This window comes from Neofelis nebulosa, chromosome 2 (genome assembly GCF_028018385.1).
Source record: "Neofelis nebulosa isolate mNeoNeb1 chromosome 2, mNeoNeb1.pri, whole genome shotgun sequence".
NCBI classification, from domain to species: Eukaryota; Metazoa; Chordata; class Mammalia; order Carnivora; family Felidae; genus Neofelis; species Neofelis nebulosa.
The window spans coordinates 42,591,628-42,663,716 of NC_080783.1; the positions used below are offsets into that span (position 1 = coordinate 42,591,628).

Sequence of the window (72,089 nt, forward strand, 5' to 3'; positions counted from 1 at the left end):
TAAGCTCTTTCTGATATCTCTTCTTCTGATCCTTTGTTGTCTCCTTCCTTTTCTCTTTTTCAGACTCCTTACCTTTTTCCCCCAAACCCCAAAATAACCAGTGCCTCCAAAGAACCATCCCTCTCATGAGCAAAATATGCAGGCAACTATTGAATTTAAATCTTCCCTAAAGGACTTGAGTTGACTTATGAGTTATAATTTAAGATGTCCCTAAACCCAAACAAGACCAGCAAAATTCATAGAAAATTTTTGAATTTGGAGAGATGCCTATGACTCAAGTTTTCATGACTTACATCACCTCATACACATATTGGTCAGAACTTCAGAGACTAATTGTTGGATGGCAAAAGCTGATGGAACTGATGCAAAAAAGGGGTCTTGGGGATCCCTGTGTCCACACACACAACAGAAGGCTTTCAAATTAAGGCAAAGGTCTTAAAAGCCATACCATTTCTAATAAAAAATTCATTGGGCATAATTCAAATGACCTAATTGATTCAAAAATTTGATTAAAGTAGTTGATAACAGAGACAAGATGAAACTACAGGAAATTTGGGGGATTAACTGGAAAATAGTTTTTGACGACATTTGAGAGTTAAGGAAAGAGCTGATGTGGGAGCAGCTCTTTATCTCATTTTGTCAATGGAATTATTCCCCAAATGGCACACTTCCTTGATAAACAGAAATTAGAAGGGGAAATAGCTTCTTTATCTTGACTGAAACACTTGCAGAACATTTTGAAAGGGCTTTAGAGAAAAACGAGAAGTGTCTTCAAATAAACTGTGGCCCTACTGATCAAACAGCTATATGGCCCACTTTACAACCAACCATCCACTGATAAGAACACTGGTAAATATTATAAATATGAGACACCAGAGATAAAATGTCCAATTCTTACAAAAGAATAACAAAGACAAAGAAAAATCCTTCAATTCAAATCAGCAAGGATATCCCAGAAAGGAAAACTCACCCAATAGCTTGCTTTCGTCTTATACGTTAAAGGTGAATTCACTATAAATCTAGACTGTTATCCTCACCAATTCTTGGTAGATACAGGTGCTCTTCTTTCTACACTAAACACTACAAAATCTGCTCAAACTCTGTCTCAGAATAAACATACTAGAGAGATGGTAGGTATAGAAAATAACCCATAGCTTTTCACTACCTTCTAGCCCTTAACTCTAATCCTTGGGCTCTTGGCTGGAAACTGTCCCCTCCTGTTTTGCGATACCACCCCTGCAAATTCAATAGAGAGATATTTACTTTGCAAATGGAATTGAATATTAAATGCACACTGGAGGAACTATTACTTGAGTTTCCATAGGACTCCTTTGTTCATGACCAAGTAGGTCCTTTGAATATACCTTTGAATATACCTTTGCCTACTTCATTGTATTTGATACATACCCCCAGATAAGGATACTAACCATATACCTGACATTCCATGGGCCAAAAATTCCCCTGACATAGAAAAGATCATTTAAAACCTATAAAATTTCAGAGTTACCCTACTCAAACTTCCCCAATGTCTCTCGAAACAGAAGAAAACAAAGGGCTAGAGCATGTAGTTTAAAGTCCTAACCAAAGGTCTTCTAATATCCTGCAATAGCCTTTGTTTTCCTGTCAGGAAAAAAAAAAATGAATGAGGACACTGATTTGTTCAAGACCTTAGGGTCATAAACCAAAATATTATCCCGCATTTTCTGGTAGTATCTAACCCAAATACCGTGCTGTCATCAATTCATCCTGAATTCACTTGTTTTCCTATAGTAGATCTTTGTTCTACCTCATTAAGTGTGTCTGTAGATCAAGAGACTAAGTACCTTTTACCTTCACCTTGAGGACAACAATGTACCTAGATAGTTGTATCCCATAGGTTCACTGAAACCTCCTTCTATATTCTTCAGGCCTGCCACAAGACCTAAAAGATCTAAATGTCCCTTGTGGTCCAGTTGTGATGTTTTATGTAGATGGTCTCCTACTTTGTTTAGAGAACAAGGGAGCTTATACAGAGTTCCCATTTATTTGTTCTCAGTCTAATATAAAAGCACCAGAAAGTTTCAAAAGGTAAATTACAATTTTTCCAAGTCACAAACCATTATATAGGGCAAGGCTTATCGACTGAGGGAGAAACATTCTTTCCTAATAAAGAGCACCCAGATTTATCCTAGATCCCTCACAAAATGCCAGTTGAGAGTATTTATAGCTTTAAGTGAATCTGATAAACAATAGTGACAAAGATTTCTAAGATTGCAATGCCTTTTTATGAATTGACTAAGTCCTCAGTAAAAGAACCTCCACTTGGGGAGCTCAAGCAGGCCTTTTGTAATTTGAAGAAGTCTCTTCAGTAGCCTCTTTCAGTATGAAACCCTAAGTACAAGAAACCATTTCACCAATTTGTTCATGAGTGATCTAGATAGGACCTTGGGGTTTAACTCAATTTCATGGAACCACCAAAAACGCTTTGCTTTCTGTAGCCTCAGCCTCGACCTGGTTGCCAAGGTGTAGCCCCTTGTTTTCTGGCAATGGTTGCTACTGCAAAACTTGTTGATGCTCCTGCTGAGCTAGTTTCAGGCTCCACACTTGACCTCATGGTTTCTCATGAGGTACAAACATTACTGCTCACTGGGAACACACAATACTTTCAGACAATTAATCACCTTCTTATGAGATTCTCTTACTCTTCCCCTTTCACGTTACTATTCAGCACTGCAACATTCTGAATCTGGAAGGAGGAATATTATAATTGTCTCACTTCAGTTAGGAAACTTTCCATACCTCATTCGGATTTATTAGGGACTCCCATTAAGACCCCTAACCTAATATTATCTGTTGATGAATCACGTCTCAAAACTGAAAATGGCTTTTATCAAGAATTTTATCAAGTAAGCACTGACAGAAGTATTAGTAATCTAAGATATCTTTAGAAATATAGTCCTCTATATAAATAAAATTAACTCATTGTAGCTTTTAATCATAGCATCTTTCTCTTAGCATAATATGCTTGAAATTCATGCAAGGGTTTACATGTATCAGGAATTAATTTGTTTTTATCACTAGGTAGCATTTATTCTATTGCATGAACATAAAACAATCATTTTATCCATTTACCAATGAGCATTAGGTTACTTTTAGTTTAGAGTAATAATGAAAGATTCCTATAAAAATCCGCTTATACATTTTTCTTGGACTTATGTTTTCACTCACTAAGTAAATACACAGGTATAAGATCATTTTTATTGTATTGTAAATATGTGCTTAACTTTATTAGAACCTGCCAAACTTTCTTTCAAAACGGCTACACTACCAATAATGTATGAGCCCCACTTCTGTGTTCTCATCAGAACTTGGTATTATTACATTTTAAGTGCTTATTTGTTTCTTATTCCTTCTAATATATATGTAATTACATCCAATTATGGTTTTGTTTTGTATTCCCCTAATGAGTAACCATGTAGAACATATGGCCGTATTTTTATACAATGATTCTATTTTTAGTGAGATGTCTATTCACATTTTTTGCCCATTTCTTTTATATTGAGCTATGGAAATTCTTTCTACATTCTAGATACCAGTCCTTTATCAGATAAATATTTTGCAACTATTTTATCCTTGTATTTTCATTTTCTCATCTGTGTCTTAAGAAGAACAGAAGTTTTTGAATTTTTATGGCTTTTAAATTATTATTTTTTCTTTTAAAGTCTTCATTTTGTGTCTTAAGATACCTTTGCCTAATCCAAAGTCACAAAGATGTCTCCCTATGGGTTCTTCTAGGAGTCTTAGAGCTTTAGATTTAATATTTAGATTTATAATTCAGTTCAAGTAATTTTTATAGATGGTGTATGTCATGAGTCAAGTTTCATTTGTTTGAAAATGGAAGCCCAGTATTTCCAGTACAATTTCTTGAAAAAGATTACCCATTCTCCCTTGAATTTTTGCCCATAAAAATTAGTTGCCCATACGCATTTGCATTTACTTTTAAATTTTGTATTATGTTTCTCAATATGTGTGCCTATCCTTTCTCTAATACTACACTATCTTGATTATGGTAACGTTATAAGATAGTAAGACTATAGTAACTTTAGAAGTCAAGTACTCCCCCCAACTTTGTTCTTTCTCAAAATCATTTTGGCTATTCTTTCTTCACCTTTCCAAAAAATATTAGAGTCGGTTCGTCAATTACCTAAAAAAGCACAAACAAACAGAAACTACTAGGATTTTAATGCAGAGTGCATGAATCTAGATCAATTTGGGGAGAACTGATATCTTAACAATATTGACACTTCTGATCAAGACCTTAGTTCTACCCTAATTGATATGTTTTGATTCTTACCAAAATTCCAGTGGAAATCTATCTAGATATAGGTAAGCAGTTTCTAAAATTATATGAGAGGGCAAGGAAATTAGGATAACCAAAACAATTTTGAAAAAGAATCAAGTTGAAGGTCTCCTGCTGCCTGATTTTTATATTTATGTAGCTCTAGTGATCAAGCTTGTGTGTTGTTGTTGAGTGGATAAATAGATCAATGAAGCGGAACAGAGAATCCAGAAGTAGATACATACAATCATAGATAACTGATTTTTGACAAAGGTACAATAGCAATCCAGTGGATTGAAAAGATAGAGTTTTCAATAAATGAAAATGGAACAACACTGGACAAAAAACAACAACAACAACAACAACAACAACTTCATGGGGAAAAAAATAAAGGAATAAAACTGAATCTACACCTCACACTGTACACAAAATTAACTCAAAATTGATTCTAGAACTAATGTAATACATGAAACTAAAACTTTATTTATTTTTAAATTTTTTTTTTTTCAACGTTTTTTATTTATTTTTGGGACAGAGAGAGACAGAGCATGAACGGGGGAGGGGCAGAGAGAGAGGGAGACACAGAATCGGAAACAGGCTCCAGGCTCCGAGCCATCAGCCCAGAGCCTGACGCGGGGCTCGAACTCACAGACCGCGAGATCGTGACCTGGCTGAAGTCGGACGCTTAACCGACTGCGCCACCCAGGCGCCCCAAACTTTATTTATTTTTAAAACACTAATTTCTTTTTTATTTCTTGAGGGAGGGAGAGAGAGAGAGAGAGAGAGAGAAAGCATGAGTGGGAAGGACAGAGAGAAAGGAAGACACAGAATCTGAAGCAGGCTCCAGGCTCTGAGCTGTCAGCACAGAGTCTGACACAGGGCTCAAACTCACAAACTGTGAGATCATGACGTAAGCCAAAGTTGGAGGCTTAACCCACTGAGCCACCCAGGCACCCCGAAACTAAAACTTTTAAAAGAAAACACAGGAGAAAATCTTTGTAACCTAGAGTCAGAAGAAGAGTTCTTTGACATGAAAGGCAAATTTCATAAAAGAAAAAATAAAAGATAAATTAGATTTCATTAAAATTAAGACCCTGTCAAAGAATGAAAAAAATCCACATTGGGAGAAAATATTTGCAAATCACCTATCTGACGAAGAACTTGTATCCAGGATAAATTTTAGAAACTCTCTAAATTCAACAGTAAAAAAACAAACAGCCTGATTATTTATTTTTCTTTATCAAGATGTTTTATTAATATGATTAAATATAATATTATTTCTTTTATTTTGTATTCTATCCATCAGAATGCCAAACTTCCTCATACTTCATTGTCTTTATCTTTATTCAGTTTTCTCCTGTTATTTTATTTTTCTGTAATCTTTCCTTTGCTTATCAAAAATCTTACCAAAAAAACAAAACAAAAAAAAAAACCCAAATCTTTCCTTTCTGTAAGTATTTGCTTATGTTCTGTACCTCACTGCTTCTGATTTATTTACTAATTCTGAAATGGCATAAATTTGGTCCTCAATATGTTTCTGTAAGTTGGAAATTTCTCACTCTTATTTTGAGGTCCTTTTTGATTGTATTCATGTCTATATCATGCAATTTAATTTAGCATAAATGAACTAAAAGAAATTTCTTTTTGTCTGTTCAGTTATAGTCCCAATTTGTATGGAATGCTTTATACTGGTTAAAAGTAACATTAAGAGTTTTTTCATAGGCCTGACACATCTATCAACATCTTTGGTAGACACCGTGTCTAGACCTTCTTCCAAGGAAGATTTTGCTGCCCAGCTTCACCAGGCAGCTTCTACTTGTCAGTTGTATCAGGCTGTGAGTCAGCTGCAGAGACCTGCTTCCTTAGAGAACACACCTCCCCGTGAGGGCCATAGCCAATGGTTAAGAGAAGACTGCAAATGGGTTGCCATTTGTACTAAAGTGAGACAGACAATTCTAATGAACATATGTGCTTCAGATATCCCCACTGGGTTGAGTGAGTCTTTGTGAGACTGTATCACGGTCGGATGTTTCCTTTTTCCCAGTCCTAATTTCTCCAGCTTTTCACATCTTATTCCTAAACACCATCTTGGTGTCTTCCAAGTCATCTGTGATATAATTTTGTTTGTTTGTTTTTAATTTACTTCTAATTTACCAATGTGGTTATATACTATTTGGGTTATTTCAATATTTCTTGTTTATATAATTTTAATTATGAAATGTACTCATGAGCCATATAGGATAGTGAAATTATATGGTTTCCTTCACCATACTCATGGTCCCTCATTTTTACTTGTTTGGTTTTCTATGTGCTACTCACTAAATCACCCCCAGACATTAAAGAATAACTATCCATCTCTATTAAATATGTTCAAATATAGGAGGTAATGATGATTTTCCAAATCTATCATCTATCCTTATATTTGAGTAGTTTAACTATAGGATGCTAGGTAGGAAATCATGTATTTCAGAATATAGAACACATTTCTTATTTTCTTTTAACTTATGATGTTACGGGAAACCAATCCCATTCAGGACCTAAATCCTGTACATATTCCTATTCATTTTTCTTTCTGCAAGAATTTAGCATTTTAATCTGTATTGTCTGATTTTTTAATAATGAGGTACTCTTGAGTAGATGAGTTTGTGGGTTCTTTAATCATTGTGTAGGGATGCAAAAAAATGTTTTTTATGTTTTAAACAATTTTATTAGTTCTTTAATACTTTTCTTCTAGTACCTCTTTAGTAAACTTCTATTATTCATCTCCAGGACCCATCCTTTAATTTTTTGTCTACTTTTAGCCATTTTGAGTCTTATATTTTCTGCAAGCTTCTATTGAATTTACCATGTAACCTGCTAAAGTACTTTTTATTCCTCCTGTCATATTTTAGAATTTCAAAAGCATTTTCATATCTGAATGTTATATTTGTAGCACCATAAATTCACAATTCATTGCTGCCTCCCATCTCCTAGGAGATATTGATTATAGTGGTGGTTATTTTGAGATTTCCCTCCTACTTTCTGTGTTGTTTTTGTTTTTCCTGAAATAATTTCTATTTTATGGTTTTGGTTTCTATATTTCATAAAAACTTTTCTTAAAAGTTTTTTGCTCTTATTTTTTCATTTACATTTAAGAAGGAGAACTACAATTTAATTGAAAGTTCAGTTCTTGGATGGAGTATATTGGAAGTCAGGCTTTAAAACAAATCAATAAGACAGTGAACCAGATTTCTCAATAAGCAACAGACCAATTTCTCCACACATGGATACAATAATCTCCCGCATGGTAGGAGGACTGGGCATGAATCTCCATGTCAGCATTATGGGATCTACCGACGTGCAGAGGTAGTCTCATTGGTGAACATGTAGACTTTCTTATTCTGAAGCTGTGTTTACACCGGCATCTCACAAGCATTGTCAGTGTGCAAACCTTAGAAAATACACTTCTAGCTTCTATTAGAAGGTCAGCACTCTTCTTTGTCCATTTGGAAGGACATTTGTTCATTTAACACATATTCATTTGATTCTGATTACATGCCAAACACTGTTACAAATAATTGAGATATATCAATAAAAATAACAAAGATCCCTACCGTAATGCTCCTTACATTCTAGAGATGAATCAAATTTTGAACCAGTCTTTATGGTTTTGGCCTTACCCCAAAGCCCACTTTTGGAGACTTCTTTCCAAGTCATGATCCTTTAGGGAGGTTCTACATTGTAAATCCATTAACTTTCCTCCCTGCAGGCTTAAGCGTCCGCTTGCTTTCTCTTGTCAGCCAAGATAGGTCACATTCTCTATCTATTTTCACCTTCATGATTTTGCTGAAATTCTTGTTAATATCATCTATAAAAACTTCAATGTTGTTTTATTTTTTAATTAAAATATGTTAAAATATTATTTAAACTAACAATATATATACAGTCTAACATTTGTACATGTACATCTCATGAATCTTTGTTTATATCCTTTAAAAATTGTTAATGTTTTTTTAAATTTATTTTTGAGAGAGAGAGAGAAAGAGACAAAGTACGAATAGGGGAAGGGCAGAGAGAAGGAGATACAGAATACAAAGCAGAATCCAGGCTCTGAGCTGTTAGCACAGAGACCAATGTGGGGTTCTAACTCACGAACCAGAGATCATGACCTGAGCTAAAGTCAGATGCTTAGCCAACTGAGTCACCCAGGCACCCTTATTTATACACTTTAAATATTATATGTAGTTTCAGTTTTCACATGGATGATAGATAATTGTTCCATAGTTAAGTAATGACTTTTTCAAAGGACTAATTGCAAATTTTCTAGATATTCAATGCTGATAATTTTAAGAACCGAGTTTTAATTTCAGTATATGATTATATAATGGAACTTCTCAGTAGAAAGATAAATCCTAAGCAAGATTGATTTGAATTAGTTTTCAAAAGAAAAGGGTGGAGGCAATCTTACACTGTGATCTCATTTAGATTACAAATTCAGAGTTCATTTTCAGATTGATGATACCAGTTGCAACATTAATAACTTCACAAATTGGGTAACATAGATTTCTCTGTCCATGAATGGTTTTGTCAGTAGTTGTTTTATTTTCTCTAAAGTGCATTTTCACTGTAATATATTCTTCAGAATGAACAATTTTGGCTTAATAAAAGGAATGGTGACATTTCTGCCCTCTCAGGACTAAAGTAACCATCTCATCTTAAAGAAAATACTTTTTCCACTATATCCAGATGCTCTGAATTGCTAGCATAGTAAATAGATAGTTATTATCATAAAATATTCTCCAACTTTTGCAGTCATTTATAAACAGTAAATCCTTAATAGAAGTTATATTATGAGCAATATCTAAAATTAATAAAATTATAAGGAAAATATTCGCTAAGGTAGGCAGGAGATTAGACACTTGTTCAAAAATGTCCTCCCTCCTCTCTCATTTCCAGGGAATGAGTATACTTGCCCGTTCTTTGACTTTGGATTAACAATGTGACCTGTCTAGGCCAACTGGATATTAGAATATGTCGAGTAAGCATTTGGAATTCATTTGTGCAATTTACTTCCCCTGTAGTATGTCTGTCATTGTCATGAGGAGATATTGCCCTAGGTGTCTGCTGATGCCTCGGTCTACACCCTACAATGAAAATGTGTAGGGCGCATTCTTCAGTGTAAAACATTGTCGATGTGATATCACATCTTAAAGCAAAATTATACCAGTACCAATAGGCCCACAGTCTTCGGTATAAACAAATCCTTGCATTTCATCCTACTAAGACTTTAAGGTATTTGTTATCAGCTTGAAACAAAGATGGGGTGCTGCTATAACAAAAATGAAATATATGGCACTGGTTTTGAGATTGACCAGTGAGTGATAAGGACACTTCCGTGTGAAGCAAGATAACATGACAAGGAAATTGTTAAGAAAAATTACGACCTGAATTGTAATATAGTGGTGAAATATTTGGCAAACCACAGCCTGCTGCACCTTCTGAGATGGTACCTTTTGAACTTGTAGACTTGGACATGATGATTTATAGACAGAACATTGGAAAGAATGTGTACTGGCTCTTATTATCTGTATTTTGATACGGTATTACTAAAATATTGACAGCAGAATTAAGTGTAAATACAGTAAGTACCTACATTCTAGAATTTTTTTAGTTGGGAATAGAAGATTCTAATCTCTTATATCTTGAACCAGTAAAAGATTCTCAAAATAAAGACAAAGGAACAAAATCTTAGGACAGACTATATTCAGGATGCTATCAATAAGGCATGGCCTCAAAGTTAAAAAAAAAAAAATTCAAAGCATGGCTCTGATATCCTTTATGAAGATCTAAAAGTAAAAAGCTGGTATCTACTGGACTCTTTCTGCTATGGGAAAAGACTCTTATAAAGAAGTATCAATAAAATAAAGGGGCATATTATGTCTCAAAAATAATTGATAACGTAAGGTATGGCACATAGACTTGGTGAGAATACCTATATTGAAGACCCACATAACTTTGACAAAGCTGCATTAGAAAAAGTTTCGTTAGCCTGGAATAAATCAGAATGACATGTATTTGCTATAGGGAAAGATTTCTAGGCCTAGAACATTCTATGGGAAAGAAACAGGCTTAGAAAGCTGCTCAGCATCATAAATAAAAGGTAAATATTTAAATACTTTTTTAGAAATGGCCAAGGAGGAAGATGAAAAAGAAAAGAGTTGTCAGAGGTCAAAGCAAGAGCCATGGAGAATAATGGGCTGTTGGGTCACTTCCACAAACCAAACCAGGATAGAAGGACCTAGCAACATATGCTCAATGTGACTTCAGAATTGCCACAGATCATTCTTTTCTTTGTATTTCCCACTTTTCTAATGTTCTCATATTTCTCTTATTCTATGAAGGTATTACCAGTTTATATTGAATTTGTGGGAGAGCCCATATAACAGATAACTTTTTTTGAGGATCAGAGGTCTCCACATCAAAAAGCAACTCTTAGAATTGATGGAAATACAAGATTCTAGAATTCAAGTCATAGCCAGCATTGGCTGAGATTTGGGGCATCTTGGGATTGGAGTGGTATGATTTTCACATTAAATGGACATGAGTATTTATGAAGATTGTTAAATTACATTATCGTTGAAAACTGTTCATTCTCTCCCATCTCCTTAACTTCATGGGAGGGCTATGTTTCCCTTTCCTTTGAATTTGAACTCAGCATATGCCTCGATTAGCTAAGGAAATGTCAGCAGAAAAGAAAGGGTTGAAGGTTTGAAATACACCTTAGACTTGGGATTTCTTGTCTTATGTGACTGCCATTATCATGAGAACTTCTGGAGACAGGATGCCACCTCAGCTGGGGTCCTGGGAACAAACACTTCCAGAATAGGAATTCCCAGCCACGAATCCTCAGACACATTGAGTATCCATGAGCAAAATAAATGCTTCTGGCATTCCATTAAGATCCTATCAATGTTGGCCATATGGCAATAGTTTAAAAAATAAAAGGGAACAGGAGTGAATGACATCAGCGAGGTGTCAGTATAGAAGTTTCCAGTGCTCGTTCTCTCACAGAAATATCAGTTGGAACAACTACCCATGCATGAAAATGCCTTCACAAGATGTAAGGATTCCCTGTAAGAAATTACAGCACCTGAGTGGAGCAAAAAAATAAGAAAAGACATAAGAAAAAACACAGTGAGGAAGGTAGGAAAGACACTTTAACATTGCACCATACACCCTTCACCCAAGTCCAGGCCGCAAAGCGCAAGGAGACACCCTCACCTACAGGGAAGTGAAGTGAGCGACCTACGTCACACTGGACCTCAGCACCAGGCCTCCACACAGAGCTAGGCCAGTCCCCACAGACCCAGCCTCCAGGCCAGCTCCCGTGGTTCCAGGAACCTCATGTTTTATACCTTAATTATACATAATTTCTATTTAAAAATATGTCAATGAATAAAAAATGACTGGCTGTATGTCAAAATACTCACGATTACGTTTAGGTATGATAGCACGAGTGATTTTTGTTTCCTTAATATATCTTTACATATTTTTTTATGCAGTATTTAGTGTTTCCATAACGTTTAAAGTCTAAGAATTCTTGCAGTGCCTGGGTGGCTTAGTCAATAAGTGTCCGAGGTTGATTTTGGCTCAGTTCATGATCTCATGCTTTATGGGATCCAGCCTGGCCTCGGGCAGGCTCTGCTCTGACAGTGCGTAGGCTGCTTGGGATTCTCTCTCTCTCTCTCTCTCTCTCTCTCTCTCTCTCTCAAAATAAAAAAATAAACTTAATATATATATATATATATATATATATATATATATATATGAATGCTCATGCAAATCATCTTATTTCTTGTACAAGTGCTCAAATATCCAACAGGTACATTTAATTGGTGATGTATCTTTTAAAATAGATCACATACTATGACTAAGATGAATCAATGTTGTTTCACACTTTTAATGATTTCATGATGTAAACATTCATCTACTGATCTTCTGAAAAGTTACTAAAACGTAAGATATATGTATTATATATTCATAGATATCAACGATCATAAAATCCTATGATCTGACCATTTTTATTTCCTTAATGCTATTCTCTAAAGTAATCTGCTGCCCGTTAGAGTCTCAGATTTTTTTTTTAATTTTATTGTGGCTATAGACTCCAAAATACATTAATTTAAAATATTTTTGAGAATGTTTTAAACATTCAAATGAAGCATGCTCTAAGCAGTGTAAAAAATGTGATTGTGCTAAGAAAAGGAGTCCCCCCCCGGGGTGCCTCGGTGGCTCAGTTGGATAAGCAACCGACTTCAACTCAGGTCATGATCTCGCAGTTTGTGAGCTCGAGCCCCATGTCAGGCTCTGTGCTGACAGCTCAGAGCCTGGAGCCTGCTTGGGATTCGGTGTCTCCCTCTCTCTCTCTGCCCCTCCCCTGCTCATGCTTGCACTCTCTCTCTCTCTCTCTCTCTTTCAAAAGTAAATAAACATTACAAAAATTAAAAAAAGAAAAGGAGTCCCCCCGAAATCACAAACCAGGTAATGTGTTAAACACTGATGCTTCTCACAGAGTAGTTTGGGAAATCTATCTTCCAGATATATGATGAGATTTCACTTTAGACTCCCCGAAATTGGGTGGAGCCATGCAAATAGTTGTAGCTGGAGAGTTTTAAGCTCAGTGAGATGTATCATTACTGGGAAGATCAATGTGTGCTCTACATACATGTATGTTCTACATACATGCTAGTCTGTTATGACGGCATAACTTAGCTTGCTCTGATTTATACCCCCTTTTTTGCTGACAAAAAATTGGTAAGAAGGAAACTAGCAGATGTCCAAATTTATGGAGTAATATAAAATACAGTACACCTACAAAGAAATAACAAGTTTGAAAGCACCGTTCAGTTAAACACAGTAAAATTAACTGGTCTACCCATTTTTAGCTTTTAAATCCCAGCTGTTACATCTGTTCCTCAGAGAAAGGTTTTCTGACAGCCCAAACCCATTCAGACCAAGTTATTCCTCACCTTTCCCATCATAATAATGTTCACACTCCATTGTAAGTTTCATTTTATTATTTTTCTTTCATACCGTAATATCTACCAGGACCAGGACCAATTCTGTTTATTCACACGTGTATCCCAAGTACCTGTAAATTACTAGCACGTAATACATTATTTATTTATTTATTTATTCATATTTATATAAGTACTAAAATTAGTAAGTTAGTACTAAACTGTTGAATGATTTTTAGCCAGAATTTTATTGGAACACAGGTATATTAATTGCGTTCCATATCATCTATGGTTGCTTTCACCTTACAAATACAGCATTCAGTAGTTGTGACAGAGACTGTATGGCTTTGAAAAGCCCAAAACATTTCTTAAATCTGGCTCTTTACAGAAAAGGTTAGCTGAGCTCTGCTCTAAACAAGCTGCAATATGTAAAGTCAGAAGGATGAGCTAAGTCAAATTCACGGGGGAAGATTGAGAGTAAAAACCTGAGAGACCAAGTTAAAGCAGCATTTGAAAAAGTCTTAACAAATGGATGTTAATCTGTAATTTAGGAAAAGATACAGATAGTGACAAACATGGTCAGAATAAAGAAGACACAAAACTAGCACAATATAATTGCCCTAACAGGCTTTGGAAAAGTGAATTTATGGTGCATAGATAAGAAAGACTGATTTAAAGGGCAGAAGTGATGTGGAAATAATAGTATATTTGTCTCTGGCTTTGGATGAAAATAATTTTTTAAACAGCCTTACGTATTGATGATCCTTGTAGTATCTAAAATATATACCTCCTGTCTCTTAACCTCAATACCTCTAATCTTCATTATTTTCTCTTTTGTTTTACCAAATATGTGGAGTGTGCGTGTGTTAGAGAGAGAGGGAGATATGCTATATTCACATACAGTGTTGTTTTTGTTTTAATATTGACAGTGTCTCGTGTTTGCTTTCATAAATTAACCCTTCCACGTTTAACTACTCATTTGACAGGAGGCACAGGTAACAATACCAATATGAAGAGAAGGTGGAAACCAATATGTGCTGACAAGATTTATAATTCATCCAGATACGCATATTCTCTTCTACTTTAGAAGATATGCTAAGACCACCTGTCTGAATCCTGCAAGTTAACAGCTTTCCATAAATACAGTTTTACAAATGCTATGGGACATTTTCCTAGTCCTTTTGAGCTGATGAACTGGAAATCTAAGGTATGTTTTTTTCTTTTTCCAGAGAAGCAACAGACTTTGGGGGGGGGTGTGAATTTGTTAACTGGAAGGTTTTGCTAAATTCCATCACACTAAGAAACATCTATTATACACATCAAGGACTTCACTGTTAACGTTGGAAACAGACATGGAAATAAATACAAGTAACGTATCTGGTGATGGTGCGAGTAATAAGGCACAGAAAAGAGACCGAAAAGAGACTGAGTGAGCTCTATTAAAAGAGCCAGTAGAGCTAGGATTGAAGAAAGAGTGTAGAAGGTTAGGTCAGCCTTCCGAAAAGAGGTACAAATCCAACATCTGGGACTAGTCAACACGTAGTCAGTTTGAATTCTCCTGAGGACTTAGAGTTGATTTCTAAACTATATATTCAGAATTTCTTTTCATAAATGTACTATGTGCTTCCACTCCAAGTTGGGTATAAACAAACCTAATAATCCCACATGATTGAAGGTTTTGAGTTTATATTCAGTTTTTCAAACTCAAAGGAGAGAGGAGATGCCTCTATTCACCTGGGTTTCAAATCACTGTTCTCTGAAGCAAGATTGACTGAGGGTTCAACTGATCTTCTTGACATCTCCCAAAGACATAGTTTAAAGATTTTATAATATGAGATATATTAACAACATAAAATAATCATTATCAAGTTATTTTACATGTTTATTTCCAACTCTCAAATCAGGATGTTAGGAAGGGGAAAATATAATTTACTTCTTTCTCAAAATTAGGAAATGTTTCGCTTTTAATCAATCCAAACTTTTTCATTTTTGCTAGAAATGCTTCAAAAGGAAAGGAAAGGTCTTGGGGAATACAGCTAAACTAAGTATTATATCATGTTTTCTCAATACAGGGATGGCTAAGAATGCTTTAATCAATTTGCAATTTCAGGCAATATGAATTTGTTTCAAATACCCTGAATAATGTCAGGCTGGTTAGGTTGAAAGACAGTCAGACTCTGAAGACTTTCTCTAATGATTTTATCAGAAAACATAAGCTGGTTTAATTGTGGTTTTTTTTTCAACGTTTTTTATTTATTTTTGGGACAGAGAGAGACAGAGCATGAACGGGGGAGGGGCAGAGAGAGAGAGGGAGACACAGAATCGGAAGCAGGCTCCAGGCTCTGAGCCATCAGCCCAGAGCCCGACGCGGGGCTCGAACTCACGGACCGCTGAAGTCGGACGCTTAACCGACTGCGCCACCCAGGCGCCCCTTAATTGTGTTTTAAATGCAATGACTGCTAATAGGACCTTGGGGACTCCCTCCAGGGGAAAATTTTCATTCAAAATACATATGTAATTTGGAAATGTTGTTTATATTATTTCTTCATTTAAAAGTTAAAGAAATATTGAATTCAGATAAGCGACAGGATGTGTTTTTTGAAATGTATCTAATTTTAAGCGTGCTTAATAACTATTGCAGAATTATCAAGTATGATGTTTTAGTGTATACAACTTATTCTCTGTTCCTATAAGTGAAATTGTAGAAAATGTGAAGGGCAGGTAAAATCAAAATTTATTTCCTATTGGATAAATGGTGACCCAATTTAAAATTTTAAAGATTTGTATTATCTTATTGTTGCTGGGAGAAAAAAGGAAAATGCATTTAAGAGAAGTGAGAACAGAAGATGTGAATGCCAGAGCTATAGTGATGTTTTTAAGTCCAACCTTCGAAAAAAATTGAATGCGGTAAAAACAAAAAGGCTATGTCCAAAACAGCTCTCAGTCATTGACTGAATCCTACCCAGCAGAAAGGGCTCATGCAGCGTAGGAAAGTGATGGGTCCAAGCCCTATGTCTTGGTAGATACATTTTTGTGGGGTTTCTCATAAGAATTATCCTATGGAGAGTGCTTATAAAGCTTTGAGCTTTCACTTGAACTTTATAATATTGCAGCCCAGGGAGAAGAAAGGAAGAATTCTCTATACACATGAAGATTATTTCATTTGCTAAGGTATTTATTTATTTTTAAAAATTTTTTAATGTCTATTTTTTTTGAGAGAGAGAGAGAGAGAGACAGAGCGTGAGCGAGGGAGGGCAGAGAGAAGGAGACACAGAATCCAAAGTAGGCTCCAGGCTCTGAGCTGTCTGCATCGAGCCTGACGTGAGGCTCGAATTCACAAACCATGAGATTATGACCTCAGTGAAAGTCTGATGCTTAACCAGCTGAGTCACCCAGACACCCCCATTTGCTAAGATATTTAAAGCCAAGGTTACACAAAGTGTTTTTTTTTTTAATTTTTAATGTTTCTATTTTTGTTCCTATTGTCCATCAGAAGCTTCTGATGAAAGATAGGGTCAAACTCTTTAGATCTCATATATGATATCATGATTCAGTCTGAATTTATACCGTCAATATTAACTGAAGCCAATTATGTGTCAGGTTCCATATATAATGATAGAAAGAAGAATTAAAACAATGATCGTATTTAAGAAGTTTCTAGTTTACCACATTGAGTTGTATGTCTACCAATCGTTCATTTTTAAATTTACCTCAGTTTTCTTATTCCTAAGATACGTACTTTGGAATAATAAATTTAAAGCACTCATCCAAACATTAAACTTAATTATTTGAATGCAACTGAAAATTCCCTCATTCTCATCTTGAAGAGGAAAAGGATTAAAAAAAAAAAAAGAACATTTGCCCCCTTTAAAGAGAAAATATGGCACAAGCATATACAAATTATGACTCTAAATGATGTAGTTTTATAAATCTTTATTACTATGTAGTAGCAATGGAATTTTAATGGACTTTTCACACATGAAATATGAACATGGAAAAAGTCAGAAGGCCGATTTCCATGACAATTTGCTCGCAGGCAGAACTGGAAATATTTATTAAGAAAGGCTCTATATACAAATATCAAATCATTATGTTGTACATTTGAAACTAACATAGTGTTATATATCAATTACACTTCAATGGAATTTTTTAAAACACCGCTAAACAATACTGCCCTTGCTAATGTATAATGACAGTTATATTGAAGTCACCACACTTATCGAGAGTGTATTTATAGTTTAAAGAACCCATTTACACTAGCAGTTAGCTCGCAGACTTATCCATGTATAAAATATCCCATAAGTGATTAAATCAATTAGGTGTATGGACAAATGGATTAGAAAAATACATTTTATATAGACTAAAATATATGATGAAAAGCAACATTTTATAGCTTCATTTGGAAATCTCTAGAAGCATTTTTTCCCCTACTAAGTAAATTTGAACTGTTAGGAAGTCCAGAGCTAGAGACATGTGTTATGTTTTTTAAATGGCCTCTGTAAGATGACAAATTCTTTGTGCCTTTGTATCTGTTCAAAACCCTTAAGATCTTCTAGGAAATAGTTTGAAAAATAAGCTGAAAGTGTGTAGTTTAAAGTTAAAATATTGCCTGTTTCATTTTCTCACCTCAAGCCTAAAACATGTTGTATATGACATTGTATTGTTTCCCAGAGGAAGGGGGATCATTGTATATCCAAATTTACAATGTTACATTTTGATTTGCTGGAGATCATGACATGAAAATCTTTAAGTGTATGCAGAATATCTTGCAAAGGAGGCTGTGTCTTGAAGACGTTTTTTCTCTTGTCATTCTAAACTCATATGGTAGCTGTGTTAGGTAGCACTGATGAGACAAGAGTCTAAAATTGGGCCAGCCACTGAAAGATTTATAATGTGAAGTTCTGAACACTTGGGGGTCACAAATTAATTGCTTTTCTAAAGACAACTTAATCATAAACAAAGTGGAACATTGTAATTTATCCTTCTGGATGACTGAGAGATTTAGGAGACACAAAAATTAGTAAAGATATTAGAGATTAAAAAAAACACATTTAGAAAGTTGAACTCCCATTTGGATCCTTCTACGGGGCAGCTGAAGATGCATTAACATTTCCTTCTTCCTCTTTTCATCTTTCACAAGAAAGATTTTACTACATACGCATCAGGTATAACTTACTGCATAAAACATTGGCAAGATAATTATTTTCTGTGACATCAAAGTGTCATGATAAATAACAGCTACCAAGCAGTTTTCAATCTCCAAGTAAGTTTTGTAGAATTAATTCTTCAAAGTCAAACTGCTTTACTAAGTTGAGGATTTCCTTTTTATTTTAAATTTCAGTACTAAGAAGTCTCCAGTACCTTTTCTGGTGTTCTACCTTCACAGTACACCTGAAAGCCCTACCAATAAATTGATTTTCATTCTCATTCAAATGTAAGCATCAGGCTTCGGAAGTTGGATATATACATATTTTACCCAGTTTCAGGATTTAAATACAGTATAGGAATTTCAAAATATATTTCATACTTCACATCATTGTGTCCTTTGCTAAATTGTAAATAGAATTTACTCAGATAAAGCTTAATTTTATAAATTATACTAATATAAAGAAAATATTTATTTAGCTCTGATGATTTATGATAATGGATTCCCACTTTCATTTATCTTTCTCATAAATGTGATACTGAAAATCTTTATTTGTTTGCTGATTGCCTGCATCCATCTCAATTCTTTCTAATAAAAAAGTTTCTTATAAAACTCTTTTTATGGGATTATTCATCCTCCTACATGCGAAATAGATAGACTGATTGATAAATAGACATATATTTATTCCAATTGTTTCTGCATAAATTCTGCATATATCTATATGATTAGATATAACATGCATCAATTTATCAAGCCCAAAATTATATTTTGTGATGAGTATGTGATGAGTATATTTCATTCAATATGGCCCATGTGGTCAAGAGCCTTTTTATATTATGTTTTACTACAGAGGACGGAAGTGGGATCAAATAAAGTTATATGGATTTTAGCTCATTATTAAATAAGTGCTCTTTAATAGTAAAACTCTCCCACAAAGTGGTGAACTGCTTCACAAAATAAATGAAAGCCCATACACTGGAAATATTCAAGCAGAGGCCAATTGGCTCATGTAATAGGTTTTGCCAAAAAAAGAGAAAAAAGAAAAGAAAAACAAAAACAAAATTCATTACTGAACATGTGGTATCTTCCAAAATTAAACTGATAAGAACAGATACTACACTTATTCTTAGCCAAAAGGCAGAGAAGCGATATACCTTCTGAAATTAGTATCATGACATGTAGACCCTTCCCTACCAACATCTGTATCCCTTACCTCTCCTCTGCTAACCACTTGCCAAAATCCACTATGATTTTTATTACCTACTACAGTAAATAAATGTCAATAGAACAAAACCAATAGTTGAGACCCAGGAATTCTGATTCCAGCCCTGACTCACTATGTTTTTATAAAGTTAATTACTATTAATGCCATTTTTCTCACTTGAGAAAGGAAGACATCTCAAAGGTCAGACATATTTTATTACCTCACCATGCTTTGAAAACCTGATCTCTTCAGGTACTGGTCTTAGATCTAGATACAAAGCAGCGAACAAAATAACTATGAACGTTACCCTCACTAGAATTAAATTATATTCGGAAAAGAACTACACAAATACACATGCACACACCCAATAATGTGTATCTTTCAAACTTCAGCCCAAATTGAAATAAGGGCTATGGAGTAGAATAACAAAAGGGATAGAAATAATTTTTGTTGGATGAACAGTGACTGCTTTTTTGAAGAATTGAATTTTAAGTTGAGATGTAAAACTGAGAAGAAATCGATCAGGGAAAAAAGAGAAGGAGAATGCCAAGCAGAGAAAATAGCATGTGTAAAGGTCCTGGGACAGAAACAAACCTGGGTTCTCTGAATAGCAGAAAGAAGACCAGAGTGTCTTAATCATGTGAGTAAGAGGAAGAGTGGGACAGGTAATATTGGTAAGGTTGACAGGGCAAAGTTATAGGCCATGATAAGGCATTCAGATTTTATTCTAAGAGGGGTAGAGGCCATTGAAGAGATTTATTGTGAGAACCGACACGTTCAAATTGATGTATATTATTATTTTTTAATTTCCTGCTCTGTATAGAGAACGGATAGGAGGATTGGCAAGAGGCCAAATAAGGAGATTAACTGGGAAACTATTGCTGTGACCGCTCAAGATATTATTCTGGTTTGAACTACATACAGTCCTAGAAGTATAAAGGGAGAAAAATAGGGAGGTATATTTTGGACGTTTCATGAAAAGAATTAGGATAATTATTTTGCTGGAGTGAGGTTGAGGTAAGTTTCAAGAAAACTGCTAAGTTTTCACTTGAGCGAGAGTTCCTCCAACTAAATGGGGCAAAGACTAAAAAGTTCAGTGTTAAGCAAGTTAAGTTTGAGATATCTGCAAATTTGACCAAGATGTGTAAATTGGCGTCCTAACTCCTCTGTCTAACTTACCGTAATCAACACCTTACCCCACATCACCTATTCTCACATACTTCTTTTTGGCCTTCGCAGGCTCTCGAAGATCATCACGCTTTTAACCTTCTTTGTAAATACCAAGCATACCTACTGCTTTCAGGTTTTTACTTCTGTCATATCTATGTGGAATACTCTGGGTACTTCTCTTCCTCATCCAGATTCTCACATGGATATTCTTTCCACTGTACAGATACTCTTTGAATCAAAAAGACTCATCGTTGGGGCACCTGCGTGGCTCAGTCAGTTAAGCTTCTGACTTCAGCTCAGGTCGCGATCTCATGGTTCTTCCTGAGTTCCAGCCCCATGTCAGACCGGCTGCTGTCAGCACAGAGCCTGCCTCAGATCCTCTGTCCCGCGCTCCCTGCCCCTCCCCCACTCATGCACTCTTTCTCAAAATAAATAAACAAACAAACATTAAAAAAGATTTATCTGTTCAGACAGCTGTGGGTTGAAGATTCAACTCTACTCATGTCATCAGCCAGTCACCAGCCATTGCATTGTATGGTTTGAGAAAGGTACTCCCTCTCCCACCATGGCGATCACTTCAGCCTAACAGTTGGGTGGGAACTGGATGATTTCTATATTAACGGTTACTCTCCAGGCCTTCAAAATTTGGTTTCTATTTGATGATCAGCATAGCTCAGAGATAATATTAATTCACAGATAGCCTACTTCTAGCTGAGAGCAGCTTTTCTGTTGAATTATTTTGTACAGTAGGTTGCCAAGAGTTACACATGTGAAGATTCTTCATAAATGCTTTTGATGATGAAAAGATCTAAACTCTATTTCAGGCAATGCCGAAATGTGTGCCATTTTCACAATAAGCTTGGTATTCAGCATTGGGGAAAAAAAAAATTTCAAGCAAAGCAATTTTCTCACTTTACACTAGTTTTTAAAACGGCCATGTCTAAGTTTTGGGAAATAAGCCTCTGTTGATGTCAGTGTATATTGAGCATACATTTTCTAGCCATGCGATGAGTTAAAGATTAAACAAACATGATAATTACGGCCCCCCAAAGCTTGGCATGACTTTTTCCTATGTACAAAAAAGGGAAGGTGGGAATTTTTCTAATGAAAGAGTAGGTCTGGATTACATCAGTTGTTTCATATCGTATGGCCATTAGCAGAGGTAACTTGCAATTTATTTTTCAGGTACTTTCTACGTTCACCTCTATAGGAGTCAACAGCTGTTTATTGAGAAATGAATATCAGTAAATCTTTCTGTTATTATGGTAATATCAGCTCAAGTTAATTCCCTGCTGAGATGGAAAAATATGATTCAGACAATGAAAAATATATGTTTTGGAGAGACAGTGTGCAATCAAATTCCATCAACAATATAAATGATTAAAATGTTTCTATAAACATCCTTTTGCTTGTCAGTAATGGATGAAACACACTTGCTCCCCATCGTTTTATTTATTTTTTTTATGAACAGCTGTTAATGTCATGAAGGAAACTTATTTTTACAATGTTATAATTAAAACCATATATTATTACCTCTTTTGCCACATATGTTGAAGGAAACTCAATTATTTTGGTAGCTCAGCTTTTGAATGAGATTCTCTTAACAGACAAGTAGATCAGAATATAGACTGTTGTTCAGATACCTGTATTATCTGCTTATTTTGACTGAACACTGTAAGAAATCCTTTTCACCCTGATAGAATAAAAAAAAAAAAATTCAGAGCAGTGTCCTTCTGGCAGGTGAATTATAAAAAATAAAGTGTAAATAATCAGATCCTGTCTAGTTACACGGCTTACTGATTATGCCCATACAAATTTCTCTTCAAGTACGAAGACATTAAAGTTGTGTGTAATGCCTCTGCAATTCTCATCTTAATCAATATCTTCAAGGTAGTGCTCCTTTGAACTATTCTTACAGAATGAATTACTGATAGTTTAAATGTTACATTTACATTTATTATTCTCTGACATAACACGCAGAGCCACTGAAGATTAAAGTCGTAGTATTTGAAACTAGGATTTTGGAAAGAAAGTCTGAACTACGAAAAGGAGTTTCTCAAAAGTGAAAAAAAAAGAGAAGAGTTAAATTTTATCTATTTACAGGCTATATATCCCATGATTTAGCAGGTACCATAGGCTTTTGTTTGTTAAACTATACTTTTCCATATTAATTGTAGTCAGTTTCTTGGTCATAAGAAAAAGAGAATGAAATGTTAATACTATATTTCAACAAAAAGTAACATGCAACAAGAAAAAAAAAGTCTTTGGTAATCATTATCTCTGAGTTCTGTAGTCTTTCCTTGCCTATAATTCTCCTTCTCTGGCAAAACCAAAAATGTCTCAACAATTTAATGACTTGACTGAGAACTGAACTTTTTTATAAAATCCATACGTTTTGGAACAACTCCATTTCCCAAGATTTTGGTGCATCTGTATGCATTTGTTCAGTATAGCTCAGATGGGGTTCAGCAGTCATGAGAACTTATTCACAGAGACTAAATTAAAATCAATGAAAAAAATCATAAGTTAGAGTAGGGTCAACCTTGATGAATTACATTTGCATTGTAAGAAAATGGATTTAATCAAAGGCATAAGTGCTGTGAACTAAGCATAAAACAACTTCAGAGATTAATATCGAGACTATTTTCATGAAAAATGTGGTAGTTTATGATATTGGGTAACCAAAAATAGATCCCATTTGTTCTGCTTGATTATTTTTCCATTTATAATGAAATAGGCTTGGCCTCCATTATGATCCATTAATGATGGAAAAGCTGGATGTTGACTAGAAGATTAGTATTTCTCATCACATCAAGAACATATAGTTTGAATTGCATATAGTTTCCAACATTACATTGAAGTCAAATGTTGGTTGGAAAATCATATGCTTTGTGTCCTGCTATTAGAACTTTTGCAAAACCAGATCTTCCACAAATCCAGAAGTCTATATTTAAGTCTATTTTTCTGTAAAGAAACAATGGTACCTAGGTAAAAACACAGATATGGTCATATGCTATTTGCATGGTGTTGACTATAGTATTAGCTTCATTTAGCCTTTTCTCATTCACAAAATGAGAATAACAAAACAGATATATTAGTTTTGTTTAGGAGCTAGATGTTACAATATATATAAAGTCTCTCAAATACTTCATGTCAAAATTAACATTTTGTAAATGATAGATATTTTGTCATCAGTCTAAATCTTAAGTAAATCACATACAATTCCATAGGGTCACTTGATTGATCAAAATAATAATTTTCAATGTAAGGCAATAAATATAAATTGAACACTTACTATGTATACAGCAATTTTTATATGTTGTGGAGATGACTTAGACAATTAGTAAAATGTCACTCACATCCTTACAAAAATTTGAGAATAATGCAAATTTTGTAGTTGCCTTTCCAGAATGCATTTCACTTAAGAAAGTTAAAAAGCAGCTTCATTCACTTCCATTACCAGAGGAAAAAAATTAAGATACCAATCTCTGAAATGTCCTTGCTTTATGTCAGTACTCAATCCAGAGGAAACGCCTACTGTTTTGATATCTTATCAGATTCACCAAGCACAATCACATCTCCTACAATATTTTCTTCCCCATACTCGTTTACCATGACATCTCACAGTTCTTCATGGTGAATTACCTCCCTTGTGGCAGTCAGAAATACGCAGATTAATTTGAACTATGGGAATGAGTCAGCAATAAATGATGATTATGACTCCAAGATTGTATGCCTGAATGACCAAGAAGTCTGTGGCTCCTTTGTTTAACGTAGAAGACATAGGGGCACCTGGGTAGCTCAGTCAGTTTAGTGTTCGACTCTTGATTTCAGCTCAGGTCATGATCTCACAGTTCATGAGTTTGAGCCCCTCGTTGGGCTTTGCATTTGGCTACACATGTGTCCCTGAAGATCTTTGGCTTGTGGGCATCAAGACGCCTTTATTTATTTGTATAGTATTGGAGAGATGGATAAAAATTTTCCATACCCAGATAAAGATTTGAAAGTTTGTCTAGGATAGGTAAAACTTTGATAAATTCAAATTTGAATAGAAGTGATACGCAACCCAGTTCTTTGCCAATCAGTGCGTTACGTTTACCTTGAGACAGTGACTTGTTCAAAGATTTATACATGACTTAAACTAGTCTAATTGGAACGAAAAACAATCCCCTGATGGAGTCACTGTGAAAACCAGAGTTTTTCACCTTCTGAGTATTATGGGTTGTGTATATGACACTGGAATTGCTATAACCATTTTCCTGCCTTAGAAGAAGCCAGCTGGAATGAAAACAAGACAAGGAAACAAAACCCCAAAACAAAACCCCAAAACGAACAAGTTTACAACGGAAGGAACAACTGAGAGAATCACAGAGCAATGGAGCAAGAACTTTGATCTAACTCCTCTTAATATCTTCCCTACCTCTGAAAGCTGGAAATACATATGCCAATAAATCATTTTTATTTTTAAACCAGTTTGGGCTGATTTTTCTATTATTTGAAATTAAAACTATTCTAACTGGCATACGTGTATTACAATCTATAGAATGTTAATATGCATTACAGAGGTAATATCTTCTGGGATTAATTTGAACTATGGGAATGAGTCAACAATAAATGATGATTATGACTCCAAGACTGTATGCCTGAAAGACTAAGAAGTTTGTGGCTCCTTTGTTTAACAAAGAAGAAGACATAGGGGCATCTGGGTAGTTCAGTCAGTTTAGTGTTCGACTCTTGATTTCAGCTCAGGTCATGATCTCACAGTTCATGAGTTTGAGCCCCCTCATTGGGCTTTGCACTGACAGTATAGAGCCTTCTTGGGACTCTCTCTCTCTCCCTCTCTCTTTCTCTCTCACTCTCTCTCTCTCTCTGTCCCTCTCTCTGCCACACACCCTCCACATGTGCACACTATCTCAAAATAAATAAATAAACTAAAATAAAATAAAATAAAACAGAAGGCATAAACTTTCTATATCAATAGAGAAATAAAGAAAAGAAAATGTGAGTAATTAAGAGATACCTACCTATTGATGTTACATCTTTAGCTCAGAAGTGTGAGAAAGGCTAAGAACATTTTTTTTTAATGCAGAGTGCCTGGACCTCTAAGAGAATTTCTTTTGGTATTTGGGAGATAAGTCCCACATATCAAAATGTATTTAAAAGAAAAATAATAGAAAATAAAGATGCAAAAAATATGAAAAATGATTCTGATATAGATCAAGATCTGTCAGAATATGGAAAAGATGGGCAGTTTAAAGATATAACAATTAGTGACTATTGTTTTCAAGGACTGGGCTCAAGGTTCATAACATGTTATTTATCTTAATACATCAAACTCTAATGTAATTAGCTATAGTCTCCCTTTTCAGATGGGCATGAAAGTGCATGACCTTTACATATCTTAATTTGTCCTAGCATATTCTGGAGTCATATTAGCATATGGATGCAAACAATGTTCAAATAAATCTACTTAAAATGATCCATTTCTTCAGATTAAGTTATTATATTAAGGCCGGACAAGTAAAAGAGTAAACTATTTGCACCAGAGTCAAGTTTCCAACATACAGTGTTTATGATCAGGTCTCATGGTGGAGCAGAACTTTCTGGAGCTTCACCACCTGATAACAAACATGGATATGATCCAGAAACATGCTTGGTTGAGTCTCTTCAACACTTGTGTGCTCCCCTTCAGGTTTTGCCTGACAGCTTTGAGCTGTCTATGGAAGCAAACCCCTGCTGCTATATATATAATATATTATATTATATATATTATTATATATATATATATAATATTATATATATATTATATATATAATATTATATATATATATAATATATATATAGCAATATTCTTCCAGATGTAGCCCCCTGACAGGGCTATATGAGCTGCAATGGCAACTCCTGTCCCAGATGTAAGGAGACTGTTTCCATCACTTCAAGGGCAAAGGAGGGGGTGGTGGATGTGTGTGGACATAACAGCTGCCAGCTGTTCCCCTTTCCTGCCTCCTGGTTCTTAGTGTTCCCGGGCTGGAAGCCCAACCCTCATGTTGGCCTGGTAACAGTTTGTGATGCCAATACTTTCTGCATGAATCCCCCCTAGGCATGAACCAGGCACTGTAAGGAATGGACTGTGGTGTACTTGACTGCCCTATTGGGGGAGCTTTTTAATCCAGAGCATAAGGAAGGCCGTGTCCCTCAACAGTTGTGACACCACAAATGAGGTTTCAGTTTGTTCCAGTCAGAATCTGCTTCTGTTATTCAATTCGTCAGTCCATTGGCCAAGTCAGATGTTTCCAGAAGCCTCAGGCTTCCAAAGATAATTATATCATTTTTGATTGTGTTATCTACCAACATCTTACCTTATTTTGTTGGACACAGGATATCCTTACTAATTTGTACCAGAAAGTATATTTTAAATCTGTTTTTTTTTTTAATTCTGAGAGACTAACCATGAATGATTTACCATGCCTACTTCATGGTAGACACTCAATAACTGTTATATGGTATTATCATTTTTATGAAAGAGTACATGTGGAATAAGGGTAGAGGCCATACTCAAAGCAAGCTAATAACTCCCCCTGATTCTATTTTCCAGAGGTTCCACATTTTTTTGTCTCAATCATTATGTCTATACAGACATAAGTGTATATGGCCAGTAGTAAGACTCTTAAAATAGTCTTTAGAATATAAAAGCATTCATAACATGAATATTTTATCATCTGGGCTTTCTAGATTTGCTGAGTCTCTGATTACAATATAAAATAATATAAGTATATAATATAATAATTTTATAAATAATATAAAAGATATTGCATTTTCTGACTTTTCACTTCTAGTGAATATAGAACACTACTCACCCCATGCTAGCTTTTCAAATTCTATAACCTTCCTCTTGAAATGAAGGCAGATGCCTGGATCCTAGTTCATTCATTAGCCTTGAGCCCTGACTGTGTCTTCACATTTTCAAGGGACTCCTGGGTTTCCCTAATTAAGCTGTTCTTGTCCATCCTCTTGACACTTTTTGGTCACTCAACTCCACTACAAAATCTTCTAATAAACTTACAGACACTACATACTGGATTGACAGCAAGTGAAAAAGATCTTTTGCTTTGTTTGTTATAAGTCAGTAAGTCTAAGAACTTAGAAACATTAAAGGATAACAAACAGTAGAAGGTAGAAACTTGGTGGCCACTTGCATAGATTTTGTGGTTATTGTCACAAAGAGATTTGAAGAAGGGAAGTAAGAATGAATGAGTGGCGGGAGCCAAGATGGCGGAACAGCATGGAAGTTTTTTGTGTGTCTTGCATCCATGAAATAGAGCCAGACCAACACTAAACCATCCTACACACCTAGAAAACTGATTGGAGGATTAACACAACAATCTGCACAACCGGAACCACAGATTTCAGCAGGTGCACGGCAAGAAGAGGTGAACTTGGGGAGCGAGAAGCCGCAGAGGGCAGGGACCCACTTTTGCGGGCAGAGAGAGGATGGTGATGGGGGTGGGGGGAGAATACGGGAAAAGCACCCCTCCTCAAAAGCAGCTGGAGAGAAAGTGGAAAATTGGAAACAGCTTCAGGGACTAAACTAAAAAGGGAGAAAGGACAAAGGAGAGGGTTTAAATTCCATTAAGACTGTAAACAAGGGGAGTGCAGAGACTGCAACTCCACAGTTCAATACCTGGCAGTGCTCTGGTGGGAAGGGCGACCAGGAGCAGAGTGGGATCTTGGAGGTTCTCGGGCCACACGGGGAGAAGGAGTTCCACTGCTGGAAGGACATTTGGTAGAGGCTGTGAGCCAACCTGGGCCCAGCAGACCCCAGAGAACTGCCACATTTGCTGGTGCTGGAGCAAGGTCGTTAAGGGTGAAGCCTGGTGCCAGATGTGTGTTGTGATTTTCCATAATCCCTGAAATGCTGCTGTTACACTATCTCGCGAAGTTTCTTGGGGCAACCTGGCACCTGGCCGCAGTCTCAGGGCACTGGCAGCAGCAGGGTCCAGCAAGCGTTCCTGGGTGCAGCCGACATTCAGCCATTGCTCGGTGAGACCCTCCCATAGAGGTGCGGAACAGGTCAAAGCCACAGTCCTTCAGAAGTAAGGGGCCGGGGAAAACAGCCGCATATGAGACAAAACTCGGGAGAGAGGTACTGTCTGGGGCTTGGTCACGGACAGTGAAAAAGCAGGGAGTGAACAAAAGCTGAAGACAGAGGACAGGCGCACAATTGCTGATCGGGGAGAACAGAGTTCCAATACTAGACACTGGGTAGCTGGGTAACGCCATCTTCACCGCTCCCACGCATGCGCATATGCACCTACGGGCACCATAACAATCCACCTCAGTAGGTTAGCAGCGCCATCTAGTGGAGAACAGAGCCATTACACTAAGCACCCCCCAACTAGGCCAACCTCCCTCTTCAAGAACACAAGTCTCACCGCCTGCTTAGTTTATGGACTATAAAGCGCTACATAGTCTGACTTCTAGCGGAAAACGAAGTAATTTCACTCCAACTTCAATCTGTTAGCAGGTTCATCTATTCAATTTTCCTTTTTTACTTTTTTTTTCTCTTTTTCACTTCTTTTTCTTGAATACAGAAAGGGAAAAAATTCATTTTTATTTTCAATTTTTATTAAAAATATTTTTCCTTAATTTTTTACTACATTTTTACTTTTATGTAATTTTTCCAAATTCTATTTTACTTCAAGCATTTTATTTTATAGTCTACTACAGTGTATTCACTTTTTCAAATTTTCAAATAATTTCTTTTTTTCTCTTTTTTGTTTCTTTTCTTTTTCTTGAATACAGAAAGAGAAAAATTCATTTTTATTTTCAATTTTTATTAAAAATATTTTCCTTTAGTTTTTTTCCACTATATTATTTACTTTTGTGAAATTTTTTTCAAATTCTATTTTACTTCCATCATTTCATTTTAGTCTACATTGTATTCATTTTTTCAAATTCTCAAATGATTTCCTTTTTTTCCCCCTTTTCCTCTAATCTATCAACTACTTTCAACACCCAGACCAAAATACACCTAGGATCTATCATCATTATTCAATTTTGTGTGTGTGTGTGTGTGTGTGTGTGTGTGTTTAATTTTTTACTTTTAATATTTTTTTAACTTTAGTTTTTTAATTTTAGTTTTTCTACCTCATTAATTCCTTTTATCCCTTCAAAATGACAAAATGAAGGAATTCACCCCAAAAGAAAGAGCACGAAGAAATGACAGCCGGGATTTAACTAACACAGATACAAGCAATATGTCTGAACCAGAATTTAGAATCACGATAGTAAGAGTACTAGCTGGAGTCGAAAATCGACCAGAATTCCTTTCTGTGACGATAAAAGAAGTAAAAACTAGTCAAAATGAAATAAAAAATGCTATAACTGAGCTGTAATCACGGATGGATGCCGCAGTGACAAGGATGGATGAGGCAGAACAGAGAATCAGCTACATAGAGGACAAACTTGTGGAGAATAATGAAGCAGAAAAAAAATGGGAGGACATTAAGGCAAAAGAGCATGATTTAAGAATTGGAGAAATCAGTGACTCATTAAAAAGGAACAACATCAGAATCATAGGGGTCCCAGAAGAGGAAGAGAGAGAAATAAGAGTAGAAGGGTTATGTGAGCAAATCATAGCAGAAAAGTTTCCTAACCTGGGGAAAGACAAAGACATCAAAATCCAGGAAGCTGAGGACCCCCATTAGATTCAACAAAAAATGACTATCAGCAAGGCATGTCATAGTCAAATTCACAAAATACTCAGGCAAGGAGAGAATCATGAAAGCAACAAGGGAAAAAAAGTCCCTAACATACCAGGGAAGACAGATCAGGTTTGCAGCAGACCTGCAGGCCAGAAATGAGTCGCAGGATATACTCAATGTGCTAAATTAGAAAAATATACAGGCAAGAATTCTTTATCCAGCAAAGATGTCATTCAAAATAGAAGAAGAGATAAAAAGGTTCCCAGACAAACAAAAATTAAAGGAGCTTGTGACCACTAAACCAGCCCTGCAAGAAATTTTAAGGGGGACTCTCTGAGGGGAGAAAAGTTGAAAATATTAATAAATAAATAAACAAAGACCAAAGCAACAAAGATTAGAAAGAACCAGAGAACACCACCAGAATCTCCAATTCTACAAGCATCATAATGGCAATAAATTCACATCTTTCAGTACTCACTCTAAATGTCAATGAACTCTATGTTTCAATCAAAAGACATAGGGTAAAAGAATGGATGAGAAAATAAGATCCATCTATATGCTGTTTACAAGAGACCCACTTTAGACCTAAAGATACCTTCAGATTGAAAGTAAGGGGATAGAGAACCATCTATCATGCTAACAGTCAACAAAAGAAAGCCGGAGTAGCCATACTTATATCAGACAATCTAGACTTTAAAATGAAGACTGTATCAAGAGATGCAGAAGGCATTATATCATAATCAATGGGTTTATCCACCAAGAAGACCTAACAATTGTAAACATTTATGTGCCAAATGTGGGGCATCCAAAATATAAATCAATTAATCACAAATTTAAAGAAACTCATCAATAATAATAATGCCATAATAGTAGGAGACTTCAACACCCCACTCACAGCAATGGACAGATCATCTAATCAAAAAATCAACAAGGAAACAATGGCTTTGAATAACACACTAGACCAGATTGACTTAACAGATATATTCAGAACATTTCATCCTAAAGTAGCAGAATATACACTCTTCTCCAGTGCACATGGAATGGTCTCCAGAATAGACTACATACTGGGACACAAATCAGCCCTCAGCAAGTACAAAATGATCGAGATCATACCGTGCATATTTTCATACCACAACACTATGAAACCCAGAATCAACCACAAGAAAGAATTTGGAAAATGTTACAAATACTTGGAGACTGAAGAACATCCTACTAAAGAATGAATGGGCCAACCAAGAAGTTAAAGAGGAAATTAAAAAGTATATGGAAGTCAGTGAAAATGATAACACCACAACCCAAAACCTCTGGGATGCAGCAAAGGCGGTCATAAGAGGAAAGTATATAGCAATCCAGGCCTTCCTAAAGAAGGAAGAAAGATCTCAGATACACAACTTAACCTTACACCTTAAGGAACTGGAAAAAGAACAGCAAATAAAACCCAAAAGCGGCAGAAGACAGCAAATAATAAAGATTAGAGCAGAAATTAATGCTATCGAAACCCAAAAAAAAAGTAGAACAGATCAATGAAACCAGAAGCTGGTTCTTTGAAAGAATTAACAAAAGTGATAAAGCACTAGCCAGTTTGATCAAAAAGAAAAGGAGAGGACCCTAATACATAAAATCAAGAATGAAAGAGGAGAGATCGCAACCAACACAGCAGAAATAAAAAACAATAGTAAGAGAATATTATGAGCAACTATATGCCAATAAAATGGGCAATCTGGAAGAAATGGGCAAATTCCTAGAAACATATACACTACCAAAACTGAAACAGGAAGAAACAGAAAATTTGAACAGACCCATAGCCAGTCAGGAAATCCAATTTGTAATAAAAAATCGCCCAAAAAAAGCAAGAGTCCAGGACCAGATGGCTTTCCAGGGGAATTCTACCAAACATTTAAGGAAGAGTTAACACCTATTCTCTTGACTGTTCCAAAAAATAGAAATGGAAGGGAAACCTCCAAACTCTTTCTATGAAGCCAGCATTACCTTGATTCCAAAACCAGAGACCCCACTAAAAAGGGGAACTATAGACCAATTTCCCTGATGAACATGAATGCAAAAATCCTCAACAAGATATTAGCCCACCGTGTCCAACAATACATTCAGAAAATTATTCACCACAACCAAGTGGGATTTATACCTGGGATACAGGGCTGGTTCAATATCCACAAAACAACTAATGTGATTCATCACATCAATAAAAGAAAGGAAAAGAACCATATGATCCTCTCAATAGATGCAGATGTGGTGTGTGTGTGTGTGTGTGTGTATGTATATATATATATATATATATATATATACATACACACACACATACATACATAATGCGGTATTACTCGGCAATCAAAAAGAATGAAATCTTGCCATTTGCAACTGTGTGGATGGAACTGAAGGATATTATGCTAAGTGAAATTAGTCAGAGAAAGACAAAAATCATGACTTCACTCATATGAGGACTTTAAGAGACAAAACAGATGAACCTAAGGGAAGGGAAACAAAAATAATATAAAAACAGAGAGGGGAACAAAACAGAAGAGACTCATAAATATGGAGAACAAACTGAGGGTTGCTGGAGGGGTTATGGGAGGGGGGATGGGCTAAATGGGTAAGAGGCACTAAGGAATCTACTCCTGAAATCATTGCATTCCATGTCAGCACTGTCTCTTGGATGCCTGCTTTAGCTACCCTAATTAATTCATACAAATTATTAAATATCTGTGGCTGATTAAAATAAGTGATTATTTTTCAGCTATATCCTTCTATGGGCTTATTCAGGATCACAGAATCCTTCTACCTGTAGCTTCCCTCTCTTCCATATCTTTGAAACCCCATCCATTCAGCTGGGAGATGGTTAAAAGGTCTGACATTGCATATGGTAGATTTATAAAGCCAGTCCTGCTAGAGGTATGTACCACCCTCACTCACAATTGTCGTCAGAATTCACCACAGGATCCCAGCAGATTACAAGGGGGGATCCTGGAACCTGTAGCCTGGTTGTATAACCAGGAAGGAGAATCATTCAGATATACATGAATATTAAGAGTCTTTGCCACAAATCTGTTCACCATGTGATCCTTTCTGGCTATTCTGCTTTCAGACTGTCTTTCTGAAATATTCAAGGATTGGGGATGAAATCCAGTGACTGACTTCACACAGGCACTTTAAAAGAATGGATCTCTTTCCATGTTTCAGTTATTGGTGCGTAAGAAAGCAAAGGAATTGCCAATTGAGATGGAAAGGTGTGTGTATATACATATACATATGTGTACACACATGTGTGTATATATATGGCTGTGTGTATCTGTATATAATAAGTTTTGAAGATAGTAAGGAGATTTCAGGTCATGGTTGTTTAAAATAGCTTTCTTTATTTTAAAAATATGGTTAGTAATAAGAGTAACCAAGATCTATGTGATTAGAATTGAAATTACAAATGTGGAATAGAAATGATATCACATAATGCTTGTTTCATCTTAGCTAAATAAATCAATTTCTCTTTCAAATTCCAAACCTGAAAAATGAGAATCAAAATGCCTAAGATGAAAAGCATCCCTGATTTCCCACTCCATCTGCACCTCAGAAAAAAAATTTAATGTTTATTTGCTATTTTTGAGAGAGAGAAAGAGAGAGAGAGCATGAGTGTGGGAGGGACAGAGAGAGAGGGAGACAGAGGATCTGAAGCAGGCTCTGTGCTGACAGCAGAGAGCCTGATGTGGGGCTCGAACTCATGAACCACGAGATCATGACCTGAGGAGAAGTTGGACGATTAACCGAGCCACCCAGGTGCCCCACACCTCAGAAAAACTTTTATCTTTGCTGCTCAGATTCTTCCTTGTTCTTCCTCCCTTACCCAAGCCAATGAAATATCATCAGTCATCAGAACATAGCTTATGGAGCTGAATGAAAAGAATGGATTCAGAGCACGTGAACAGGAGGCAAAGGATAGACAGGAAAGCACCCCCCCACAATAAGATCTGAGGGATGAGGGCAGAGGCTCCAGAAGTGGGGAAGGAAACACCAGGGAAGACAGGAACCACATTTTGATTAAGTAATATTATGGACTATGACATGAATTTTTTTTCTAAAGTTATTATAGAGATCAAAGTAAAACCTTTAGAAAGTTTTAAAATGACTTTCCATTCTGCACTGTGATTCGCTACATAGACAGACGGTTGATTTTGTGAGTTCCCAAATTCTAAGGTGGATTAAGTCACTTAAAGAGTTGTCGCATAGGAATTCACTTTAAACATTATTTCTAAGTTATAAAGATCATAAACAAGCAAGGTACTATTATTCCCAATACTCAGCTATATACAGCCTTATATTAAACAAATAAAGTGAAATGGCATTTGCTTTAACTAGCCATAGTATCAGTGAAGTGTATAATACTCGGGAAATATTGGTTTGAAGGTCACAGTGAATATTTTAAGTGAATATCAACAAAATGTATATAGAAGAAGGGCACATCTATACAAACACAAGCATTCTTACACCAGCCTGAACATCTCAATTCACGTTTCTCATAATAAGTGTGCTTGCTTTGCATACTGACTCATGAAAATTGTATTAACGTCCCTGTACTAACAGTGAAGATTTGGGTTAACTGTCATTTTTTAAGAATTATTTACTAGTACCAATACCAGAAAGAAGTCAAGTAAGAATTTTACTGGTATCACAATTGCAGTCTTAGATTTTTTTAGCCAATGCCCAGCCTCAAGCAATATTTTCTCAGTCCTTTCCACAAGAATTAAGTTACACATTAATAAATCATTTATTATTGAACTAGAACCTTAAATAGTATTTTAATTAGGGTACTGGGTGAATAGATCTTTTCTATATATCCAAATTTGGCACCAAAATCCAAACATGACCTTAGCTATGATGAATTAGATTTCTAGGTCATTTTAAAGCCATTCACAGATATTCAGAGACTACCTAATTAAGGAAATATTAAAGAAATTCACATCATCCCTGAAACCTATGAATGAACTTTTGACTTTAAAAATATAATTCAATTCATATGATTTTCAGAAATCATCGGATCTACAAAACTTGATGTATTAATTCAGGAAAGATTACTTTTCTCCCTTCATCTATTCTCTTAAACAGTACTCACATTTTATTTTCTAAAAATAAATTACTACATGTGACAAAATGACTTCACTGATTGCAGAGAACTGAAGTCAGAAGACTTTCATAATAAATGATTTCACAAGAAACACAGTAAATGGGTTTCCCATTTAAAAATTTCACACAGTTAAGAAATTCTGACATAAAATATAATATGCAGAGATATTGAGGATACTGAGGTTATAAACATCAGTGTAAAAGGGCCAGTTCTAACTCTGTAATTTTTCCCACTTTCTAATAATTGCATATTTTTTTTTAAATTTCTTGCTCTTAAGAAAAATTACTGAAAGCTAGATCTAAACAATTGAAAAAACTGTTTATGTAAGTTTTACTCAATATAGTGACAGAACTGATAAAGATGAGAAAGTTTCCTGAAATTCTTAAATACATACTTTATCTGGGGGCATTCAAATCACTACTCATTCAGGATATGACTGCATATGTCAGATTTGGGTAAATGTGCTAGTGTCCAAAAGACAACAATCGTGGTTCTGTTTCCTTAGTCAATAAACGATAAAGGAAGAAGTGCAAGCTCCCACCTGTTTGATCCTGCATGTACCTCCACTCTCGTGCCCCAGCAATATTTCTTCATTTGTCTCATAGCACACAGCCCTCGATTGCTTTTTCCCACATCCAGTCTACTGAATCCCTTCTAGATTTACTTCCCTATGTACCTCGCGTTATCTCAAATGTAGATTTTAAATACATTCTCACCAACTCCTTCAAATTTGTCAGCCCCTGAAACTTTAACACCATCACTTTAGAAATCCTCTAACCCTAAAATACCATCTCCGTGCAATTTAATCATTATAATAGCTAGAGGGTGTTAATGAAACAATTGATTTCAAGCTATCTTTGTGTCCATTAACGCCAGTGTCAATTGGACCTTCAGAACTACTCACCTACCTTTCATGAGCCAGGGGGAGGCTCTCATTCCAATCCAAGTAGAACTTTTTCAAGTCCTAGGCTAGTCACAGGCCCTCACGACACCCCATCCTTCTCTCTGTCTGATGGTGGCCTAAAATAATAAGGTTGAAGGCTTTGGTAGGAAATAGAGGTCTTTGCTCACACAGTTTAGCTCTCCTTAATCTCCAAATAACGTTTCATCTCCATCTTCATTGGTTGTCATCTTTTGTCTTTATTTTAAAGGGAAAAAATAATTTTTCTATTGAAGTTTAACCTTTAACTTGTGCATTTGCTCTGGGCTACATTTTTCTGCTTCCTCCATGATCATGCGTTATGAGATATCTTAAATTCCTTCTATATTATTGGCTCTTTTAACTTATCCTAGAAACTTATTCAACTCTTTAGACTTCAAAGATTAAAGCAAAAACAAAAGAGGACAAAAAACAAAGCACAAGTTAGGAAAACAATACAAAAATTCCCTTTACTCTTTACTTAGAAACTTCTTGGAATAGTTCATGCTCATGGACTTTCTTCTTACAGTTCTCATGTAACAAATGAAATTATCTTGTCAAAGTAAATGTCATGTTTTCTATCTTCCGTCTCTTGGTAATTACTCAAGCATTTGACCTAAAGCTATACTCTTCTCCTAAATTCAAAAAAAGATATCAGTTATCAAATTGATTTTTTTTACATAATAATGACACATGTTCATTGGAGAAACTACAATGTGCAAAGCATCCATTATAATGAAAAGCATCTCAAATGTACCATTTAGAGACAACTGTCAGAATTTTGACAGTTTCTTAAAATTTTCTATCTAGGAATATATTTCACCATCATAGCAGAATATGTTGTTTATATGAAGTTCATTCATAATTTATTCCTACAACGTATCACAACATGTCACTACATTACACAATTACTCATAAAACATAATTTTTAATTGGCTGCATGATTTTCCATCATTTGTATATATCTCAGTGTGGTTTCAAACAGTCCCTTATTCTGGCAAATAAGACGTTTCCATTGTTTCAATGTTATAAATTATGCTGTGAAACCATCTCTATGTAACTTCTGTCTTTGTTTCTTATTAATCAGTCAAAAGGTGTGAACATATTTAACTCTAATATATAAAAATAGTTTTCATAAAGATTTAACAACATATACTCTCACTAGGAGATGATCTATCTCATTAGACTCACTAATAAATGAATATATTCACTTTTAAGATCGTTGCTCATCAGGCAGGAAAAATGAAATCTTGATACTAGAGAAAATGTAGACTTAATTACTCATGAAACAGAAAGTCATATATTTATGAAACTATTCTCTTTCTTTTACTTTGACTTACATGTCACATCTATTATCTGCTTTGTCTTTGTATCATTTACCTTTCTCTTATTGATTCATAACCTATCTTTATATTTACCTATCATATGTTGTCAAATAGTTTCCAAAATTTTCCAATGTTTGCATAATTTATTCTTGTTATGATTTCTGACATAGAGAAACCTAAATGGTGTTTTCTCTTTTATTGCTTCTGTCACTTTGCTCTTTTTGATTCTTTTTGATTTATAAAAATTTTTAAATTGTATCTTTTTTTATCTTTTTTGTCACATTCATTTTAAAAGGCTTTCCTGTCAAGAAATTTGAAAACGCTTGTTACCGTTTTCTTCTAATTTTATGCCTGTCTTTTTTCTGCCATATAATCCCATAATATGTTTTGTGTGGGATTTAAGAATTTGAGTGGATTGTTTCCAAATACCCATGCCTGGATCTTTTGAGACACGTTTTATCATATTTGCAATTCTTGTATCTATCATGATACAGGAGGGTTTTATTGTCTTCTGTTCCCCCATGAGGGAGGGAGGGATTCTCACTCTAGAGTTGCGGGGTTGGTCAGACACAGGACAGCCAACAGCAGACAGAATAGACTGCAAGCTGCAGTTTACTAGTCACATGTGCTCACAGGTCAGGGAAGGAGGACACTGTGTGCCATAGAGGGCCGCACAGAGGTTACACTTGGAAACAGTGAAAAACCAGAGGCTGTTGGAGGCAGGCTTTGTAGGATCGAGAGGTTAGACTGCCCTTGGCTCCCGTGGGGAGATATCATTGACTTGTTTGAAGAATTTTGCCAGTTGGCAGTGAACTGAAATAAATGGGAACTGTCCTGTATCTGTCTGATAAGGGACACTAATCGGCCAGGGAATCTTTTTCACGGAAACCAAGTGGGAAGAACTTGCCGTGAAGCCATTGTTGGCCTTCAGACTTGCACCTTCTGTCAAGGTGGTACAGAATATCGGAATGAGTTTGCAAGTGTCTACCTCAAAATTCTTCTTTTAACTGCACACACTTTCCCTCCCTCTGTCTCTCTTTATGTCCCTCTCTTTTTTAGTATATGATCACTTAAATATTTATAAAAATAAGTGGTGTTGAAAGAATAGAGATGAAGTTGTTTCACTTAGCAATTTAAGTGAAACTCTGGATTAGGTATCTTCCAAATAAAAGATGCGTGTGTGTGTGTGTGTGTGTGTGTGTGTGTGTACGCGCGCGCGCACGCGTGCGCACAGGTATTATTGTTGCTCTTGTTGTTGAAGAGATGGAAAACAAGTGCTAATTAGTCATTTACAGATCAAGCAAATGGATTTTGCTTCAGACAGAGCATGTCTGGGCCCAGCTGTGAGGGGACATCCAGGAATCCCTAGGGGAAGGGCCTCAGCGCCAGGAGAAATTCTTATCTCACAAACACTGCTTTAGGAAATTTCTTATTTTTAGCAAACAACTCCTCATCTTTCATTATCTTTAAGCTCGTATGTCAAAATCCAACCTACAAAAAGAGGCCCAAATTTTAAATCAATATGCACTGTTCAGTTACTCCATTCACAATTCCAAAGGAGTGATTTATGAAGTGGGGAACAGCTTGTGTGAGTTTCTATAACAGCTTAAGCCACATTGTTTAATTTATAACTTACTAGAATTTTACATTTAGTACAATTTCTAATTCAAAACACAATTATACTGATGAGAATGTAATGTGTTCATCCTTTTCGCAAACCAAAGTGCCATGTCTTACACATTTTATATCATCAGTTAATTCAATAACCTACATATAAAATAAGTTATGGGTAACATATTTTTAAGTCTGAAGCGTGTCATATTTTTGTGTTAGTGTCAATATCTAGTTAGTGTAAAACAGTTCTGTATTACGAGAGTGTTCTAGTGAATATACTATAGTTCACTTAATTGCCTCTTTCTGGCGGTTCTGTGTCTTTGCTTCCCTTTTGCTTGCCTTATGCTTTCTCACTACTATATCCACAGTGCTTAGAAAAGTGGCAGGCACATAGTAGGAACTCAGGAAACATTTTTTGAATGAATGAATGTTTTGAACCATTGAGATCCTCATTAACAGGATAAGTCAAAGAGCTCTACAAGGTGCCATGTTACTAACTGCAATGATGCTCATGCTCAACATGTTGGAGTATTCAGCACATATTTCATAAAGAATACACCTGTTGCTCAAATTGATTGGCCCACAAACCGTACACACTGATGCATCAGATAATGTATCTAAAAATCTTCAAAAATAGGGGCGCCTGGGTGGCTTGGTCGGTTAAGCGTCCGACTTCAGCCCAGGTCATGATCTCACAGTCCCTGAGTTCGAGCCCCGCGTCGGGCTCTGTGCTGACCGCTCAGAGCCTGGAGCCTGTTTCAGATTCTGTGTCTCCGTCTCTCTCTCTGCCCCTCCCATGTTCATCCTCTGTCTCTCTCTGTCTCAAAAATAAATAAACGTTAAAAATAAATAAATAAATAAATAAAAATAAAAATCTTCAAAAATATATGCCCTATAGCTAAACTGTTTTGCTATATTTGAGCAAGAAGGAAAAAAATGAAAGAACATCTAAGGAAAATTATTTGTCACGTTTTGCCTCAGTTGATTCTACCAACACATTTAATTAACATGAGCAGAGACAGAAACATTTCTATGAGGCCCCTTAGCATTAAGGTGATAAGTTTCTCCCGCTCTCTTGTGTACTTTCTTCACACCTACCACAATCAGGATGGTAATAATTAAGCAATAAGCGTAGACTTTTTTTCCAAGACATTTCAATAATATTATGGGACTTCTTGGCTAAAGGCCCAGTGTATATAAAAACAAATTTAAGGGGAGAATAGAGAATAATATAACTTCTCATATTGTTAGAATTAATTATTCAAATAGTCTATCCATATTGATACAAATACTGAGTTAAATGTATATCTTTACCTTTTGCAAGTAACTACAAACCTAACATTAAATCCCAGTTTGTTTAAACATACCTTACTAGCATATTTAATTTTAAAAACAGTTGCCTCTCTGTGCTGTGAATTGGGATGTACAAAATTGTCCCCTTGTCTAAAGATACCTTAAGAAACCTATAGGATGTCTGAATATTCACCAAAGCCATTCACTTATGGTTAGGTAAGGCAAGCCTCTGTTTAAAAAGCACACGTTTTCTGACAAAGTTAATACATCATTGTGCTATTCATTGATAACAACCAAAAGAGTTAATATTTTTCATATGCCTATAATATGCAGTAGGCTTTGTGTGTTACTCTGAAATAGAGCCAGTCTTTCCACACAGTATCATTTATATGGAGAAGAAAACTATGAAATTGTATAACGTCCAAATGTGGAAAGGAAAGAATGTTGAGTTAACTGATTATGAAACAAGACCATCTCAAGTTCTAACCTCAAACAATGGTGTTAAAATGGGGGCTGCCTTTCATTCTTGCCCTAGAAGTCACACATTCTATCCAGTGACTGAAAAAGGAAAGTCAAGATATTAAGGGTTTCTTGTTTTATATTAACATACATATTAGTTTCTGGAAATAGGTCATCAAATAGATATATGTGGAGATGTAACTAAGGGCATATGAAGAGTGGAGCCTGCCCTAGATATGCCAAGACTCTGTCAAGAGAAAGATCTCTTTCACCCAGGGAATAGCTTAAGAATACCATGGGCTAGACTCAGGTTATGATGAGAATAAACCAGAGAAAGACATGAAAGACAGAAGTTAAAGCCACGCTGAATTTCACTCACCTATGAGACATGGGCCAGCCTTGCAGAAATATATCCACTTTTCTAAAGAATTAACACCAACTTTGTATTCCATTTTGTAGAGTGGCCAAAAAAAATTTGCATTTGACATTTACTCTAATCAGCTGAACTGCAATAAAGTGAACTTGTGTGAAAGCTACAGACAATGAATCCTGAAACTTTCGTGCTGAACCAACTAAGTGTGTGGACTTTGGTTCTTGACATCAGGCCGTCTGAGAGAAGGGAGGAAAAAAGAAAGATACTTTGAAGAAGGCTATGTATCTGATATTTGGAAGTCACAGATGTTTAAGGTTACTTGAAAAAGTGTCTTATGGTTTTCATAGCCTACATTTCTAATGCTGATTTTTATTTGTATAAATAATTCTGCCTGAGCTTTTTCTGAAATACTATGAATAAAATGCATGCTTAGTAAAGAAGAACGTCGCATTTCACAAATCTATGCCACTCAAAATCTGCAAACAAATTGGTGACTGTTGACATAAATTCTTTCGAGGTGGTTTCAAGATGTTACATTTTTAGGTTTCAGATTCAGAACAATTCTCCCACTCAACTTCAAATCACACCCATTTCTCTTGTATCTTTAAGAAGTCAGACCTCTGGATCCCTTTGTTGAGAAGGAAGATATAAGAGTGAATGGATGGACAGATGAGATTTTCAAGTAGTTAAACTACAAAAAAGAATGAATTCTAGAAGCCAACAAAGACAACTGTCCTATTAAGGGAAAGGTGCTAGGGGTGTCTGCGTGGCTCAGTCGGTTAAGTATCCAACTTCGGCTCAGGTCATGCTCTCATGGTTCGTGGGTTCGAGCCACATGTCAGGCTCTGTGCAGACAGCTCAGAGCCTGGAGCCTGTTTCTGATTCTGTGTCTCCCTCTTTCTCTGTCCTCCCCCACTTATACTCTGTCTCTGTCTCTCTCAAAAATAAATAAACATTAAAAAATGTTTAAAAAGAAATGTGATAAACTGTTAATTAACAACATATTAAACAACATACTAAAGTTTATTTTCACTTAACAAGACATAATTCTTTGGGCAGGAAATTTGCAGAGACTACTCCATTTTATATGAAATTAGCCACAAGTAATTTTTAAAATTCTAACATACACAGCATACAAGGAACCTGCCATACAAAGCAAATTAAGTAGAAAATTTCTGGCCTCTATGATTTTACATTTTAATGGGCAATAAATTAATGAAAAAGCATGGGTCAATGTATCCATTCCTGTGTTGACCAGAACTCAAAGGATTCAGGAGAGGGTAGGATAAGTCCACATTACTCCAGTTATCTCTCGAGGGAAAGCAAGTGTGAGAATCTTAATCAGCACGTCTGGCTAGCCCAGTGGTTGAACAGGAGACATATATTGTAAATTCGTATTAAGAAAGCATTCCAAGAATTGGGACATCCCTAATGGAAACAAGTCAATATATTTAGCTTGAAGCATTGCGATTTTTGTTTTGTTTTTCAAACGGATCTTTTTCTCCAAGAGATTCTGCACATCTGGTCTGTGCTATGTTCAGCTGGTTGAAGCTAAGGTCATCAGACATCCTTTGTCTTAATAAGATCTCAAACTTCAAAAGAATACTCTCATGAGATGAACATTCTCAAATAAAGTCTCGGATAATATTAGATAACCAGGGTATGTTCAGGTGGAAAGAATGTCCCAGAAGGGAAAAGGCAGGTTTAAGCTAATTGTCACTCCTGTCGCAAAGCATTTTTCTTCAGTCGGGAAAGGGGATTGGGAGCCTATAGAGATTTCTTACTGTGTGTTAGCTTCTCAGTCACAACAGGCTGCCAACACTGACTAAAGCTTCAAAGATTAACAATGCACACTGTACTTGACCCCCACCCAGTAGTAAAAGAAGGATAAACTGTGACTTCAGAAGAAAACTTAACTGTTGTAGGAAGGAAGCTTATTGTTCTTAATGAAAAGACACAGGCATTTTATTTGCTAGAAGAAAACTGCAGTAAGCTGAAAGACATAAACAGAATTTGTTTAAACTACAGACAGAGTTAATTTAATTAGTTTGGAAACAGGAAATTTTGATGATTCTGATAAAATGTACTCTTTCCTGTTCTACAGGGCGTCATTCAGCCTGCAATGCTTTCCCTCATTACACGTATCAGCTGCAATCCCCTTATACAGCTGACCCTCATTAATTAATAATCATATGTCATGGGTAAGACGAGTCTCTAAGTCAGACTCTTTGTCGGGCAGATTTAAGATCCATTAAGGTATATTTAACCCTGAGTGGGGAAGAGAAATAATTAGTATCGATGAGCTGGAAATCAAGCATCTTGGAGCAGTCAGGTTTGCAGTTGTCTGGGAAAAGTAAGCTGGGCTGCATTTGAGATGCACAGACATTCCTCCTTGTTATAGAGGGAAAAAAAAGTTAACCTCTGTATATACCAGGGGCATCAATTTTTAATATCGATTTATATTCAGTATTTTCACTGTGTCTTGCATGTAACTACATCATTCTTTTGAGGAGTAAGCAGACTAGTAGATAAAACTACATATTCAATTATGTATAACTTGGTTTCTTTTGTATTTGCTGTTGCAAGCCCACTTGTTACTAAATGATATATTTTTAATTAGCTTTGTCTGCTTGGCACTCAGAAGGTTGAGTTGGGCTCTCTCTAGAGTCCTGTTAGCCAAATGACCTGTTTCAGGTTACGGACCTTCTCCTGCCCTAGGCAGGACAAATGACATGCGTTTTATTCACACACTGGTCTTCAAGGATCTCTATCAGTTGTATTTATCGCCTCCCCCTTCACCAGCCCCCCTCACCCAGCTCCTCCCAGACAGGTCCTTTGCCATTGTTCTACCTGCCCTTCTACTTCTTCGGGCTAATTTGCTTGCTCATCTCCACACTCATTATGCCCTTTCTTTTCACTAGGTTTTCTACCAAGCTGCCTCACAAGTCTGAAAGATCTCTTTCAACCCTGTCTTGTAAATCTCATATTTAAGAGACTACAGGGAACCGAAATGCCGTTTGGCTAGGCATTTATGCTTTCGCTTATATGCATATATAACCAGTTTGTATGTAATATATATTAAAAGTAGATCAGAATAGAAATTTTATTTCTTTTTTCATTTATAAAATTTTGTTAATGTTTATTATTTTGGGGAGACAGAGAGACAGAGTGCAAGCAGGGCAGGGGCAGAGAGAGAGAGGAAGACACAAAATCGGAAGCAGGCTCCAGGCTCTGAGCTGTCAGCACAGAGCCCCAAACGGGTCTCAAACCCATGAAGCATGGGATCATGACCTGGGCCGAAGTTGGATGCGTAACCGACTGAGCCACCCAGGCGCCCCTAGAAAATTTATTTCTTAATGATAAAATGCAACTTTATTTTTTTTAATGTTTATTTATTTATTTTGAGAGAGATAGAGAGAAAGGCAGTAGAGGGGCAGAGAGAGACCAGGAAGAGAATCCCAAGCAGGCTCCATGCTGTCAGCACAGAGCCCAATGTGGGGCTTGATCTCACAAACTGTGAAATCATGACCTTAGCTGAAACCAAGAGTCAGAAGCTTAACCGGCTGACCCACCCAGGCAGCCTGTGAGATGCAACTTTAGATCAGCATTAGATTCTATAAATGTTCATTGATTTACCATTTCTTTAGAGTCATATCACCAAAACAAGGTTATATGCAACATACTCAAGATTCCCTGTGTATACCAGTGTTTCCAAGGAATCAGATAATACCAAAGATGTTGATCTATTAGGGAACTTAGATTATAGCGAACGTTCTTTGAGAAGCTGTAAGAACTTGATATCTTTATTAAAATCAGATATAACTTAACTAACATTACTTGTTTAGATTCACCCATCTGAAAGTATGTAACAGAGATTTAAGATAATCAGGTGGCAACTGAACTGTGACCTTTGGAAAGCCAAAGGTAAAAGAGGGGGAAAAAAATGGAGACTGTTAATGGCATTGTATGGCTTGGTCTGTAAAGTGATGGGTGATTTTATTCAGGTTGAGTGACTTTGTCCTTTTACACAGCACACAGAAAGACTAGGAAGATTAGTGATAGTAAATAATTGGATAAGCAAATAAACATCTTATAGCAGATATTTGAAAGGAAAACCATATGGTTCCATGAGACTCTGAATACAATAACTTACCAGTACCACTAGAATAAACAAAATTTTTTCTCCTCTAGCTGTCTTTTTATTCCCACCATTAGAGACAATCATCTATTTATAAATCAAAGCGGTACACTACCTGCTGAATGTCACTTTTTAAAATGTGAACTTCAGTGGAAGGACCCTGAACAAGATGCTTTGCCTTAAACGTCTCCTACTAGTAAGTTAGTATAGATTTGTTCATCAAATTAAACAATTTTTACCTTAAAAGTCCCTAACTTTACACCAGAAAGAGGAAGACAGCTAATCCTTCGATACCAAGAAAGCAACAGACTTGTGAGTCAAGCCTTACTTAGAAAAGCATCAACTTGAGAATGTGGACATTGAGTGTGAACATTGGGGGCATTGGGGGAATGTACTAATTCCATCAGTTAGGATATGCAGAAAAAGCTTTCTTATCACCCCATCATCATGAATCATATTTCCATTTTCTCTAGATTTTCCTTTCCTCTTCTTCTCCCCAGGTTATGCTTTAATTGTTGTTATAATGCCCAGTTTTTCCTTTATACATCAAAAATACACAACAGAAAATTATAAGTAAAAAAACACTGCACCATCATTCTACTCAATGAAAATAATAAGAATGTATTTCCCATTTTCACCAAATTTTCGATAGCTCAAGATATCTTTTCTGGAAGAACAGATTATTTTTTTTTTTAAATACTTGTTCTTTTTTTTTTTTTTTCAACATTTTTTATTTATTTTTGGGACAGAGAGAGACAGAGCATGAACGGGGGAGGGGCAGAGAGAGAGGGAGACACAGAATCGGAAACAGGCTCCAGGCTCCGAGCCATCAGCCCAGAGCCTGACGCGGGGCTTGAACTCACGGACCGCGAGATCGTGACCTGGCTGAAGTCGGACGCTTAACCGACTGCGCCACCCAGGCGCCCCGGAAGAACAGATTATTAAAGTAAACCCATATATGAGGTTAGAGTAGGTAACTTAGCTATGATAAATTTTATGTATTAGTGTCTTTTATAAATAGTGTGTTTTAAAAATACTACATTTGTATTGAAGGCTGATCTTCATTAAATCCTACATCCAAAAGTATTTATCAGGAACCTGCATAATGAAAGAACTCACCTGGGGGTTGTGAGTAAAGAAAACAAAACAAATAAGCATCCTGTTGTCATGGAACTGAAATTCCACTGGGGTAGACAGAAAATAAGTGAAAAATTGAATAAATTATTTCAAGAAGTGACACATATTCTGAAGAAATTAAACAGAGTACTGTCTGGTGGGAGTGAACTTTTCGATAGTGAATGCATAAAAGAGATTGATATGTGGGAGCCAGCTTCAGGACAATCTAGGGATGCTGGGGGTATGGTGTTCTCAACAGAAGTGACAGCCTTGAGGAGGAAACAGGGTAGAGTTTGTTCAAGGAAACAAAAGGGGCTTTTGTGCTGGGTAAGGAAAGGGTGGCGAGAAAAGTGACAGGAAATGTCCAGCTACACCCAGAGGGCCTTGCAGTTCATAGTAAGGAATTTGGATTCTATCCTAAATTTAAAAAGAACCCATTAGGGATCTTTACATAGTTTATATACGTTTTTGGTACCATTAAGTGGTATTACTCCTACCTTATATTTATTTGAGATAAAATACAGAATGATGAACTCAAAATAAAAGATGGTATTTTGATAGCCATTCGTCAAGTGTCAAGGCTTTGAACTACATAACTCTCTTCTTCTTCTTCTTCTTCTTCTTCTTCTTCTTCTTCTTCGAGTTTCTAGTTCTGTGTATTTTCGTTTTCTGAGCCCAAAGCAATGATGAGAAGTTTAGAGGAAAAGATTCTTTGGAGAAACAGGAAAGTTGGAATCAAATTATTGGCATTGGGATAAAGGTTCTGATTTGGATTTCTTCCCTGACTTTTTCTTTTTAAATCCAATGGGGAAAATGGAAGAGTGTGAGCTCATCTGTAAAAGGGCCAAGTCTGATTTGTTTTCCCTATAAATCCCACATAACTACAATCAAGACTTATGTCATTCTTACTTTTTTTTTCTGGTTGTCTGAACAAAGAGCGAATCAATTTTGCATAGAAAGTAACTTTTAGAGGGAAAGTGAAAATGAAGGTGTAGAAAGAAAAGTAAGGAAGAGGAGAGGATTTAGGAATAAAAAGGAAATAGCAAAAATGTGTGCAAAATTACTGCATTTAAGTAATAATCTGTTCATTAATCAATATTGAGTGTAATGAAAGACTCTGCACAGTGAAAGGGTTGAGGAATGTGTTTGCAATTTTGATGTAAGAATGCTGTTTTTCCTCAAAAAAATAAATGATTAGAGGGGCGCCTGGGTGGCGCAGTCGGTTAAGCGTCCGACTTCAGCCAGGTCACGATCTCGCGGTCCGTGAGTTCGAGCCCCGCGTCAGGCTCTGGGCCGATGGCTCGGAGCCTGGAGCCTGTTTCCGATTCTGTGTCTCCCTCTCTCTCTGCCCCTCCCCCGTTCATGCTCTGTCTCTCTCTGTCCCAAAAATAAATAAAAAATGTTGAAAAAAATAAATGATTAGATAGACAAATAGATGATAGATTAAGATGATAGATGGATAGATTTATAGGTAGATGATAGATAGATAGATGATAGATAGATAGATAGATAGATAACAGATAGATAGATAGATTTACAGATAGATGATAGATGATAGATATTTAGATAGATGATAGATAGATAGATAGATAGATAGATAGATAGATAGATAGATATAGATAGATAAATAGATGATAGTAGATGATAGATAAAGGATATGGAGAAAGAGTGTGAGAAAAAGGGTAAAGAAAACAGCTCTGCGAAGGTAAAAAGTTTGATGTACCTAAAGCAGATACACAGTCAAAGGCTCATAGATTTTCCTTATTGGATCTTATTGGTTGCCCAAACCACACTGTTGTAAATGTCTTAAGCAGTCTGTTAATAGAATCCTTATATTTGGTAGTTATCTTCTTAGTTCTTAGTTCTATTAGTTATGTTCTTGTATGTTTTTTTCTTGACTGCTTATATAAACTTCTTTCCTTGTACTACGAAATCAGACAGCTAGTCAACATCTGTGAAAAAAAACTGTTAGGATTTTTATTAGAATTCCAGTAAACTTATAAATTAATGACCAAGATGAATTATCTACAATGCTGGGCTTTCCGATCTATAAAGATCCTTTGTTTATATGGATCTTTACAACAGGGATTTTTGAAAATACCAAGGTTGGGGGGAAGATTTTATTTTTTCTTGGGGTGGAGAGTTTACTGGGAAGACTTCATGACCATCAGTGACAGGTATCACGAAAGGCATTCCAGGACTGAGAAGTAGAAAATTGAATTCCATGACATTTACAGTCCCTTCTAATTTTAAAGTTCTGTATATTAAAACGAGTTATGCAAACTAACGTTTGAATGTTATTTCTGGCCCTTTCTAACTGGAAAACTTTGAGAAAATTGCTGAACTTTCCTGAACAACTTTTATTATCTTGAACTGGGTTTGGTCATACTTCAAAGTATGACTGGAAGGATTAACCAAACACTTAACACAGTATCTGTTTCTCAGCCGATCAAAACATGTATTTCCCTTTTCTATCTCTATAATAATTTGCAATGTCCTAAGGGATGAAGGTGCTCTGTATAAAGTAATAATGATCACAAAATTATTAATGATAACCTTAAACCAATGTTATGAATAATCAGAATCATATTTCAAACATTGCTTTAAAATATATATGACTTCTGAAATCTCAAGACCAGATTCATTTAAATTATTGCACAAGCATGTTTTTTGAGGGTTGAGGAGACTTATTTCCAAGAAGTCCACTTTAGATCAGAAATTACATTCAAACATTAGTTTGCACAACTAGTTTTACTACCTAGAACTTTAAAATTAGAAGGACTTTGAAGGTTATGTAATTCAACTTTCCACACAAAGATAAATTCAAAATGGATGAAGGACCTAAATATGAGACATGGAACTATAAAAATCCTAGAAGAGAGCACAGGCAGCAATATCTCTGACATCAGACATAGCAACTATCTAGATATGTCTCCTAAAACAAAGGAAACAAAAGCAAAGATAAACTATTGGGACTACATCAAAATAAAAAGCTTCTGCACAGTGAAAGAAACAATCAAAGTGACCTCAAAGGCGACCTACGGAATAGGAGAAGGTATTTGCAAATCACATCTGATAAAGGGTTAGTATCCAAAATATATAAAGAACTTAGACAACACAACAGCGAAAAAACATATAATCCAATTTTTAAAATGGATAGAAGACATGAATAGACATTTCTTCAAAGCAGACATACAGATGGCCAACAGACATATGAAAAAGTATGCAACTTCACTCATCATCAGGGAACTACAAGTCAAAACTGACATGACATGTCACCCCACACCTGCCAGAATGGTAAAACACACACACACACACACAAAACAGGTGTTGGTGAGAATGTGGAGAAATAGGAACCCTTGTGCACTGTTGGAGGGAGTGCAAACCGGTGCTGCCACTCGGGCAAAGAGTATAGAGATTCCTCAAAACAGTTAAATTAGGACCACCCTACATTCCAGTAATTGTACTACTAAATACTGGGTATTTGCCCCCCAAAATACAGAAACACTAATTCAAAGGAACAAATGCACCCCTATGTTTCTTGCAGCATTATTTGCAAGAGACAAATTAGGAAAGCAGCCCAAGTGTCCATCGATAGATGAATGGATAAAGAAGAAGGGGTGTATAGAATATTATTCAGCCACAAAAAAGGATTAAATTTTGTTGTTTGCAACAACATGAATGAATCAAGGCAGTATAATACTAACTGCAATAAGCCAGAGAAAGGCAAATACCATACGACTTCCTGCATGTGTGGAATTTAAGAAATAAAGGAGCAAAAGAATACAAAAAGGAGAGAGAGACAGACCAAGAAACAAACTCCTAACTACAGAGAACAAACCGATGGTTATCAGAGGGGAGGTGGGTGGAGGGATGGGTGAAATAGGTAGAGGATTAAAAACTACACCTATCAGGGGCACCTGAGCGGCCCAGTGGGTTAAGCACCTGACCTCAGCTCAGGTCATGATCTCTATGCTGGTGGGTTCAAGCCCCGACTAGGGCTCTGTGCTGACAGCTCGGAGCCTGAAGCCTGTGTCAGATTCCGCGCCTCCCTCCCTCTCTGCCGCTCCCCAACCCACACTCTGTCTCTCCTTCCCTTAAGAATAAATAAACGTTAAAAAAAATTTTTTAAGCACACTTATCAGATGAGCACTGAATAATGTACAGAATTGTTGAATCACTATGTTGTACACCTGAAACTAACCTAACACTGCATGTTCACTGCTGGAATTTAAAAAAAATTAAAAATAACATGAAAAGTAAAAACCATAAAGAAAAAAAACAACTTATATAGAATGAAAACACTATGTGAAGCTTGAAAAGATTTTTAAAAGTGAAAAAAATCAGGGGTGCCTGGGTGGCTTGGTCGGTTGGGCGTCCGACTTCAGCTCAGGTCATGATCTCATGGTCCATGAGTTCGAGCCCCACATCGGGCTCTGTGCTGACAGCTCAGAGCCTGGAGCCTGTTTCAGATTCTGTGTCTCCCTCTCTCTCTGCCCCTCCCCTGTTCATGCTCTGTCTCTCTCTGTCTCAAAAAAAATAAATGTTAAAATTTTTTTTTAAAAAAAAGTGAAAAAAAATCATATTGAAGAAATTTGCGTTCATACAAATAATAAAAGATAAGTATCCAGAACATGGATGTGTACGTGAATTTATGTAGATAACTGGATAAAGAGGTACATAGATGATAGATGAAAGACAGAGACATACAGTTTCATTTATACATTACCATTCAAGAAACTGCACCAAAACAAAATGATTTTTTTAAGTTTAGGTATTTTGAGAGAGAGAAAGAGAGCAGGAGCAGGGGAGGGGCAAGGAGAGAGGGAGAGAAAGAATCCTAAGCAGGCTCTGCACTGTCGGTGTAGAGCCCAACACAGGGCTCGAACTCACAAACTGCGAGATCATGACCTGAGCCGAAACGAAGGATGAGATGCTCAACTGGCTGAGCCACCAGGTGCCCCCCAAACAAAATGATGTAAAGCCACAAAGATTATTCATTTTGCCGACTAATTCCCACTACACGTAGTGTCTGACAGGGATGATTTGTTTCTGCTCCATGTTCCGTGCGCATTTTTCTTCATGTAATTTCAGGATCTCCCCGTGTAGACTCTCTACACGCTGGTTCTTGCATGACAGCCTCAGCGTAGTCCAATACTGGCATGGCAGGTCAGGGCTCCAAGAGGTGTGCACCAAAAAGTGTGACAGATGGAACAAACAAACAAACACGCAAACACATCTTATCAGGAGGACCAGCTCTTGCCTTATCTTCTTCTCTGACAATTTAGTGTAGAAGACTACACAAGAGTGTAAATATTGGAAGATATGGATCATTGTAGGGGCTGTTTGAATGTATATATAATATATATAAAATTTGATCTATCTGTTCATAAACATGAATATATATTCATGCATATGAATGTATATTCAAATATATATATATATATATATATATATATATATATAAAATCTATCTATCTATCTATCTATCTAAAATCAGTTTTAAAAAGCCAAAGCCTGATTTTAAAAATAGAGTAAAGAATATGAACAGAAAAGCAATTCAGTAATGCCTAGAAACTTGAAGGGTCCCTACCCTTGGCAAAGCACTTACACTCCTGCATATCCACCTTGGAGAAACTCCATAACACTGGGTTTAAGGAAATGTGTGCAAAAAAAGGTTCATGGCAGCATTGTCTGTTATAGTGCGAAAAAGAAATAAGTAAATTACTTAACGTTTTCTAAGTCTGAAAATTGACAAAAAAATGACAGCTTTTGAAGTCATGTGATATGGCAGTTAAAATGAACACACTACATCTAAATATATCAACACTAAGGAATGTCAGAAAAACACATATGGAATAAAACAAGTTAGCTAATAGAGAATTAGTACAATGTTAATGCATTATTTAAGCTCTTTTAAACACAATGCTACATAATCGAAGAACCAAATATATACACCAAAATTTACAAATTTATGAAAATATTGCAATCTAATTTAGACTGCCTCCATGAGGACTTTTTTTCTAAAGGCAAAGAAAATTACAAAACCAGAAGGAAAAAAGGGAGGGAGGGAGGAAAGGAAGGAGAAAAAGGAAAGAGTGAAAAGCGTTCTAAGGAGTGCTTACATTATCCAAAGAGCATTCCCAGTTATTCTTGCCTGGCCAACAAAAGTTGGAGAAACCTATCTCCTCTCCCATCGAATTGCAAAACCAGGAAAAACAAACAAAAATCCCTGCTCTTTCTTAAGAGATGTTCCAGTCCCATGCCGCTAGTGAAAGCACAGCACTGTGACGCTACCTGGTGGATTCCTGAGGACAAAACCTCTATGACTCTTGTTTGGCTGCTACCAGTCCTGCCGGGACTGATTCCTTAATGGAGATGCAGGAACTCTTCATGAGCAAGGGATGATACTTCTCTCCATGTGCTTATTATAACACTAATGTCAGTACCACAACATAGTCATTCCCCAAAGATAACTCCTGCAGGGTCAGGAAGCTCAGGTCATGAAGAACTTGGGTCTCAGGGGGTACTGCAGACCGAGGACTATAGCCTCATTTTGACCCCAGTCTTTGGTGAAGGCATTCCTTCTGTTCTCTTGTTGGATTCTCTTTCAGCAGTTTCATGACCTTTTCTTGGCACCTGGCTCTGACAGAGACTATCAGCCATCCGACGTGCTTTAACAACTTTGAAACTATAACTCAACTGGCCAGCATTTCCATCGCCACCCTCCAGGAGAACCTTCTGCTCACGTGCAAAATATGTACATTAGCCCAACTCTTTCTGAATTATGCCCATCTCCACTATATATATATATATATATATAGAGAGAGAGAGAGAGCCCCTGATTCAGTTAAAATCTCCTGTTTCATAAACAAAAAGGACAATTAAGAGCAAATATATTCATAAAGTGAAGCACAAACCGAATCAGAAAGACAACACATAAATGTCCTTAAAAGTATAAATTCTTGTGGTGCCTGGGTGGCTCGGTGGGTTAAGCATACGACTCTTGATTTCAGCTCAGGTCATGATCTCATGGTTGTGAGATTGAGTCCCACCTCCGGCTCTGCGCTGACAGTGCGAATCCTGCTTGGAATTCTCTGTCTCCTTCTTTCTCTGCCCCTCCCCTACTCATGCTGTCTTTGTCTATCAAAATAAATAAATAAACTTTATATATATATATATATATATATATATATATACACACACACACACACATACATATATATACATATACACACATATATATGTGTATATATATAATGAATATATATATAATATGAATGTGTGTATATATATATATAAATATAAATATATATACAAATTCTTAACATTAGCACTGTTGTGTGGGAGACATGGCTTAGTTAAAATATCATTGCTTTACATGGAAAATTATTGAATGATTACTGACGTGATTACTGCATGTGAAAACGTAATTTTCAAATAATCCAATGACAGAAGCAAAACCATAAAGAACAAAGACACAGAAATATCAGAAGTTCGGGAGTATATACTAAAAAGGCACTCAGGGTTATTTGAGGGTGACTCATCACAAATTACAGAAAACAAGAAAACATAGGAAAAGCTTGTCAGAATCATTATAAACTTACGTTCATAAACAAAAAGAGTATTTGTTTTAGAAAATGTGGTGCAAGAGGGAGTCAATACATGTGAAAAAGTCACGAGGAAGGGAATTAGTATTCACTGTTGATTTTTAAAGTTAGTAGTCTGTGAAATAGATAAAATAACACTGAATTATGATTTTTATATATCATCTCTTTTTACATTGTAATAATAATTTTTAAAACATTTGGGATATATGATTCAGGTTAATGAGAAAACTGAAGTAGGCTACAATGCATGCTAAAAAAGATTTTATATTTATTAACTAATAAAACTTTTTCTGGATTATTATGTGAGCAGGCTCCGGGACCTGGGTTTTATTAAAAATATTTCAAATGGACTATTTCAATCGAACACCTGTGCTGAAATTAGGTGATTTTTAAGTTCACTGGGCAAATTTGTATGTAATCGATTTGCACACTTCAGGCCTTTTAGCTAAGCCTACTTCTGTTAGGTCTATGCATGGGTCGACGTGTGAGGGCTTCCACATTTTCCAGTGAGTGCCTTTGTTTTTTACAGAACTGATAAACCCTTTGCCACTCTGCCAGTTCTGGCTGAAATTAGCCTCTGGGATCAAAAGTTATTAGTTGAAAAGGATAGGGCAGACTGACATAGTGATTTTATAATTCTATTGTCCTAGGAAAGTAGGCTAATGAGGGTTGACTGGTGGAAATAAAAATGATCATGAAATGCTCCAGGCACCACACCTCTATAAATAGTGAAGAGAAACAGCCTATAAAACCTCTCCTGCTGCCACTGATGCTGAGCTGATAAGGTGAACCCAGCCCAGGAAGAAAGGAGAATGAGATAATCCTCTCCCCCTGTTATCTGTCCTCTTAATCCCTTCGACACCGTGATGATCTTCACCACTTTTTTCAAAACAAAGGACAGTGCTCTATGCCCAAATCAGGTTCTCTTTCTGTTGTTCTCCTGAATAATTCAATAGATTCACTTCCCTTGTTTATGAATATACGTGACTGTAAAAACAAGTCCGAAATGAAGCTGCTTGAGTGACTCCCCTTTAGTGGAGGCAGTGTTGAAAAGGTGCCGAGGGTGCAGACGATGTCCTCTGACAAGTAATTTTAAATTTATGTGAATGACACACATAAATTGGGCTTTGGCCCACCCAGACTCCTGAATGTGTAGCATACAACTACTCAGAGGTGTTTTTGTTCAAGTTCCCTGCCATCTTTGAATTTTATTAGCAAACTGAATATAGCTTGCAGAAACATATTTGCAGTACACTACATCTTTCCTGGGAAGACAAAGAGAATTCCAGTGGAAGAAAACAAAACGGTCAGAGGAAGTAAAGAGCTCACTTCTGTGGCTTTTTAGGACCTTCATCTATACTAGCGGGGGCAACGCAAATCCATGGGGAATAATGGATGGCTGAATTGGGTAGTGTTGTGGAAATTGGTTCACTATTGAGAGAAAAAAACAAAAGTAAATTCTCATTTAATATTACATGCAAAATTGGACTCGACACGAGTTACAGATTTAATATGCCTTAACATAAGATTTTTACACGTATAACTAAAATTATAAGATTAAAATGTAGGTAGAATATAAACATTTTATATCCAAGATACAAAAATGTAGGAAAACATTAATTAGAAGTGTGAAAACACTTCAAAAGCACTAATAAAAAATCTTGATGAATTTAATTGTATGTGAAAATTCAGTGTTTGTGATCATTTTCTTGACAGGGGGCTCTCATCTGGGGTTCTCCAATTTTCTGACATGTTTTAATGACTTTGGACCGCTAACACAACTGGTCAGCATCTCTGTCAAATCCCCCCTAGGAGGACCTATTTTTCGTATATAAACTATCCCCATTTCTCCCTAAAAGTTTAGTCATCACGTATGAACACATACATTCGGGGAATGAGATGTATACAACAGCCAGATTTAAAAGATAATGATACATCGGGAGAAGAGATGTGAAATGTCTAAAGTCAATAAGAGACTAATGACTAGAAAAGACACAGCACATTCGCAAATCAACAAGCGGAATTTTTTAAAATGAAACTCAAAAGACGAGCCTAGAGATGTTCAAATTTGTTAAGAGTTACTCAGATTAGGAGAATAGACACGTTTCAACCGCTCAGGCTGGCCATAAATAGAAAGTTGCATCAAGTCAAGAGTTCCTGGAGACATGCGCGTGCAAATCCTCACACCCCATTGGTGGGATGTGTGTAGCCAAGACAAGGAAGCGGGGGTTGGGGACATGCTGTCCAGCAGCGACTCTGCTTTGGCTTTATACCCCAAACGAACTCTCCACCACCACCCCCCACCCCGCCCCCCAGCCTGTAAGGCGCACGCACGATGGTGCTCAATGAAGCGCTGTCCGTGGTGCTACAGAGCTGGAAATGACCCTGGTGTCCCTCTCCGGAGAAGTGGGTGGACGATAATAGTGCATGCACACTGTGCTGAGTGAAAGGATACCGGGCCGGATACATACATAACCCTATGCAGATCTAAAAAAAGGGTCTCGTGTAAGATAATGATGATTAATATTAATAAATAGAATGATGTGGAACACAATATCACTTAAGTATGTGGATTACGCATTGGAACAAAATAATACATATTTTAACAAGATCACGTCCAACATCGGATGTCAGTATCTATACTGGTGTGGTGGCCTAGGAGGCAAGAAGGAAATGGTAATAAAGGAAAACAAACAAACAAAAAAATAACCGATATCAATCTGTTAAGTATTTGAGACAAGATCTTTGTCTAAAACAATGAAAACAATCTGATTAACTAAATCAAGTGCTTCCAGCCTTAACAGCAAACACAAAAACAAAGAGGTATTGTCTCCATATTCCTGACCCTTTATGAGAATCTCTGACTGCGAAACTTTCACGGTTTTTCGCAGAATAGGTGACGACACGATTGCCCATGTGGACAAATGCAAAGAATAATTTTTGCGGTGCTGTTTTCCATTTCAGCTGTGATGTGATCAGGTTCATTTTGATTTTCTCATTACTGTGCATTCCTCTGTGAAGCCCACCTTTCCCACTCTATTTATTATTTACTTGGAGAGTCTCTCTTTTCCTCTCTCTGTCTCTCTGTGTCTCTCTCTCTCTTCCTCCCTGCCTCTGCCTCCCTTCCTCCCTGCGCCTCCTTCCTTCTCTCTTAATCTTGGCCTCAACCACTGTAAAGAGAACAGAAGTAATAAACAAGTTCTGTTCTGTGGGTACAAAATTCTATGTAATTAGGGAAAGCAAATACTGAATCTGTTCAAAAGAGTCTGATTGCCAGGGCCTGCTGGTAAGAGCAGCCACAATGCACTTCACAGGCACAATAGCCAACTGCTTACAGTATAGTAAGCACCACTAAATGTTCTTTATAGTGGAAGGATTTGGCATTAACAAATCATTAAGCAGGCACATGTGTTAATTCTTACAGAGAATGAGAAATTATCTCCGGAAATCTGGCTCAAAATATAACTTTTTCACTTTGACCTTGGTTGAATCACGAATCAGAGGACTCAAGCCCTATTCACCATTCAAAATTTACGAGCTGTGCGAGTTTGAAAGACATTTTCACATTTCCATGCTTTGTTTTGTTTTCTTTAAATAGGTATTTTATAATACTGATTGCCTAAAGTAGGGGATTTGAACATGTGATCCCCGGATCCTTGAAACAAACTGAATGGACCAAAATGATTATATGGTCTACATTCAGTCCTCTTCTTACAGAGATGGATTAGCATTATATAATTGCAGACTTATAAAGAAACACATCTGAACTGCTACTGGAGGGTGTATTAAAAAAATTCACTAGATCCAATTTTCTCAATAGGACAGAAATAAGGAGAGTCAACATCAGGAAGCTCAGTGTCTTTCCAAGATCTCACAGGTGCACAGTGCTGGAGCTGAGAATAGAAGCCAACTCTTTTGATTCCCAGATGAATATTTCACTTCTGCACTTGACTCCATAATTATATGGTTGGTCAACTATGCTACCTGATCTGAGAAGCTCAGAAAAATTCTCCTCGTACGTAAAAACCCCAACATTTGAGTAATAAAGTATTTGGTGGAAGAAAAATAGAGTACTGTTTCTGTAGGGAACTATTAGAGTACATGTTATCATCGTGGACATATTTTGCTGGTGGGCACTAGCAGAAATTAGTTTATCAGTTTAGCAAAGAGATATCTTGGGTTTTACAGAAATGAATTGTTAGGTAGATACCTATCTGTGAGGGGCAGTATGGCACTGGCGGTCCTAGGGGACAACATTTGGAGGGTTGGGAATAGGATAACGTTGCTACAAACGCCTGAGATGATGGATCTCCTGGCCAAGACTAGTCTGGGATGAGGGGAAGGATGAAAGAACCGATATCAAAACAAAAATGTCAAGGAAAATAAGGTTCATCCAAAGTTTCAATTTGGCCACCAGTAGCTGGTGGCCCATTTGAGCTTTCTTTGCTCCGGGTTACCCTGTATAGAGTCAGCCCAATAATTAACTTAAATAACACTTTTGTGTAATATGAAATCGTGTGCAATGCATTTTGACATCTGTGTAGCAAGGAGCTCTTGAAGTCAAGAAGGCATATTCAAAAGGAAAAAATAAAAGCCTGTGTTACTGAATGTGCTTTCTTTGGCTGACTGCTGCCTCCAGAAGAGAAAATCCTTTAAACGTGTCCTGAAAACCACCTCTAATTCTAAATGTGTGTACAAGCAGTGTTCTTAATCTGTCAAGGCTTGCACACGTGCCTGCTCAAACACAAAAGTCAAATGTTTATGGGGCGCCTGGGTGGCTCAGTCGGTTAGGCGTTAAGCGTCAGGACTCTTGGATTCTGCTCAGGTCATGATCTTACGGTTCAAGAGATCAGCCCCGTGTCTCAAGTTCTGTGCCGACAGGGTAGAGCCTGCTTGGGATTCTCCCTCTTCCTCTCTCTCTGTCTCTCCCTCTCTAAATAAATAAATAAATAAATAAATAAATAAATAAATAAATTTTTTTTTAAAAAAACACAAAAAAGGATTTATGTAAATTGGTAATGTTTCACAACATTTCTTGTTCCTTTGCATTGCTGCAAAAACAACTTTTGCGTCTTTATTCTATTTTTAAGACTTGGACTTCATTAGCGTTTTAAGCAAAGAAAACGATCATTGGAGTGTTTGATATCTTACGTATTTCTGATAATGTTACCACAGCACGCTTGAATTTGCAATATCAGCTTTACATTCATGCAATGCAGATATGGTGAACGAAGACACCACTACCTCGTTTCTGATACTTTAGATAAAGTGCCAGGGATTTCACAGGCGATGTAAACGAAGAGAGCGCAGCTGTGTACACAGTCCTCCACACCGCTTTTGGCCAAAATTAAAACACACTTACTTAGCGGTTTATTAATTAGTTAAGTATAAATACACAGTGTGGAACTCAAAGTGGGATTTAAAGAGACACAAATCCTACAGAAAGTTAAAAATCGGTGCCATGCCAAAATGTAAACAGTCTAATCAAATTTAAACATTACCGACATTACACTGGCACACGAAGGAACAGAAGCTCAGGCAGGGTCTTGCTCAGGGTCAAGTGCTGTAGGGCATCTCCCATAAACTGGGTCTATTTTCCAGGACCTCAGAATTGCTCTGGAAAGCATAGCTCTCAGCTTTAATCAGGGCCACCGGGAGACTGCATAAAGTAAGGAGAAAGTAGCCATCATCGTTTCTTTTCACAACTTAGCAAACACGACAGGGATTGAATTTTAGTTGCCACTCGCCCCCTGGGCTGGAAACCCTTGTGCACCGAAACTACCGCAACCATAAGCGAAGGAAGGTCCTGCCTTAATCTATTTACTGACGGGGGAAAGTAGTCAAAAGCTGTTAATTCTGTTAATTCGCTACCTTGTCATTCTCAGGCAGTCAAGAAACTTGTAATTGTGCTATTCTTTTCCACAGGAGGCTTTGCTAGGAAAAATGTTCACTTTCATAGCCATAATATATGCAGTTTGCTTGAGAAAAATCAGAGAAAAAACATGGAGAATGATTGCAGAAAATCATTCACGTAATCAGGGACTACCTCTTCTGTGAATCTGTAAACTCCAGCCTATGTCTGTTGGAAGGAAAATGTTTGCAAGGTGCTTTCTTGGTTCCTTATCTTCCTCCATGCTACTGAATCGGTGTCCCCATTCAGAGACCACTCACGGAGATTGTTGAGTAATAGTATTTATAAGTGCAGCCAGCTTAGAAACCACTCAGTTTTTTCAAAACCTATGTCCGGGATGATTTGGTTTTTGTTTGTTTCTCCCCAAACAAACAAGCAAACGCTACACAAAAACAAAACTCACAGACGCAGTTTTAAAAGCGATTCGAAAAGAACAGGGACTTCATTTTAGTTGCCTTAACCCAAAGGGACCCTCGATGTGTAGGGTATGAGTGTGTAACAACCTCAGTTTCCACTCTTCTGTTCTCTCTTGTTTTCCCTCCTTTCTCGTGAGACTAAAAATATAAGCATGAATGTTCTGACGCATTTGCTGTTGAAGATGCTGACACTTCAACAGCAAAGAACTGGTCCTAACTGTTTTTGAATAGTGTGCTGGGTTAGGAGAGGATTTGCATCCAGAGCAAATTAATTCCGTCTTTTAAGGAAAAAAACTGCTTTCTCATTTCAAAGGAACCGCAATAAAGTTTCATGGGTGTTTTAAGCAATACTGTAATTAAAGCTCCTTATTTGTGCTTCTCAGAAGCCCCTGCATTCGGTTAGTCTGCAGAACACGGCCAAATGTAGACGGCAATCCACTGTGCTCTGAGTGTTGGTTGCTCTGGTTTCTGTCAAAGTAATTAAATAAGGGATATTTGTGTCGGTCTACAGTGATACTAAGTACACTCAGCCACCTGGCTTTTGTTCTGGTACTCCATGAGCTCCATAAACTGGTGGATTAGTAATTGTGTTCTTCCAGCAAGTGCTAAATGATTTACCGATCGTCACGAGCACTTCGGCACAAATACATGGCATTCAAATAGAGTTGGAGACGAGAGTCCTGACCCGTGCGTGCATGTCTATGGTGACAGTCGGAACCACAGAGCGCCACACCCTTCTCCTCTGAACTTAAGACTGTCTCCTCTTCTCTTAACTGACCAACCTCCTTCCGCAGTTGTCCAAATCAACTTTTTCTCCACACTATAGCTAGAGTAAGGATGAACCGGGAGCGGCGTAGACGATTGGGAGACCTATTTAGAAAGTAGAGTATAGGGGGGCTGGAAACTGAATATGAGGATGTCTGTGCAACATATTGCTTGCGGAAAAGTTTTTAAGCTGTGCAGAGAAGGTATAAACGTCATAGTATGGTGTGGGAGATCATGACATGAGTGCAGAAACGTTCTGGAGAAACACACTGGCAGAAACCTAGACGCGTTGTCTGCTGGGATCTGATGTATTTGAACAGGAGCACCCGCAAAAGAAAGACTTGGAAATAGATTTGAATAGGAGTGGGGAGAGCTGAAGAAAATAGAAGGAAGAAGCTGAAGAAGTCCCTAAAGTTTTTGAATGCATACATCAATGAAATAGTGAATGGCAGTGCTTGTGATATTGGGAGAACCCCAGGGCCAGACTGGATCCTAACACAAGGTCTTAAAGGGTCTTATAAAACTAATTAATTAATTAATTACATCGTGACTCTCATGCAAATACAAAATGAGCAGGTGTCAAACAGTCTAGTGAACTCATTAATTAATGAGGGGACCCGTAAGATGTCAAGCCAGTTCAAATGAGTGCCCCCAAAAAGCAGACACATGTAGCAGTCATTAGGACTGCGGAAATGAGCCTGCTTAGTAGATGCATAGCATGCACCTTCTAAAGAAAAATCAATTGTGCTTGATAAGACGAAATTCATTTGCATGTCTAGCAACAAGAATAATTTGCATTTCTACCATGAATTCACATCTTACAAAATGGTAAAGCACAGGGACAATGCAAAGTATAGAGACACTCAAAGAATCGGAAAGATGTATTACCCAATACCTAATTTTCCCCTGAAGACAGCCAGTAGCCTTTTTTAGCCTTTTTAAAGTATTTAATATTTTTTTTGGGGCGCCTGGGTGGCGCAGTCGGTTAAGCGTCCGACTTCAGCCAGGTCATGATCTCGCGGTCCGTGAGTTCGAGCCCCGCGTCAGGCTCTGGGCTGATGGCTCGGAGCCTGGAGCCTGTTTCCGATTCTGTGTCTCCCTCTCTCTCTGCCCCTCCCCCGTTCATGCTCTGTCTCTCTCTGTCCCAAAAATAAATTAAAAAATGTTGAAAAAAAAAATTTAAAAAAAAAAAAATAAAATAAAATAAAGTATTTAATATTTTTCCACACAAAGATAACTTAGGACAACCACATGGAGATATCAAGTAACCACCTAGATGCGAGTATACTTCCTTCTTCTCATGTAGCTCCTCCTCGAGGATTGAGTAAAACTTCTCTACAGAGAAGCTAGAAACCGGGACCCTCTTTTTAATTCTAATCTTAAACAATTGGTAAGCCACTTGCTACATTTTCATTAAAAGGGAACCACTTCTCTGAACTTTATCCTTTACAAAACAAAGACAAAATTATTCCTACTGAAAACAGAAAGAAAATATCACACCATCCTGCACCTTCATAGTTTGCTTTTCCAGGCCCAACCAAAGCTTGTATCTGGTCCAACTACCTTTCAAAAGATGGAGCATGCGTCTTTCTGAATTGTTTACTCTGAAATGAAACAAAGTGAAAAAGTACTGTGGCGAGAAACATTCATCAATTGGAAAGGACTTGAGGTTCAGAAAAGGGACAACGCTGGATGAAAGATTTGAGAGATGCTTTGTAGCATTTGATTTGTGTTAGAGGCAATTCCCATTTAGATGGCCTCAAATACTGAACCCGGTATATATTTGTTCTTTATTTGTTTTAAAACCTACCCTTTGTTTTTGTTTTTGTTTTTGTTTTTCTCTACCGTGGGCAGAAAGGAATTTATCGAGTAGATTAACTTTGGGGATGTGGGGTGCTAACTTTGCAACACACAGGTTTTCTTGGAATAGAAGCAGTGTTGGAAACTACTCAGAGGGGTCAATCCCACTTCCATACACTAGACTCTTAGACATCCTTACAGCTACCAAGTCATACCATCCTAAAGGGACCAAATTCAACATAGCATTGGCAACATAAAGACAAATTCTAGTGTCTTTCTTGGTACTGGAAAATATTTCCAAACTACGGAAGTGGTTTGGTCTTCACTGTCCCATTTTCAAATCGGAGAAAACACGCCTACTTCAGCTTAACACATATTTTATCATCTCAAGTGGGTCATCATTTACACTGCGTTGGGATGCACCTGATTGAATAAATTAAAGACAGGTTAAGTACAGCGGCTTGCATTGATCAGTTCTCTCAGAGCAAGGGAGAGTCTGTTGATTTATGGCAGCTCTCTTGTTTCACTTTCCTTACCTCTTTTCTTTTCTTGCTTTCTTGTTTCACTTTCTGATATAGATATAGATAAGTGTGGGTATAGGTATTGATATAGATACCGAGATACGGATATAGATACGAGACTTGACATCCATTTACCATTAAGTGACTAGATCAGCTTTGGAGATATTTTGGAGATATTTGGAGATACGTCTGGAGAAATAATATGGCTGTCTTTTATTTGTCTGTAGGTAGAAGTTTCTTTTTTTTTAATTTTTTTAACGTTTTTTATTTATTTTTGAGACAGAGAGAGACAGAGCATGAACGGGGGAGGGGCAGAGAGAGAGGGAGACACAGAATCGGAAGCGGGCTCCAGGCTCTGAGCCATCAGCCCAGAGCCCGAACTCACTGACCGCGAGATCGTGACCTGAGCTGATGTCGGACGCTCAACCGACTGAGCCACCCAGGCGCCCCAGAAGTTTCATTTCTCGGATTAAATTGACACTAAGTTTTGGGCCACAATCTGACACGTGCCTCAGGATGGTGATGACAACTTCTCCTGCCCAAATTGCAAGCTGTTCTTTTGATGTACACTTCTCCAAGTTTCTAAATGGATTCTCTATTTTCAATTAACCCATCTAAAATTCCCAAAAGACTTATTTTACTTCTTTCATTCTTTTTGGAAGGCCGATGCTGTAAATTCGTGTTTTTGCATAAATCTAGATACAAATGGCACATGTATGCACAATGTATTTATTCTCTTTGCTCATTTGAGGGAACTGCCACTCTGGCTAGTCACACCTGTACACTCGTACCTGGATACGCCCCCTAGAGGTTGTCAGTTAAGGACACCTATAAATGTGCAGTGGTTGTGAGGGGGAGTTTTTTGTTTTTGGGGTTTTTTTCCTTATGAGATTTCTTTATCTTACAGACATAAAACCAATTAAAGATACAGTGTCTTCATGTCCTAAACTAAGCTTTTGTTATATGAGAGGGGTAAAATACAATAGGAGGTTATTTATTTGTTTATCTTCTAAGATGAAAACATTGACACATAAATTAGAGTTCACAAGGCATAAAGAGTTAGAAAGCCATGGGATGTACACACCCAAGATTAGGTAAACAGGACAAAGGCCCCCAGTATAGGACAAAGGCATAGGAATAGGGAAGCTCAGGATGAAAGCATCCAAGATTAGGTAAACAAGATTAGGTATTCAGGGCAGAAGAGCCCCCCAACTTAGGACAATAGCAGAAAGCTGCTTTCACAGGAAGGAAGGACCAAAATAGGTAAACAGGTAAACAGGGCTGTCTACTGCAGCAGGGCGAAGTTGCCCAAAGCGGAGCTAATTAGCAAAAGTAAGGTGCCTTGTTGATTCTGAGGTAGCATGCTCTGTCTCGTCCCCTAGGCCAGTAGGTAAACAGAGGTGGCGCCTCATGCCTGCCTTAAACAACCATCTGCCCTGCTCCAGGATTTTGTTTCGTATTGACCTAAACCCCTAACACCGCATATCTTCAAAACCCCTTTTCCCCCACGCCCATGAGTTAATGCTCACGGTTTCATTGTCTCTTTGTGCATGTCCATCACAGTTGCAAGCCTTATGATCCTAATAAAAACAGAGCAAGGACCCTTACTCAGGGCTCTTGTCCCCTCCTGGACATTAACCTCTCTTGCATTTCAATGCTGCATCCACTCTCTTGCTAGACAAGAGAGAATTCCAGACCCAGAGTCTACGACAGTTTTGTCATCCATTGACAGTTTCTCACTTTCTTCTATATGTGTGTATATATAGAAATATTTTTGCCATTTCTAACTTCTATCGCCTTTCTCTCCATTACACCTAAAGTACATTTTTGTAGTTCTGAGAGGCACTCCAAAGACACAAGATATATTTTGACTAAGAGAGAGTCCAATATTAGAAGAGTCCTGACCTGGGGATGCCTGACTGGCTCAGTTGGTTAAGCCTCTGACTTCCACTCTTAGGTCACGATCTCACAGTCTGTGAGTTTGAGCCCTAGGTTGGGCTCTGTGCTGACAGCTCAGAGCTTGGAGCCTGCTTCAGATTCTGTGTCTCCCTCTCTCTCTCTCTCTGTCCCTCCCCACTCATGCTCTGTCTCTCCCTCTCTCCAAAATAATAAACATTTGAAAAGAAGGAGTGTTGACCTGTTGTGGTTACCGCACAGAGGTGAATGGAGAACCTGCCACCCCAGTTGTTTTGGCTTGTTGAGGCAGATCATGCCACAAATGCATGAAGATTTATTATACGTATGAGGAAGCTTTCTGAGGAGACAAGGACTGGCTTCTAAGCAGGTCAGAGAATGTCTTACAAGAGCCATGAGGAGATAAACTTTAGTGTGTGTGTGTGTGTGTGTGTGTGTGTGTGTGTGTGTGTGGTTAGGCATTGGTATTGAGGTGAGGATTCCCATGTGCAGACTAGGACTTATGAAGTTTGAAATTCCTACTATTGCCAAAAGGGGGAGGTCCTGGGCTTTCTGATTGGCTTGTCCAGAAGTGGGGCAAGAGGACTGGAGACAGAAGTGGAGATTGAAAGCCATTGACTCAAAGATCCAAAAGGAAAGTTAGATTCTTTATTATGTATGCCAACTTTCTACGATACTGGTCAAATATATGATAACTCACCTCTGAAACCAAGGATCATCTACATTAAAACAAGCAAAGAAACTATTTTGACAATTTAATTCTAATGGGAACTTTGAGTTATTCTCAAAAACCTAGAAAAGTCTTTAAAAATGTTTTATATATACCAGCCCTTGTTCTTAAGGTCAAAGTATGTCATGCTTCTAGAATTAAACATTATATAAAGGGACGCATGGCTGGGTCAGTCAGTAAAGCATGCAACTCTTGATCTTGGGGTCGTGAGTTCAAGCCCCATGTTGGGTGTAGAGCTTACTTAAAAATAATAATAATAAAAGATTAAATATGATATGAATTCTCATTTGTGGACAATGTAAGAAGGTGTGAGAGGATGCAACCTCACAATAAATTCAACTTAAAAACTTCTGATTTGAGTATGCCAATTTAAGTATATTGCTCCTCAAATATAAGTATCAGCCAGATGTAGTAGAAATAATACTACATTTAGAATAGATTTTAAAACTTTGTTGCATGCGTAACAGGTGAGTGAAACTGAGGAAGATCCTTTCCATTCCCCTGATTGTGAAAAAGTTACTGTCAATTCAGTTATAACAGGACATATGTGTTCCTAAAAATCACTGCGCTATACAAAATTGGCCAATAAAAACCACAGGTTTTATGGCGAAAATGGAACACATATTCAAAAATTTCATCAGTAAGGCACTTAAAAATAGGCATAAAAATCATAAAAAAATATAGCACAATTTTACACTCACTAAATAGTTAAAAAATACATATATGCCTTAATATATATGGCACTTCACCTTGAAAAAGACCTGAAGTTTGCTTGTGGTAGTTGTCATTGGAAGGGTTGCAGCTTGTTAGTTATTCTGTAATGGTGGAGGAAGGAGGGTTATCTGAAATTGGAAGGAAAGTTTAAACCATCAGAGGTAAATGATAGATGTTTGAGGTTTGTGCGGAATGCAGTGCATGTACCCCTAAGCGGCAGGGTTCTGCATTTACTTACTGTTTCTCCATTGAAATCCTACACAAACAAACAAATTCGCATCATGCCCAAATCGTTCCCTTTGTTGCATTGAAACATATTCACATTTTGAACCTAAGCATATTGCAAATCTGATTACACTAACATCTGCCCTATCTTGGTTTTTGATGGTTGAGAACACAGGTCTTATACCCAGACCAACAGGGTCCAGACTTCTATTCTCACTTCTGTGCTGTATGATCTGGGACACAATATGGAAGATCTAAGTGTCAGACTCCTCATCTGTAAAATGGAGCTAATATTCTTTCTAGCAAATAATTGTTTTGTATGGATTAAATGCTAAATGCATGGAGACGATTCTGCACTGGCTAAGAGTTCAAAAAACTTATTTATCTAAATTATCTGTAATAAATGAGGAAATGCCTTGATAAAAATATTTTGTGAACTGAAAGGCCATATATACTTGGAATAATTTGTTTCTGTACTAAGTTGAACAATGTATGTGGATTGCCAATATTTGGTCATTTTTCTTCATCAAACATAGTGATTTCATGAGTTCTTCCTAATATTTCTGGTGTGTTTTGCTAATACAATACTTACCTATAAGTGATAACAACTTTAGAATTATATAACATTAGCTGAAAATTAAAGAAGTGAAAAATGTGTTTAATATGGTATGTAGAATAAACCAGTAACTTTAATTCATGGTTCAGTCAACTAAATCTGGATTACATAAACCACTTTCAAAACTCACATTCTGATCCTGCATTTGAACTTCTTCCAGTACTAAGGCGTTGAGAATATGGATTAACATGGAAATTTTCTCCATAAAGGACAGTTTGAAGTGTTCTATTGAAAAATGTACAAGAAGGTAAATTAAAGATTAATGGTAGTTTTCCTCCCTTTGGAGAAATTGAATTGGCTGTAAACAAAGACTCAGTGAGGCCTTTGGCACAAAGTGATCTTGGAAACCTGGGAGGCATATTGTTAGTTGGGACTTTTGAGGTTTGAATACAGATGTTGTTTCATATTTTATTGTCTTTTTTCACCCTCTTCTGTTAATCAGTTTTTTTAAAGCTTAGTCAATTAAATTATTCAGCATTTTATGGATAGAAGCCCAATTTGTGTAGCTCCAGTGAGCTGCATTTGGTGTAGCGTTATGGAAATCTGAATACGGTAGAAACATTTTTAGCCTCAACCAGAAAATTGTCCAGGAACATTGATCCTCAATTTTGTATTTTGATTAATAGCAAAGGAGCTGGGTCAGATTGTTAACATTGTTTGCTGTCTTTATCTTGCCTCCTTGCAATAAAATACCTGAGCGATGGAAAAGAAGGAATTAGCATATTTCAAAGACACCAAAACAAGAACAAATTTCAGTGGGTTCCCAAAGCTTACCGTGCTTTCTAAAAGGAAGTATTCAAACTGTTATTCTTATAAACTAGATAAAGTCTGCTATTATACCATTGACTTTTAAATGACAGTATTATTTACAAAGCAGATATTTAATCATTGTGCTATTTTGTGGTATATTTAGAGAGAAAGTTTATTTATAAGAACTATAAAGCTGATAAAACACTATATTAACACTATTTTGATATTAATTTTAATAGTCATACGCAGATAGTTATATGTTACGGCTGGTGAAAGTATTTCAGAAGACATACCCATTATAATAAAGCCCCTAAAGCCATCATTTTGAAATTATAAAAGTGGAAAATTGTTGTGAAACATTTAAAAAGTGTTAAAAATTTTTTTAATTAAGATTGAAAAAATTAAAACAAATGTCTAACAATGTTAAACTACACTTTATAGATTGCTAGGCTGCATTCATTTTAAGGTGTTTGATAATGACCCATGGCTTTCTGATAAGTTTTATTGTAAGCAAGTTTGTTACGCACGAAAATTAATCAGAATTAAATCAATATGTTGAGCTAACAGATTTTAACTCCAAGAGAGGTCATATTCTTTGCATCTGTCAATTCCTTGAAACAGGACAACTATATTTCGAATAGACAGCAATACAAACCAAATCTCAATACTTTTGTTTTCAGGCAAAAATTAACCAAGCAAACAAAAACACAAACATGTAAAACAAATAAAGTTCTTAATGCTTACACTTATGAAAAAAATATGATAGTTTAGATTTTATTTAACAGTATAAATGGCCATAACATTTTTCAGTGAATAAAATTATAGTTGAAATCCTAAGCATCTACTTGATTCTTCTGAGTAGATTACAATGGGGGCGGGTGGGGGAGAAAGAGAGAAAGAATGAATGGGGGAAGCAAGAAAAAGAAACCACTCTAAGCTTCTTGCGGGTATTGGGGAACCGTCTCTGTGATGAGTGACAGAGGGTGCCAATTTTCACACCTTCCTTCTCCTAGGGAAGTGGAAAACTGTTTTGCTGCCGTTTCCCAAGGTAACCTAAAGGGAAATTTCAGGCTCACTGGTATATTTCTGGTAGCAGATAGTTCCCCCAAGGGCACTCTGAATTATCTTCTATTGTGTTACATAAGATGCAGGACCTTTAGGGTGCTGGGCAGGATGAGAAATGACTCTCTGGCATTGTGACATAGATACTAGAGAGAAAGTAAGGACAAGGATCCATTTCTACTGCCATTCTGAGACCCTGTATTAATAATATATCTTCTGAACAGCAGGATAGTATACTTCTGTACATCTGGCATTTATTGAGTATATAGTGAAACTGAGATTAAGTTCTTGTTAATCTATCATAATTTAATAATATATAATATAACATAATATATTTTATATATCTTAATATAACATAAAGACTATATATATATATATATATATATAGGCACTCAACAGAAAGAGAACGTGAAAAGAAGGCACTATTCCTTAGTAAAGAAGGAATTATCATTTCAATTTTGAAAGTGACAAATATTATTCCTGCTATACAGATGATAAAACTGAATTTCAGGATAATTTTTCTTATTATTTTTTATTTATTTTCATCACAATTTTCCTTAAGCTAGGTAATTTGCTCAGACAAGGAAACTTCCTCTGAGAGCATTATGACACAAATGTGTCTGAGCAAAACGTGTACCATTCCTCATCTATGAACTTTACCCAGAAAATATTTCGAGTCCCAAATCATAAAAAAGCAAAGGTTAGAACATGTCAGTATCACATTAATTTCATAGCACCCAGTTTCCTATAAAGCTCAATCTTTATTCATTGTTCTAAAACCTTAATTCTCACTGAAAAAAATTCAATGTTTTTGAGACAAATAACTTCACGTTCCTGGAAATGAAGGGATTATACTTGATACCTACATGATAATTTTGTGCAGAATCCTATGTCCACCAATATACATAGACACTAAAAATTAAAATGGACACAAATTCAGATAGCAAAGCATATTTAATTCTTTAAGAGCACAAAACCACTATTTGGCCTTTAGCTGGTGGTGCTTGAGTTACAACAACTGCTTCAATTAACACAAAAGAAAATCTAATTAATTCACTTGAATGCATGGACAACAGGATGAGATTCATCTGCTTTTGATCCTCTAGCAACTCACAAGTTACTAATATAGAAATAATTTATACATATCCTGAAAGGAAAACTTTAAAGGCTCTGAGGAAACCAAGAACAGATTTTTACTAAGATTCTGTTTGATAAATTATTCACTAGAGTAATATCAGTACAAACCCAACAGAGGATTGCAGAGTTCATTTTCAACATCTGGGTCTAAAATACATGTACACACATACCCAGTCATTTGCAAACATAAAGCAGACCATGTCAAATACTTGGCCAAATGAAACAAATTTGGAGAATAAAAGAGAGAGAGAGAAAAAAAGGAAAGTGTGGATTTAAAAGATGTTGGCGATGCGTAAGTTGACTAGCCTGAATTACAAGTACGGTGAAAAACTACACCGTGTGACTGTCTTCGTCATTACTGAACGATCTTTTTGCTCAAGAAAGGAGTGGCTTTTGCAAACATTTTTGTTTCTTCTGAGGCTTACTGCAAATATAGTGATTCCAGTAGTTCCAGCCTTCTGCTAGAGCCCATGACCTTGTACAGGAGCATGTCAATGCCATCCGTTTGCTACATATGCCTATTCTCTCCCCCAACAAATGCCTCAGTAGAGAATGGTAGTAGCTAGATAGCAAACGTTACCCTTGTCCCCGGAGAACCAAACAACTGATGTGATAGTTTTAGGACGGACACCTCTGACCTTTTTCTATAATATGTGAAGAACCAGAAGTCAGAGAAATCAAAACTCCTGTACTCTATGAATTACTAATCTTTTGTGTTCAGCTCTCCAACTGATTGTCTATCAAGCATAACATCAGCTTCAGCTGTAAAACTGGACGTCCTTTCCTTCTGAATCCTTATCTCATTCTTCACCCTACCTCACCCACCTATCTCTCTGTGCAAAAGTCCAAGGTGACTTCCAGAGACCTAAAGTCTTCAAATGCCAACTCAAGATTTTTTTAACTTAATTATCCATCCAAGAAAAAGGAAAATCAAACTCACTTCATATAATTTCCAATCTACTTTTCTCTTCCATTTTTTTTTCCTTTCCTTTTTTTTCTTTCTCTTTAGGCC

General features: G+C 36.6%; 1 pseudogene; it reads right to left on the reverse strand.

Annotated features, from left to right (window-relative positions):
* Window positions 1–19,500: 19,500 nt before the first annotated feature.
* LOC131505708 (U2 spliceosomal RNA) lies at window positions 19,501–19,610 on the reverse strand (annotated as a pseudogene).
* Between the last annotated feature and the right edge of the window lie 52,479 nt (window positions 19,611–72,089).